Source organism: Miniopterus natalensis, chromosome 3, assembly GCF_054644295.1.
Source record: "Miniopterus natalensis isolate mMinNat1 chromosome 3, mMinNat1.hap1, whole genome shotgun sequence".
Classification (NCBI taxonomy): domain Eukaryota; kingdom Metazoa; phylum Chordata; class Mammalia; order Chiroptera; family Miniopteridae; genus Miniopterus; species Miniopterus natalensis.
This window is the reverse complement of record NC_142083.1, coordinates 93,370,506-93,438,968: the sequence shown is the minus strand read 5'-3', so window position 1 is coordinate 93,438,968 and position 68,463 is coordinate 93,370,506. Positions and strand designations below refer to the sequence as shown.

At 51.2% G+C, this 68,463-nt stretch overlaps 4 protein-coding genes across 12 annotated transcripts; all 4 read left to right on the top strand.

Moving 5' to 3' along the window:
• Positions 1–2,631: 2,631 nt before the first annotated feature.
• On the top strand, positions 2,632–26,041 carry CCNF (cyclin F). Its single transcript, XM_087815705.1, has 17 exons — positions 2,632–2,688; positions 3,779–3,933; positions 4,981–5,087; positions 6,076–6,143; positions 7,633–7,826; positions 8,221–8,274; positions 9,043–9,147; positions 9,459–9,536; positions 11,621–11,772; positions 14,340–14,504; positions 16,376–16,499; positions 16,761–16,941; positions 17,436–17,523; positions 21,874–21,973; positions 22,072–22,199; positions 22,943–23,112; positions 23,854–26,041. The coding sequence occupies exons 1-17, from the start codon at positions 2,673–2,675 to the stop codon at positions 24,321–24,323; spliced, it is 2,355 nt and encodes a 784-aa protein (XP_087671831.1). The 5' UTR covers positions 2,632–2,672; the 3' UTR covers positions 24,324–26,041.
• Positions 26,042–27,071: 1,030 nt separating this feature from the next.
• On the top strand, positions 27,072–31,772 carry TEDC2 (tubulin epsilon and delta complex 2). Its single transcript, XM_087815220.1, has 10 exons — positions 27,072–27,101; positions 27,514–27,749; positions 27,972–28,042; positions 28,157–28,541; positions 29,004–29,057; positions 29,724–29,817; positions 29,982–30,093; positions 30,182–30,283; positions 30,719–30,909; positions 31,228–31,772. The coding sequence occupies exons 1-10, from the start codon at positions 27,072–27,074 to the stop codon at positions 31,372–31,374; spliced, it is 1,422 nt and encodes a 473-aa protein (XP_087671346.1). The 3' UTR covers positions 31,375–31,772.
• A 5,283-nt stretch (positions 31,773–37,055) lies between these two features.
• NTN3 (netrin 3) lies at positions 37,056–39,746 on the top strand. The gene is made up of 6 exons (XM_087815704.1): positions 37,056–38,227; positions 38,299–38,487; positions 38,565–38,714; positions 38,834–38,884; positions 39,029–39,103; positions 39,394–39,746. The coding sequence occupies exons 1-6, from the start codon at positions 37,300–37,302 to the stop codon at positions 39,741–39,743; spliced, it is 1,743 nt and encodes a 580-aa protein (XP_087671830.1). The 5' UTR covers positions 37,056–37,299; the 3' UTR covers positions 39,744–39,746.
• Positions 39,747–41,230: 1,484 nt separating this feature from the next.
• TBC1D24 (TBC1 domain family member 24) lies at positions 41,231–66,037 on the top strand. 9 transcript variants are annotated; one of them, XM_087815703.1, is made up of 11 exons: positions 41,231–41,580; positions 56,721–56,830; positions 58,402–58,420; positions 58,553–59,482; positions 60,055–60,072; positions 60,592–60,750; positions 61,934–61,997; positions 63,017–63,112; positions 63,433–63,661; positions 64,061–64,231; positions 64,951–66,037. In XM_087815703.1, the coding sequence occupies exons 4-10, from the start codon at positions 58,560–58,562 to the stop codon at positions 64,213–64,215; spliced, it is 1,644 nt and encodes a 547-aa protein (XP_087671829.1). In that variant the 5' UTR covers positions 41,231–41,580; positions 56,721–56,830; positions 58,402–58,420; positions 58,553–58,559; the 3' UTR covers positions 64,216–64,231; positions 64,951–66,037. The 9 variants fall into 9 exon arrangements, with proteins under 9 accessions (XP_087671829.1, XP_016063507.1, XP_016063512.1 ...); XM_016208021.2 differs by adding an exon at positions 53,845–53,897 and having other exon boundaries at positions 58,402–59,482; XM_016208026.2 differs by lacking the exon at positions 58,402–58,420.
• The last annotated feature ends 2,426 nt before the right edge of the window (positions 66,038–68,463 follow it).

Genomic DNA, 68,463 nt, shown 5'->3' with positions numbered 1-68,463 from the left:
AGAAATGTGTTAGAAATGCAGGCTCATGGGCCCACCCCAGACCTGTTGAGTCAGAAATTTTGGGATGAGGCCCAGCAATCTGCATTAAACTGAGCTCCACGTTAACAGGTGCTTCTGAACTCAAGGCCTGTATGCTCCAGACCGTCACCATCTAGCCTGCGTGTAGACGGATGTGTCTGTGCACCTCTGTCATGAGGATGCCCCATCAAGTAGCCTGTCTCTCTCTAGTGGAATCACTCTGGCCCCCTCGAAAAAGCCCCCTCGGCTTCCCCTTTGCAGGTTGTTCTCCCCCTCCCTTCTCTGGGGAAGTGGCGTCTACTGTCCCTGCCCACACTTCCTACCTCCCATCACTACTCACCCAGAATTACAGCATTATCACACCCCTTGCCACCACACCCACTGGTTTCTCCCTTATTTTTCCATGTAACTTCTCTATGGCATTTCACAATGTCCCCTGTAGTCTTCTGATGAAAGCCCCTCCTGTGGCCTCTCCCCACTTAGTCTGGTTCTCTGTCCCTCTATGGCCCCTTCTCTACCTCCTCCGAAGGCTCCTCTTCCTTTCTCCCTGAATGTCGGGATTCTTCGAGTGCCCAGTCTATTTCCGTTTCCTTACTCTCCCCTCTGTACCCTGCCACCCTTGAATTCCTTTCTCATTCACCCCCAGGCCTTCAATTGCCATCTTATTCCAAGCAGGAATCTCCCTGAACTTCCCAGTCTAGACTTTTCCAATGAGTTATCTCGCCCTCCTGAAGCCCAATGGGAAACGGGCTCTTCTCACACTCTCTGGAACTATCAGGCCACTGTGCCTTAGGGACTCTTACCCCTAGGGCTGGGGGAGTGGGGTGGGGGTGGCTAGGGAAGGTGTGGCTACAGCATAGCCAAGAGAAGAACACCTGTTTCCTGAAAAATAGGAAAACTTTACCTCTGAAGGTGAGCCATAAGGGCATAAAGAACAAGAGAGAGGACAACTAAGGACCTTTGAGTAACCAGGAATGCTGGTGTGGACTCGGTGATGTAGTATTACAGGGGAGTTAGAGCGGTGAATGACAACTGACTCTCTCATTGGTGGGTCCGGCTTATTAATGCCTTCAAGGTGAACCCCAAATCTAACACTTGAAAGAATGTACCTCTGCCTAGGGGCAACTGGTAACAAAGTAACAATGCAGGTGAGGAGGGCAACAAAGTAACAAATTGGGAAATAGTAACCAATAGAAATAAAGGTGTGAGGAAGGATGAGAAATCTGCGACATCTGGGGAGCAGGCCCCAAGCATGTTCAGCTCTATCCACTGGACTTCCTGTGCATATCACCCCTAATCCCTTGCCACCTCCAAATTTCAGGGCCTCAGCTCCTTGTCATTTTGGGACCACTGAGACTTTCATATCCTTTGTCATAATGATCCATCTCCTTCTTACTTCTCCATCTCCTGCTCCAGACTAGCAGGGAGCCTGGGCACCATGGAGTTCAGGGGCACGAGGGATGGGGGAACATAGGGGACATGACAGCTAATTGAGGCTGTGGGAGGAGGGGTCTGAGCCATGACCCAGATTCCCTAGCTTCTCCAGGCAAAGCCACTCTGTCCTCCATCACACACCCAGGAGACTGCATTTTTTTCCTTGTTAGACTGTATCATGGAAGAGGTGGGCTGTAAGTTGGTTCTTGAAAGACAGGCCAGGTGGGCACTGCCTGATAACCTCTGAATGAACAGAATGCTCAGCTGTGGCTGGCAGTAGCCAGTTAAGCAAGCTGGTGTGCACTTCCCTTCTAGGGAGGGCTCCCAGGTGGCAGTGAGGAAGTACTGGAGATAGGCTTGGGGAGATATCTGGTCAAAGTGAGAGGCTTAGAGCTTGCCCTGGGACAGGTACGGACTAAGGGTCCAGGGTGAGCCTCGTTCCTGGGAAGAAGGGGTGAAACGTGCTGGCTGAGCGGATGATTTCGAGCCCAGATCTCCAACTCCACTTTTTGCGTTGCAATCTATGCAATCAGTGGCTAGATCCCGGACAAGGGGTCTCCTCGCCTGAAGCACGAACGGGAAGCAGGGCGTGTGGCCTCGGGGTGAGGGCCGGAGGTCAGGGGCTCCCTGGGCGCAATACCGGGGTGCCAGCTCGTCTGCCTCCAGTCAGGCAGACGATCCCATCTGGGCCCCAGCTGCGCCGCGCCCTCCGCAAGACCCCGCATCGGGAGGAGTGGCAGGTCCACACAGACCTTCACTGACAACCCACTGCGCGCTGTGGGTTCCAGTGGCCGGGACCTCTGACGCCGAGTCCGCAGCGAGGCCCAAGCACCGAACAGCTCGGAACCACGCGGGCCACGTTGGACTAAAGAAGTCGCTGCCCGCCGAGCCCGGGCCGCGCTCCGCTGGGACTCCGGCCAGGACCAGGGAGCCGGGGAGACTTCGCGGGCTACGCCAATCACCGGCCGACGTTCGAATTCGCGTCCTGGCACCGCCAATCGAGAGCGCCGGGAGCCGGCGAGTGGGGCGGGGCCGAGGGCGGGGCCTTGTAGACCTGAGGCGCGCGCCCCCCCAGACCGGCCAATGGAAGAGCTGAGTGCGTTTGAAAACTAGGGCGGGCGACGGGGCGGGTCTGCGCGTGCGTGGGGCGGTGCGCGCTGGGCTGGCCGGCGGCTGGAGCAGCTTAGACTGAGGCGACTGAGGTGGCGACGCAGGTGGCGATGGGGAGCGGCGGCGGTGAGCGCGGGGCGCGGGGCGCGGGGCGCGGGGCACGGGGCACGGGCGGCGGCGGGCGGCGGACGGGCGGGCGACCCGAGACTGCGCAGGCCGGCTCGAGCCCTACGGCCTGGGGTCCGGGCGGCACCTGCTCGGCGCGCAGTTTAAATGCCAGGCGGTGCCCAGGTCCGCGTGAAAGCCCCGCGAGTCCCAGCACCTGTGGAGGGCTGAGAGCGCAGCAGCGGTTTCGGTGGTTATCACCGTGGCGGTTAAGCGTTTCCGTGTCTGTCCTACACCAAGGGAATGAGGACAGTGTGGTAAAATCCATGTAATCTGTGGGAACTGGTCACCCTGAGTGTAGGTCTGGCTCTCGCAGCACGTTAACTGCTGATGGGAAGACCCAGGTGAAGAGCGGGGCGGGGGGTGCAGTGCTTCAGGGCAGAGCAGCCCCCTCCCGTCGGGACAGAAGGGAGGATCGGGTGGAAAACCATGGAAATTGTAGGTGAGGGGCTCCTACCCCGGAGTTAATAAGCCCTCTGCTTAGAATGAGGAAGGAACTGCTGGAGCTGGAATGACCCCCCTATGGGGAGAGAGGACTCTGGGCAGAGGGGGGACCTGGCTAGCCTCCACGTTCAGCCTTTGCTTTCCTGCAGGGCTGACCCTCTTAGTTTGGACTCTAAAACCAGATTGTTCAAGTCCACAGATCCTTATTGAACATTGTGCATTTTAGCCATGTATGCAAATAGAAGCATAGAGATCAGCAAGGATCTCAGGGGGCTTCACTGAGAGATCTCATCATCGTTGGCTGCTTTTTTCCCCTTCCTGGTTATCATCTGGGCTCTGGATCAGAAAGTTGCCCAATAGTCAAGTTACATGACTATCTGCTACTCACCGTAAACCCTTACTGACTGTTTGAATGTATGATGATGTCTTCTGTTATCCTTGTAATACTACTCCTTCATTCATTCTTTCTTTGGGACTAAAAATATGGCTGGTTCCTTTCGTGGGGCAGGGGACAGTAACTGTTAAATCATCTTCAGATATAACTTTTCATATCAGTACAACTTCTTTCCAACACATCACTTAGACCGTTCTGTTTCTCTTTCTTAAGTGATCCACTGCAGGTGTGCCAAGTGTTTCTGCTATCCTACAAAGCGAAGGATAAGAAGAAGACCCCGACACTTGACTATCTTGAGTCTCCCAGAAGATGTACTCTTTCATATCCTGAAATGGCTTTCTGTTGGGGACATCCTTGCTGTTCGATCTGTAAGTTGCCAGGTGAAAATAGTATCATCCTTCATGTTGTTGGTCATACCATCAAGGCTTCATGGTCTTAAATGTCAGAACAGAACTTTGGCTACAAAAGAGGGCAGAGAAACAAGGATGACGTTGTTAATAGATATTTGAGGTGGTTCTGATGGTAGGAAAGCTGAAAGTAGCACACTCGTTTTAATGTTTAACAGATAAATCACTTTTATGGCAGTGAAATTTGCATCTCTTAAGAAATAAGACATTACAGGTGAAACTTTAACACTGTTTCTCAACTGTAATTGAAAAATAAATTTTTAAAATTTTTAAAAAGAATTAATATTAAAAAGAATAAAAGTGTCCTCTTGAGGACAAATCCCATGTAACATTCGGTACTGAAAGGGACTCACAGTTATTTTACAGATGTTGGAACTGCAGCCTCATTTTGAATGACTTAACCCAGGGCATATAGTAAATTAGTGGGAAAACAAGAAACCACTTCACTAATTCCCAGAGCTGCCTCTATTTGGGTTATAATATCCATGGGTGCTGAGTTTCCAATGGCAGTGGTTAGCACTTAAATTGCTAACCAGTGATCAGGGCTCCTGCCCAGAGCAGAGGCTCCAGGTCCTACCTGAGGCTGTGTCCATCTTTTTTCCAAGAGCCCCTGTTAACCCCTAGGCACCAGCCATGCTCCCACTAGCAAGACTCCAGGCAGAGCAGCACAAAACAGATTTCTGTCCTAGCTGCTCCCGTTAGACTTGGTTTCTCTGATCCTTGTAGGTATATACTCTTACAGAGGTGTCATCCCCTCTTTCTCAGTCTAGATGCTTATTTCCCCTTCCGGGACCACTGTCTCCAACTTTAGAGCCACAGAGAAACTTATTTCTGGCTTCTTCTCTAGTCAAAGCAACTGTTACTTTGAGACACAGAGAGTGAGGCCTTTACTACTGGGGTAGGGAAGGGGACAGGAGACCCTATATCTGTCTACATTCTCTCTTCAAGAGCTCCAGAGGCATGGTTCTGGGGAGGTTCCCCACCCACCCTGCTTCCGTTGTTCTGCAGGTACACTCCCATCTGAAGTACCTGGTGGACAATCATGCCAGCGTGTGGGCATGTGCCAGCTTTCAAGAGCTGTGGCCTTCTCCAAGGAACCTGAAGCTCTTTGAAAGGTATCTCTACACCCGGAGAACAGCTTGGTTTTCTCCCATCTTGGGGCCTCCCTGATATTCTAGCAAATGTCCCAAGGCCTGACCTAGGAATGATTTTCTTCTTCCTGTAGCCTCTGTCAATGCGCTATCCCCTCAAGGAAGCAACTAAGGGCAGTCAAATCTTGCCCACTGAGTCACATGACTTCCAGCACAGTCATCAGTCATCCACATCACCAGCACAGGCCTGCCTCTCATATGTCACAGTGGTGCCTCTGAAGAGTCCCTCTTGGGCTATGACCCATCCCTTGTGACTCAACTCCAAGTCACCTGTGTGTGGAAACTTTATTCAGCCCTCTTTTCTTTTGGTCAAAACCATATGATTTAAATCCTATTGCATTTTATTCACTGGCTAATCCCACCCCCCTGCTAGAGTTGAGACCCAGAGGGAGGCTCAAAGGGAGTGTGAGCCCTGAAACCTATGAACCCTAGTGTACCAACGACTAGACCCATCCACTGTCAAAGTGTGCCAGTGGTTTCAGGCAGGCCGCCTGAGATGTAATCCACAAACTATACAACTTACCCTTTTAAAATGTGCAACTTGATGGTTTTTAACATAGTCACAGTTATGCAACCATCAACACTATCTAACTTTAGAACATTCTCATTACCCCAAAATAAAACCCCATACCCATTAGCATTCACTCCCTATTTTACCTGCAATCCCCCAAACCTTAGGCAACCACTAACCACTTTCCTTTCTCTGGATTTGCCTGTAGTGAACATATCATATAAAGAATCATACAACATGTGGCCTTTTGTGACTGGCTTCTTTCACTTAGCATATTTTTAAGGTTCATCAATGTTGTAGAATGTCATGGATAAATGATATATGACTGCCTTACCTTAAAAAGTTTCTATTCAGAAAATAAGTATTCTAGCTTCAATTGCTGTAATGGAACATAACCTTTATGAAATAAAAATCCTGTGATATTTTATGTTTTTAATGTAGGGCTGCCGAAAAAGGAAATTTTGAAGCTGCTGTGAAGCTAGGCATTGCCTACCTCTACAATGAAGGCTGTAAGTCCTTGCAGGGCTGGACCTGGCATCACCCCACTTGGTATTGATGTTTTAGAACAGACATGAGCCCTTCTCAGTATTTGTAACTTAGTTGCTCTTTTTGTTACTTATGTCTGGTGGTCTGCCTTATTGTCTCCTCCAAGGAGCTTTTTCCGCAGAGGTGCCCTGCTGAGGGACCCATTGATGAAATTTGATTTCTGTAGGTTGGGAAAGTCACCTTTTATTTTAATAAATCTTTTCATTTCAGTCAGCAAAGAATGACTGACCAGAGACTCAGAATGGGGGCTACTCAGGCAGCCAGCCTTCCCCTGGCTGCCTGCCCTCTGTCCAGTTAACACCACAACCCATGTGTAGACTCTCGCTCCTCTCCTCAGTTACAGTTCGATTGTGGAACTCTGGGGCAGTGATTAAAGCGTGCCTAATTCCATAGGATATCAATAACACAGGGAGCCAAAGTTCTAAGCAGGAGGCAAGTACAGGCAGGTCAAAGCTGGCATGGTGACTGAATTTCTTCACCCCCAGGGGTCAGGTACTCCTTGAAAGAATCTTGTGTGGCCTTCTCCCAATTCCTGCCTGTTTGCTTAGCACACCAAGGACTAGCCTGGGGTACCTCCTGTCTTGATTGCCAAAACACATAAAGACTTGCGTATAGCAGCCACTTTTGTGCTTCTAAAAGATCTGGTGTCTTACTGAGATATAGCCCCTGCATGTGTTCAGTTGACAAGACTATTGTAACTGATAGAGATGATGAGCATTCCTCCTTTAGGCTGAGGAGAGCAGCAGTCCTGCCCTAACCCTCTTGTCAGGTAGCAGTTCCCAGACATAATTCACATACCATACAATTCACCGATCTAAAGTATACAACCCAGCTTGGCCGGCATGGCTCAGTGGTTGAGCACTGACCTATGATCCAGGAGATCAAGGTTCAGTTCCCAGTCAGGGCACATGCCTGGGTTTCGGGCTCAGTCCCCAGCAGGGGGCTTGCAGGAGGGAGCAGATCAATGACTCTCTCATCATTGATGTTCCTATCTCTCTCCCTCTCCCTTACTCTCTCAATAAAGACTTTTTTTAAAAAGGAAAAAATAATAAAGTATACAACCTAGTGATTTTTAGTATATTCACAGAATTGGACAGCCATCACCACTGTCTGATTTTGGAAATTCTCATTAACCCCAAAAGAAACTTGTTAGTAGGGTGGTTGCCAGTGGTTCCCAGCAGGAGGGAGGGTGGGCATATGACACCTCCACAGAGAGCACCTTCCCAACCTTCAAAATCCAGTCTGTTATGAAGACCCAGGCAGGGGCACATGATTCACAAGGTAGGGAAAGAAAAGAAAGGAGGGCCGTTCCCGCCTCCTGCAGAGCTTTTCTAAAACACCAGCAGCTCTGCACTGCAGTGGGCTTCAGGTTTTAGACTTTCAAAAACCACGGAGAACTTTCCACATTTGTCCTCAAGACATCCCTGAATTTTGTTCTGTCCATCTCTATAGTGTCTGTGTCTGATGAGGCCCGTGCAGAAGTGAATGGCCTGAAAGCCTCTCGCTACTTTAGTCTCGCTGAGCGACTGAATGTCAGTGCTGTGCCTTTCATATGGCTCTTCATCCGGCCTCCATGGTCAGTGTCTGGAAGCTGCTGCAAGGCCGTGGTTCACGAGAGCCTCAGGGTGGAGTGCCAGCTACAAAGAGTGAGTCCTGGCAAGGGGCGCAAGTAGGGCAGGCTGCGCTGGGCAGGTCAAGCCCCACAGGATCCTGGGAGGTGAGAAAACCTTGAGGGGAGACACTGTGGACCATATAAAGTCAGGGACCTGAGGGCAGTGGAGGTGCAGAAAATCAGGAGTAGGGATGTGGGAGCATCTGGAAATGACCCAGCAGGAAAGGAGGCCTCAGAGCCAGGTTTCAGGGGAATCTGATGGGCTGGACTGCAGTCACATTGACAGCTGGAAAGGCAATACAGAGACTCCATGAAGCGGTCAGTTCTCTGCAAAGAGGGGTGTCAGGGGCCATGGGACCCACACACTGGAGGGGCAGCCCCTGGATGTTCTCTTCACTGATGATCATACTTCTTTCTCCTTTTTTTAGACTCACAGAGCTTCTATACTGCACTGCTTGGGGAGAGTGCTGAGTCTCTTTGAGGTGAGTTGAGTTATCCATCCCACTTGGACTCTGAGTTTGATGTGTGCCTGGCCTGGGTGAGCACGAAGAGTACAGTGGCTTCACATTTCCATGCTGCACACCTTTCTGGTGGCCACAAACACCGAGGATGAGGGAGTAAGTGAAAAGCAGCAAAGAAGGGTATCCAGGGATCAAAGCCAAAGTGCATCCTGTGAGAGGCCATGTGGAGCCAGGCGGAACACCTGAGTGTGCACCCAATGAGGGGCTTATTTGTTTCATGGTTCTGCTATTGGCGAGCCTTTCCCACTCCACTCAGACCTCCCCACATTTGAGAAAGCTTTAACGAGCTTTGTGATTAAGGAACCCCCTCTGCAGCAAGATCAGGGAAGGTGGTGGCTTCTGGTGACAGGTGTGTGTTGACAGTGGCAAGGAGGGGCACTGAGTGTGAGGGAGGAGGTGGAGGAGCCCCAAGATAGCCTCCAACATCACCATCTGGGCAGTTCAGTGTGGAGGACTGGTGCTCCAGTTAGCGTAGGGCCAAGCCAAACACGAACCTGGTCAAGGAGAAAACAGCCTGTGAGGGCAGAACCCAGGAATTCGCTTTCTACATTGCTTATTAGATTGTGTCCCTTTAGAGAAGTAATTTCTACTCCTATTTAGTTAACTCCTTCTTCTTAAAGAGCAATGCATGGGAACACTTAGAGATACCATAGAAAGACAAAGATGGTTAAGTAGGATGGTTTAGCAGAAAGAGAATAAGAAATAATAAACTGTGCTTGGACTTATCAGGATGAAGAGAGAAAGAAGCAGGCCCGAGACCTGTTTGAAGAGTCTGCTAATCAGGGATGTTTGACCAGCTCGTACCTCCTCTGGGAAAGTGACAGACTGACGGATGTGAGTGGACCAGGGTCTGGGGAAAGGAGGAATTATGTTGGCCAAAGGCAGTCTCCAAATTGGCCCTTGGGTGAGGTTGTCAGCACAGGAAGGATCCTCATATATTTCCTTGGGAACCACTGCTCAGTGGGCCACTCTCAGCACTGCCCCAAAATGACCACCTTCGTTTGGAGAATAAAGGGCTTGGGAGAAAGTGCAGTTGGGGACTCTCTAAGGGTGTTGGGAGAACATTTAAGGACCCTGTGGGTTAGTTCTGTATTTTCCCAGAGACATAACCATATAAAGTCATGGTGACTTTCTCCCATTGGCAGATGTCTGATCCTGGACGATGCCTCCACAACTTCCGGAAACTCAGGGACTATGCTGCCAAAGGCTGCTGGGAAGCCCAGGTGAGGTGGGAGCTGGCCTATACCTCCTGGGCTCTCACTCAGGAGGCAATAAGATTGGCCAGGGCTGGAGTCATGTCTAAAAGGAGTTTAGCTCTGGGGTGTGTAGCGAGGAGAGCTTGGAAGTGCTTCCTTCTTCTCTGCCCATTACCACCCTGTTATCTCAAAGCCCATTGCCCCTAAGCCAGCCTCTTAATTTCTAAGTGCTTATGGACTACATCTGCTATCAAAATTCATACCGTTCCCTAGAGTTGTCTTACAGGTAAAGGTAAAGCTTACCTTAGCAACAGGTCTTCAGGCTCCTTAGAGCAGATGGGCATGTGGAGTGCTGTCTGTTCTTGTTATTTGACCTGCTCACCAGGTCGTCCAGTGTCAGAACCAGGACCTCAGGGATTTGTAGTTGGCGTTCTTCAAGCACTCTCCCCTTTAGCTGTAAAGTCGTGGTTTCAAGACAAAGCCAAGTGGGTAGAAGCTCAACCAATCATGTGGATGGTTGAGAGTCATCTACCCTCAAAAGCTAGGAAAGAAATCACAAAGCGGTAGGTGGCTCAGCCTGGCATGTCACAGAACACTGTAATGTTTATATCCAAAAAGGCAGTCAGCAAATTTACAAGACATATGACAATCAACAATGTGGTTATAGTTGAGGCTCAGACTCATCAATAAGAATAATAAGACCCTAATAAAGTCCATAGGGCCTCAGTGCCCTCTGAGAAAAGAGGAAAGGTACACAACTGGCCAAAACACAGCAGCAGCATTCCAATCACTGCTGGTCAAAAGGGCATGCATTTCAATGAGATCACAGCTGATCATATTAGCAAATTATGTATATATACACACACACACATATATATATATTTTCGTGTGTTTTTTAGTAGATAGCTAATAACTTCAGAAAATATGTTTGTTTGTTTTAACAATAGCCATTTTTGCTGGCAAACATATAATAAAATGGTGTTCCTACTAGTGGGTGTGAACATCGAGGCCTGCCTTTCAGAAAGCACTTGGACACAAGTAGCAAAATGCTTAACAGAACCGCTCTTGTGAACTGATCACGTGAGCAGACAGGCGCAGATACTAAAAAGGCTACATAAAGATGTGCCACAAAACAGTAAAACACATGAGAAATACCTGAAAAGGAAGAACAGGTGAAACATGCTTATAGCTATTTCATTTCCTAAGGAACCATGTTATTGTTAAGTGAGCAAAGAATAGATTAGATGTGTGTATACTGTGATCACAAATGAATATAAACACTGTTACAAATGCATAGAGCCCGGCCAGGCGTGGCTCAGCGGTTGAGCGTCAAGCTAGGATCCAGGCGATCAGGGTTTGATTCCCGGTCAGGGCCATGCCTGGGTTGTGGGCTCGAGGAACGACTCTCTCATCATTGATGCTTCCCTCTCTCTCTCTCTCTCCCTCTCCTTTCCTCTCTCTGAAATCAGTAAAGATATATTTTTAAAAAAACAAATGCATAGAAAAATCTGAAAGGAAATACATAGAAATGGTTGATAGTAACCATTTCAGAGCTTAGTGGGTGCTGGGTGGGTTCTGTACAAAGCTCAGTTAATCCTCACATCTCTCTACCAAAGCAGGTGCTGTATGCCACTTCTTGAAAAGGGAAACTGAGGCATAGAACTGTTTCCCCAATTTGCCAGCAGCCACATATAGACCCAGATTTTAAAGTCAGGTCATTTGAGCTTCCAGCCTATTCTTTTGCCACTTTGCTGTGCAGCTTCCTTCTGGAGCATCTAGCTTTCACAATTGGAAGTTGAACAGAAACATACTTAATTTTTTTTTTAAAGTTGCCAAAAGACCTATTGGCTGAGGAGCTGCATCAGGGTGGGAGGGGGACTGACATTTCATTATATACCTTTTATCCTTTTCTAAGTTCTTTATCATGTGACATATTACTTATTTCAAAAAGAATATTAAAATCTGTCATACTGGTTCCAGAAGGCTTAGAAGGCATAAGGAGGGCGAATGTGTATATACATGTCTTCTCCCTCAACAGCTCTTCACATTTGGAAATGGAAAACCTCAAAAGCCGCTGCTTTCTGCTCATTCTGCATGTCTTTTCTTCTCAGCTGTCTTTAGCCAAGGCCTGTGCAAATGGAAACCAGCTTGGACTAGAAGTGAAAGCATCCAATGAGATAGTCTGCCAGCTCTTTCAGGCCTCCCATGCTGCTAATAAGCAGGAGATATTTTCCGTGCAGAAGGGACTCAACGACACAATGAGGTGAGGGGTTCAAGCCAAAGCTTCTAATTGGAAGGCAGAGTGACCACTAGTCTCTGGGGCGAAAGGAGCTGTCCTGTTTCACCTGAGCCACCTGTCACATAGCCTTCTGTGTTGTCAGCCCCACTAGGATCCCCCCATTCACGCGCGCGTATGTGTGTGTGTGTGTGTGTGTTTTCTAAAACCAGTAATGTCTAAGTTATCCAGGGCTTTGAAGAAAAAACATCCCTCATAAAAAGTGTCTGCTCTCTCCAATTTTCCTTTTGTTTTTTTATATATCTTTATTGATTTCAGAGAGAAGAAAGGAGAGGGAGAGAGAGATAGAAACATCAATGATGAGAGAGTCATTGATCGAGCCCGCAACCTGGGCATGTGCCCTGACCGCGAATCGAACCCCGATCTCCTGGATCCTAGGTCGACACTCAACCGCTGAGCCACACCCGGCCAGGCTCCAATTTTCCTTTTTAAGCCTCAGAACAAGTTAAACTATTTTAAACATCTTTCTAAAATGATGGGATTCATATCCTCAATTTCTGAAGCCCCCAAACCACCTTTTCTCTTTTTTAAAATTTTTTTTTGTTTAAATATATCTTTATTGATTTCAGAGAAAGGAAAGGAGAGGGGGAGAGAGAGATAGAAGCATCCATGATGAGAGAGTTATTGATCGGCTGCCTCCTGCACTCCCCCGACTGGGGATAAAGTCCGCAACCCAGGCATGTGCCCTGACCTGGAATCAAATGGCGACCTCCTGGATTCTAGGTCGAGGCTCAACTGCTAAGCCATGTAGGGCCAAACTGCCTTTTCCTTACAAGCCATCATTATGAGCATTAACTTGGAGTGTGAAACTCCATGGCTGTCTGAGCCATCCTCACCCAGGAAGCTATGTCCTCTGGGGCAGCTGCAATGCGCCTGGCAGCCTGAAACCCTAGTAACTATCCACCTCTTCCTGCAGGTACATTTTCCTCCAAGGTTTAGAGATAAAACACTTCACTTCATATACTCAATCACAGAACATGTTAGTAAAATGGAAAATGTGAATAATTTTGTAAGCTTATGTAAGAGATTTCAAATACATTTGGATTTATAATGGGCAGGCCCTGACTATACTCCAGTAGACAATGCCTAGCATATAGTAAGTCCTCAATAAACATTTATTTTTAGAAGGATCTAGCTTTCCTGGAGATGCTTGATGTCTACCACACAGAGTGAGGGAATGCATTGTCCTTTGATCCCATATTAAATGTCAAAGCTATTGTGCTTTTGAGGCCTGTGGTGGTGGCAGCAGCTTCTCTCCCCTCTCCTGTCCTCTTTCCCCTTTTTCTTTTGGAAGAATATGCTGATAACACCTTGTGCCCCTCTCAGTCTGCCTTTTTTTTTTTTTGGACTGTTGCTATTTGGGGAGCAAGGGTGAACAAATTTCACTCTTTTTTTTTTCCTTTTTAAGAACTAAAATAATTTTATTGAAATATTAATATAATTTATGCCCTTGAGTTGAGCATCTTTCCATTTTCCTCTGTGCCAAGCAACTGCCAACTTTTTCTTTTTTACTGTGGGGTAATTTACATGTAACATTATACTAGTTTCAGATTTAACCATTTTAAGTATATATTTTGGTTGGTCTGTTTTTATGAGTCAGATCATTAAGCTTGTTAAGTGTTTGTGTAGGAGAGCTTCCTCTTCTGTTTCAATAGTGGCTGGTTTAAACCTCAAACATCTGACCTGACGCTCATGCTGTCTTCCTCCTTCTGGGAGAAAATAGAGACTTGTCTTCCTCCTTCATCCTTCCCCCCTTCCATTCTACCTCCATTGCTTCCCTTCTCCTTCCATTCCACCACTTTGACCCATCTTTCCCACCTTCCCTCTGCATTTAAGAGATGCTTCCATTCTGGCAGACCCCAGGATCCCATCCGTCCGTCTGTGCAGAATCCTGTAGTATCACGATTTTTCCTCTTTCCTATTTTCTGCGTCCCCTCTCCTTTGTTCAGAAAGGCATTTACCATACTCTGGTATTCTTGCCATTGCACACAGCATTCCTTTGTGGTGTCTCTGTCCCTGACCCCAGGTCTTAGCCCTCTCAAGGAAGGACCCCATGTGCGTCCGCTCTGGGCTGTGTGCACCATCAGGGTTGGTGGGTGACTAAGAAAGTCTCTGCATCCTGCTTTAGTTGTGTTCTTGGCTCTTGGCTCCAGTACAGAGGGTTTTGGTAAATGACCCCACAGGTTAGCTGCACAAGGGCCGAAGCTCTCATACCTTTGAGTGTCTTTTCTCTGGTCCTGGAGTCTGTGATCTGCCCCCTCCCTTACCTTGCCCCTTACCTGAGTATCAGGGCTTTCTAGTGTCTGGGGGACTCTGTGGGGGAGGCAGGGACACCTGAGTCCTAGAAACAGTCAGGAGATATGGGGCCTCCTCAGCCTCCTTGAATATGGCATCTCATCCTGGGACATTCCTGGGTAAACCAATGCTACAGATGACCGGCTGTCTCCCGCGGGACAGATGGGCCATCTGGAATGGGAAACCAGACACTCGTGAATGCTTCGCTCTAGTGTTCAGGGGTGGTGTTCTTCCCAAAGGTACATTCTAATCGACTGGCTGGTAGAAGTCGCCACCATGAAGGACTTCACAAGCCTATGCCTTCATCTGACCGTGGAGTGTGTGGACCGATACCTACGGAGGAGGCTGGTGCCCCGGTACAGGCTCCAGCTGCTGGGCATCGCCTGTATGGTCATCTGCACCCGGTAAGAAGCCCCCCGTGGCCATGCCTGCAGGACAGTGCATAATGTGCTGGCCATGCCCTAGTTCATGGGCTGGCTTTTCAGTGAAATAAAGCTTCAGTGTCCCACTTTGTTAGCTGGGGGTTTTAATTTTAGGGAGTGCCCAAGCCACGTAGTCCTCTCCACACAGGGACAGCAGACCTGATCCTGGGTGTGTCAGTGGCCACTCATCCCAGCATATGGTCTCGGGACCCAGAATGTAGCCTTGTTTGGTCAGGCTCAGGCTGAACCCCACTTCCTCTGGCACCTGAGGATGATTCAACGAGGAGGGAATGTCACAGTCCTCTAGCCAAGATCACAGAAAAACTGCTTGTTGGCAGTCAGGTTCCCAAGAATGTTTCTCAAGTATGTGTCATCAGAGACCTATAGTTAGTGGGTCTCACATCTCCCACCCAACTCCCCACAGACCCCACTCGAACCACACGGACAGGGCACATCCTCCCCACATAGCAGCCTTAACCCCTGGCAGCTCTGACTTTTCAAGCTGTACCATCATTTTTTACCTAAATCTACTGTCCTTTAACAAATATCTGTCTACCTAGTTTTGCCTTTGGAAGCAATATGTATGGTGATTCCCACCATACATTTTGTATTTTCTAGTTTTCCTAAAATATATGGTCTGCCATTTCCCCTGGGCAGACCAATTGTCCTTATCTGCAAGGCTTGGGGGAATGAGGAACAGGCTCCTTGCACACAGTGGTGTGAACTACAGAGAGGTTGATTTCTTTTGCACAGTAACCCTAAGGCAGAAGGTCCAGGTTCATCATGTAATTGGGACGGCGTTCTGTTTCATGAGGTCACAAAGGAGCCCCAGTTTCTGTCTTACTCTCTGCCACCACCACCTCATGACCCCTAAGGTCGCCATGTCCTTTGTAGCAAGCTCAGCCACATGGCCACATGTAGAACTAGAAAGCTTGATCGTATGACATACAGGTGGAGGGAGTGTGGGCTCAGGGTTAGCAAGCAAACTGCCACACGCTGTCTGGGCCCCTCAGTATTTCAGGTCTTCTCACCAGAGAGGGCTGAATAGACTGGACCCCTGCCTCCTGTGTCTAGGTGCATACTTACATCCTTGCCATCAGAGACCAAGTTGGACCACAAACAGACTAGCAGTGCTAATTGCTTTAAAAATTTTTTAGAGGCTGAGATACCCCCACCTTTGCTTTCAAAGCAGCACTTGCCATGGCTCCAAGCACAGGGCTCTCATCAGCCCCACTTGTACCTCATCTTTTCAGCACCTGTGGTCCCTGTGCCTCAGTAAATGTGGGAGCTGCAGAGTCTTAGGACAGAGCGGTTATAGGGTTGTCCCCGGTCCACCCTCACCAGGGGAGGTGCCCTCAGCAAGCCACTGGACCAGTGTGTTCACTGATAGTTGGCACTCATGGAGAATAGATAACAGGGTAACCACCTGCCTAAGGAACAATCAGAATTCCAGTGGCCTGTTTAAAGGTTTGCTGTGCACAAACCTTTAAACAATCTCTAGCTCAGTTCTGCTGGGTCACCTGCCTCCTGGATTTAAGCCATTTATACTCACTGTAGAATCTGGCACAAATCCCCCTCACTCGCTAAGAGGATTGACCAATCACGTCATTCATGGATGCCTTTTTCAGAAACATCTATGTGCCCGGTGATGCAGCCACTCATGCTGGTCTGTGGCACTAATCCCTCTTTCCAGCTCCTCATGACAGGATTATGTGACCTTTTCAGTTCCAGTCCGTAGCTACAGGCACCCAGGTCTACTCTTTGACACCCCTGCCCTCTGTTACTGAAGCCTAAAGTGATTGCCCCACTGAGGGAATTAAGCTCAACTCTCAGACCCCATCTTGATATTCCAGGTTCATCAACAAAGAGATCTTGACAATCCGAGAAGCTGTGTGGCTCACAGACAACACGTACAAGTATGAGGACCTGGTGAGGATGATGGGAGAGATCATTTCCGCCCTGGAAGGGAAGATTCGAGTAAGTGGCCTTTTGCTTTTTCCTTGTAAATCAAAGTAGAGGTCACATGAGGGAGTGGCAGGATTTGAGAGCAACCTCATGACGTTGAGCTTTTCTGCTCTGAGAAGTCCTGGACCCAGAGGTCATCTTGTCACTGCATGCCCTGGCATCCAGCCTGATCATCAGTCATGCCAGACCCTGTGCTGGGCCAGCCTCCCTGTTCATTGGGTGGAGGAGCTCTCTGTGTGCTGAGACCCATGTCTGCCTCCTGGTTCTGTCTAGGTCCCTACTGTGGTTGATTACAAGGACATCCTGCTGACGCTGATCCCTATGGCACCAAGAACCCAGCACCTGTGCAGCTTCCTCTGCGAGCTCTCCCTACTGCACACCAGCCTTGCCGCCTACTCCCCAGCCCACTTGGCTGCGGCTGCCCTGCTGCTAGCAAGGCTGACACACGGGCAGAGTAAGGATACTGTCCTTCAGGCCAGCTGCTCAGCACAGGCTGAGCCAGAGGCCTGGGTAATTCTTGGAGTCAGGAGACAATGCTCAGATATAAGTGGGGAGGGGGAGAAAAAGAATCAGGCCCACCTCTCCTGGAGAAGAAAACACCAGAATGGACTAAAAGCCATTCTCTGGGGGCGAGGTTAGGGATGGTTCTAGCTTAAGTACAGGGGTGGGCAAAAGCAGGTTTACAATTGTGAATATGCAAAACACAGTGTTTATTCTTATATTATTGTTTATTAATTATTGTATTATTTTCCATATGAACAACTTAAACCTACTTTTGTCCATTCCTGTATTTCCCACACTGTTGACAGTGAGCAGGCATGCTTTGTATGTGGGGTCTTTGCAACCCTGAGCTCCAGGAAATGCCACAACAGAACTATCTGGGTTGTAGGTATGAGTGGGTATCAGAACAGCTTTTCTGACACCCACCATTCCTGCTTTTCTCCCCAGCACAGCCCTGGACCACTCAGCTGTGGGACCTCACTGGGTTCTCCTGTGAAGACCTCATACCCTGTGTCTTGAGCCTTCACCAGAAATGGTGAGTCTATAAAAGGAAATGGGTTCTCTCACCCTACTTTTGCCACAGAGGCCATATCCTCAAGTATGGGGGGAAAGGGCTCTAATGGGAGGGCCATCAGTCCACACAGACTTTTCCTATAGTGAATTGTGTGTCTCAGACATTTAAACATTCCAAGTCCATGTTGCTTATTTCACTTGATGTGTGTGCAGTAGTAGCTTCTCCCAACCCAAGCCAAATTCTGCAGGCAGCAGAACTTAATCATGTGCTGGAAAACTGTGGCCCTCAAGCACATACCTGGCTGCAGCCCATCTCAGCTCAGCTTGCCATCTCTCCTCCCATTCCTTGGCCCACTCACTCTGTTCCCCACTCCCTCCCTACCACGTGCATATCTACTAAAGCCCCCAGTGACCTCCTTCCTCCACAGGCCATGCTGCCTCAATGTCCCCTTCCCCCAACACAAGAATCTTGGTAATTCCAGCTTTCTGCTTATCCTCATGTGTCCCTGGAAGATGTATCCATTTCCAGGATTCAGAACACATCTAAACCTGGAGCCCCAGGCCCCCCTGCCAGTTTATCCAAGTCAGAACCCCTCTCTTCCTAGGGCCATTCCTCCTCATAGATTACATTTGGTGCTCTGTGGACAAGACCCTGGTCATCCTAGCAGAGACCTCAGGCCAGCTAGTTGTTGGTTCTCTGTTCCTGCATCCCAGGAGCTCTAAACGCCAATACACTTTCTTTGTACATCTTGGGATCTGATCCCTTCAGTCTCCACTGCTTGCCCATGATCACTCCCCTAGCCACCTCCTATATGGCCTCTGAGCATGTTGCTTCTGCTTATACTTTCTGGGATGAGATCAGACAACTCCAGCATGGCCCCAGATCCCTCTAACAAGCCTTTGCTTCTCCCCACTCTCTGCTGTGCTTCAACCTTTGGAGGAACCTGTTAGCATTTTCTGGGGTTGACATGGACTTCAGCCACTGTTTTCTCCTGAGGTGCCCAGACCTCAAAGCTGATGGACTGGGGGTGCAGGGGACAGACAGGTCAGCATGTGTCTGACCCCATGGTTGCTCACACCAGGAGTGCAAATAGTCATTACCTGGCTACCAAAAGTTATTGCTAGGCTGTCCACCATTCTCCAGGTTTTTTTCTTCCAAACTAGATAAATTGGAACCATTTCTTTTACAAACTGAACTTTTTTTAAGTGTACAATTCAGCAGGCTCTCAGTATATTCAGAATTGTGCAGCCATCACCACAGTCAATTTTAGAATAGTTTCACCACCCTCAAAAGAAAAACTCTGTACTACCAGTCAAGAAGGCGGTGTAGGTAAATGCGGTACTTGCTTCTGCCCACAACCACATCAAAATTACAACCAACCTACAGAACAACCATCATTGAGAATGGCCTGAAATCTGGCTGAATGGAAGTCCTACAACTAGGGAATTAAAGAAGCCACATAGAGACTGGTAGGAGGGATGGAGACACAGAGTAGGCTGGTCCCACACCCACAAGTGGCGGATAAAAATTGGGAAGGATATATCGATTGAAGAGATCACACTTGAGGAGTGAGGAGTCCAAGCCCCACACCAAGCCCCCAGCCCAGATTTCCAGTGCCAGGAAGAGAAGTCCCCATAACTTCTGGCTGTAAAAACCAGCAGGGATTGAGACTGAGGGAGATAAGGCTGCTGGAGTCCCAGGCAGTTCCTCTTAAAAGGCCCATTCATGGACTTACTCAGACTCACTCCCTCTGAGCTCCAGCACTGGGGCAGCAGTTTTAAAGGTACCAGAGACATACAGGGAGAAACTGGAGCTGGCAGCAGCAATTTTCTCCCAGATGAGCCCTCCCCCAAAAGAGCCATCAGGCAATTGCCATATCTGAGACTCCATAAGCCTGGCTCACACTGTTTGCCCTGCCCTGATGATTCCCTGAGGCCCCTCCCCACGCAACTTTCAGACCCACCCAAGCTGTTTCCTGTGGTTTTTCCATACAAATGGCCTGTCTTGGCTCATACTTCAGATTTTTCTAAAATCTCTCAGCTGTGCCCCATACATCTCACTAAGTGGCTCCAGGCCCAGCACTAGCAACAGCCATCTGCAGATTGCTTTGTAGCTCATGCCAGGTGGCCCTAGGCAGAACACAGGCAGCGGATGACCTTGGTCTGCACCTCATGGGAGGTCCAAGAGCCAGCACACGCAGTGGACAGCTTCAGACCAGGTCAAAGCATCATCACCCAACCACCGCCACAAGCAACACACTCAAGGGGCAGACTTGGTGGGCACCAGAGCCCCACTGAAGTAAGTCCTACTCTGTGGGGTGAACCCCTGCACAGAGGTTGCTGGTTACAGCCAGTCCTTGTAGCTGATTGTCGTAGGGGTAAGTCCCTCCCATTGATGTGCCAACAGCAATCAAGGCTCAGCTACAAGAGGACAGTGTACACAGCCCACACAAGGGGGGTACCTCAAGTGCCCAGCTTGGGTGATTAGGGTAGGCTGTGCCACTAAACTCTACAGGATACCTACTACTTTAGTTCCCTCTACCAAGCCTGGGAGATGTAGCAGCTCTACCTAATACATAGAAACAAACACAGGGAGGCTGCCAAAATGAGGAGACAAAGAAACATGTCTCAAATAAAAGAACAGAAAAAAACTCCAGAAAAAGAACTAAACAAAAGGGGGATAAGTAATCTAGATGCAGAGTTCAAAACACTGGTTATAAGATACTCAATTAACTTAATAGCATAAAACCTCAATAGCATAAAAAAGGACCATACAGAAATGAAGGATGCACTAACTGAAATGAAGAATAATTTATAGGAAATCAACAGTAGAGTAGATGAAGCTGAGAACCAAATCAACAATTTGGAATATAAGGATGCAAAAAACACCCAATCAGAACAACCAAAAGAAAAAATTTTCAAAAATGAAGATAGTGTAAGGAGCCTCTGGGACAACTTGAAGCGCACCAACATTCACATCAGGGGGGTGCCATAAGGAGACAAGAGAGCGCAAGCAATTGAAAACCTGTTTGTAAAAATAATGACAGAAAACTTCCCTAACCTAGTGAAGGAAAATAGACATACAAGTCCAGGAAGCCCAGAGAGTTTCAAACAAGATGAACCCAGAGGCCCACAGCAAGACACATCATAATTAACATGCCAAAGGTTAAAAACAGAGAGAATCTTAAAAGTAGCAAGAGAAAAGCAGTTTGTTACCTACAAGGGACCTCCCGTAAGACTGTCAACTGATTTTTCAATGGAAGCTTTGCAGGTCTGAAGGGATTGGCATGAACTACTCTAAGTGATGAAAAGCAAGGCCCTACAACCAAGATTATTCAGCAAAGCTGTCATTTAGAATCGAAGGGCAGATAAAGAGTTTCCCAGTCAAAGAAAGCTCAAGGAGTTCATTACTACCAAACCAGTAAATGTCAAAGGGTCTTTTTTAAGAAGAAAAGGCAAGATAAAAAATATGAACAATAAAGTGGTAAATACATATCTATTAATAATTGAGTCTAAAAAACAAAATGAACAAGCAAAACAAACAGACTCATAGATTCAGAGAATGTTTTGCCGTTTGCCAGATGGGAGGGGGTGTTGGGGGTATGAGTGAAAAGGTGAAGGGATTAAGAAGTACAAATTGGTTATTACAGAATAGTCATGGGGATGTAAAGTACAGTATAGGGAATATAGTCAATAATCTAATAACTGTGTATGGATCACTTAGTAAGTTATGTAATATCTAATCATGAAACTAATATAATAATGTATGTCAACTATAATTGAAAAGTAAAAATGACTTTTAAATGGGGCGGGGGAAAAACAAAAACCTGCATCCCTTACCTGTATTACCCCATATTTCCCCCTCTGCTCCAGCCCTAAACAAGAATTCATCTACTTTCATTGTCTATAGGTTTGCCTGTTCTGAACATTTCATAGAAATGGAACCATACAATATGTGGCCTTTTGTGGCTGGCCTCTTCCACCCTCATATTTTCCACTGTAATAATGTTGTGTTTATCATTGTGCACTGATGGACATTTTAGCTATTATGAATCATGCTGCTGTGGACATCCACAGACAAGTTTCTGTGTGAACGTGTGTTCACGTTTTTCTTGGGGATACACTTGGGGTTGGAATTGCTGGATCATAGGTGATTCTAGGTTTAACTCTGTTAGGAACTGCTAGACTTTTCCACCGTGGCACCCTGTTTTACCTCCCATCACTGGACTGTTTTTGAAATTATGTTATCCCCTCATTTCAGTGAGGGGTGCTAAAAATGGGAGTCTCTTGGGCTGGGGAATGCTGATAATACCTACCTTGGAGCCCTCTCCCTCCCCCGCTATACCTTATGTGTCTGTCCCTCTGTTCGCAGCTTCCATGATGATGTCCCCAAGGACTACAGACAAGTCTCTCTGACTGCTGTGAAACAGCGATTTGAGGACAAACGCTATGAAGAGATCAGCCAGGAAGAGGTGCCACCCTCCTACCCACTCTCCTGGTCGGGGTGGGGACAGGTCCCCGCCTACCCCTCGGGGCCTCTTCTCTCCCTCTGACCCCAGCTTCCTCTCAGGTGCTGAGCTACAGCCAGGTGTGTGCTGCTCTAGGAGTGAAACAAGAGAGCCCAGAACCCACGTCTTTCCTCAGCTCAGGGGACATTCACACCTTTCTTAGCTCTCCTTCTGCAAGGAAAACCAAAAGGTTAGTAAGCCCGATGTCTGTAAGGGTTTGATGCAGTATTGGTTCCTGTGTGCTGGGCCTAGGTTCCCTCATGACCCCTGCAATTGCCTAAGGGACTGCATTACCCCCTTTTACACAGGGGCCTCCTAAGGCATAATGGAGAAGAAACAGATCCTATGAAACTGAAACTGGGTTGAATTCAGGCCTCAGGCCCCTGGGCCTAAGCTGCGCTCTCTGCAGCCCTGTCCTTCTTCCTCCAATGTGCTGTCTTTTTTGCTTTGACTGATACCTTTTGAGAGAAAATGGGCTTCAACACAGGTGAGCCCAGCTCAGGCTCTGGCTCTGCTATGCCCTGTCATATGTCACCCTCCCTGGGCCTCTACTCCATGGTGTTGCTGGCACTCCCTACACTCCAGCTATAACCTAATTAGTGTCCTCAGCACCTCCCTTGCTAACCCTCATCTCCACCCTACTCTCCTGTGTGTATCCCATTTACTTCTGTCTCTTCCATCTCAATGTCTTGGCTGTACCACCTGGAATAACTTCCCTTCTCCGCCTCACCCATCTGAAGAACTCTTATTGATCCTGCAAAGTCCACGTGAGCCAGGACTCTCACTGCACCTCTGGCCTTGCCTCTGGAACTCCAAGGGCAAGCACTGGGTGGCTGTGTTGTCTCTATCACAGCACACTGGGGCAGGGTGGGCAGGTGCCAAGGACCTAACACTGCTGCCTGTGACTGGGTTCCTGGCTCCTCCACATCGTAGGAAGCGAGAAAATAGCCTACAGGAGGACAGGGGCAGCTTTGTCACCACGCCCACTGCAGAGCTGTCCAGCCAAGAGGAGACACTACTGGGCAGCTTCCTGGACTGGAACCTGGATTACTGCTCTGGCTATGAGGGCGACCAGGAGAGCGAGGGCGAGAAGGAGGGCGATGGTGAGTCCTGTGGCCAGGAAGCCACCCAGGGGCTATGCCAAAGGGGGCAGTGAACAGAAGGGCAGCTCTCATTGAGGGCCCCTGGCTTTACCTGCAGTAGAAATGTCCAGACACAGGTAGACATGTGAAAGAGCAGAGTCCCTAGTATACCACAGCAGGCGGTTGGGGGAAAGGAATTAGGCCAAATGTGTGTCCAGCTTCAGCCAGGCCTATGTTGGTGGAAGGGCCTCACCAGGGCAGGAGAAGAGGAGGAAATCTTGCCTGGAGTTTACCATAAAATTTTTCTAGAACATTGTATGAGATGTGTCCCCCACTGCCCTGTTCTGCTCTGTGCCTCACACATTCCTCTAGGGTCCAGGGGAGGTTGCAGGGGTCTCTGTCCCCATGTTTTCAAGCAGCCGTCTACATAGAAAACACAATTCAAGCAGTTTCTGTCAATTTCCCAATTGTCTGCTTTTGTGTCCATTCAGAGAATTAAGTAAATTATTAGATCACCAGTTTGTTTTCACTTCCTACTATTCCCCAAGTCCTATTGGGTGCCTCAAGCTTGAAGGAGGCACTTCACCCTCTATTCCTTAACCCAAAGGAAATCAGTACAGGGGACTGTCTAGCGAGATCCAGCACTTGTAGCCAAGAAGGCTGGGTGAGAGCTGGAGCCTAGGCCACCAGGGTTCTAACTGGGCAGGGGGTCACGCGGATGCTCAGTCTGTGGCCTGTCCTCTCCCCTGACTTCTCCCGTAGTGACGGCTCCCAGCGGTGTCCTTGATGTCACTGTGGTGTACCTCAACCCAGAACAGCACTGCTGCCAGGAATCTAGCGATGAGGACGCCTGCCTGGAGGACGAGGGATGCCAGGACCTGCATGCTATGGTGCCAAGCACCCGGACACCTCTGGCCCTAGGGCCCGAGCTCCCTCTCTGTGGCAGCAGGGAACTGGGCAAGGACATTACAACCTCAGGGTACTCCTCCATCAGCAGCGTGAGTCCCACAAACTCTGTGGATGGTGGCCCTCCCCAATCTACCTCAGCACCTTCCCCAGGCAGTGACTTGAACACACTGCCTTGCCATCATCATGCCAGAAAGTCGTGTTTACAGTGCCGTCCCTCAAGTTCCCCAGAGAGCAATGTTTCTCTGCAACAGGTGAAAAGGAAAAACCTATCTGCCCCCAGCAAGGAGGAACAGGACATGAACTTGGGCTTCCTGAAACTGTGACTGTGTCAGTGTATGCAGCAGTGCATGCGGAGAGAGAGCTGCTGCTGCACTAGCAAGAAGTGGGACCTCTGGAAGTGGATGATGTGTAGACCCTGGTGGCCTCAAATGGGGAACAGAGAGAACTCAGGGAAGGCACTGAGTGTCTTTCACCAGGGGTGTCCCATTTGAGTCATCAGTATGTCTAAATCAGAACAAAAACTCAGATTCTTTTCTTTGAAGCTTAACCTTAGAGCAACACCGTGTGAAGCCTGTTTCTTTGTGCCCTCCCTGTGTCTGTCCTGCTTTCTCTCTGGGAAGCTTAAGCCCATGGCCTAGTAACCCTAGCCTCTCTGAACCCCCATTCCTGTAGCAGACAGCATTCACGACTGAGAACATATGTGATCCAGGTAACCTGGCACAGCTTCCCTCCTCCCCGCATCTCTGGTTTTAGGTTCTAGGGGGAGCTGAGAGCTCTGAGCACAGGTCTGTCCCCAGGCCTACCTCAGCCTGCCTGGATCATCTACTCCCTCACAGGGCAGAGGGCCCCATGGTCAGGGGCCCCTGCCCTATGCATTATCAGGGACTGCATGTGATGACCAGGCATGAGGGCCCTGACTTTTTGCTGGCCAGGGCCTTGATGTCTTAGTCATAGGCTCCCTCCCTCCCATATTCCCAGCTCATTTTATTTTATTTTTTTATTAAATATTGATATTTAGAGAGAGAGTAAGGGAGAGGGATTGAGAGATAGTAACATCATTCATTGGCTGCTTCCTGCACACCCCTTACTAGGGATTGAGCCTGCAACCTGGGCATGTGTCCTGACTGGGAATCGAACCAATAACCTCTTGGTTCATGGGTTGACACTCAACCACTGAGCCACACTGCCCGGGCCCAGCTTATTTTAGAAATCTGTCCCTCCTCCCAGAGTGATTTGTCTGTGTCCCCAACAGACAGTGTCCATATGAACATCTCTTTTTGTGCTGAATTTCTGGGCCATTTCTTTTCCTGTATTTTTATCCTTCATTCTTCTAAGATGAAAACAAAAGAAAAATTTTAAATAGAAGGTATTAAAAATTTAAAAACAAGGGATTCTTAACATTATTTAGACTTGGCTAAAGAAAATCTGATTCAAACCCCTCAAAGCTATCCTGATACTGTTTATGGAAAAAGAATTTTCCTAGAGAGGTTAGCCAGGGGATAAAACACAAAACAAAACAAAAAATGGCATTTGTAACATAAGGTGGCCCAGATGCAGAAGAGCAAGATTCAGAGGACCAGTCCCTGCCTGCTGGGCAAGGGTGGGTCTGCTGTGGGTTTCTGAGAATAACTAGCTGAGAAACTCGGGCTCCGCTCATGGGGGCAGCAGCCAACACACCTGAGAGATCTGCCCAAGAGTAGTGACCATGACCTCTCCCCAGTGGGGTTGACCACTGACACACTTTCCGTGCTGTGACAACTTTTGCTTCAAAATGTCAGAAAGAACTACTTGACAGGAGTGTCCCCAAAATGCTCTTGAACCAGAACTACAGGGATATGGAGATGCTGACTCAGTGGTGGCGTGTGTGTGTGTGTGTGTGTGTGTGTGTGTCCCCATGGGAGCTGTCTTTGCTACTGTAAAATAATTCTGCAGCATTGTGCCCCTGGACATGTGTGAACCTGTTTCCTCACCTGTAAGATGGAGCAATAATACCTACCTCACAGGGATGTTGTAAAGATTAAATGTGATGAGGATAGTGGAAGCTGAGTGATGTGCATATCTGTACTGCCTTCTTGTCACTTCCTACTGTCACCCAAGTCACACTGGGGCACCTGTCCATGGCCCCTTATCAAAATCCCGACTCTGGGTGGACCTGGTTCTCTGCCTTCTCCCAGCCTACACCTGTAGGAGAAAACTACTCCTGTGGAACCTAACACTCCATGACCATAGTGTGGAGTCTCCCTGCATCTTCACAAGTTCTATCACCTCAGTGCCCTGTGACTGGTGTGCTGAAGGAAGCATTTCCCCCTCCCCTCCTACCTCACAGAGAATCTCATATTTGGCAGGAATGGCATCAGCCTCCCCACATTAGGCATGAAAACAGGCCACTGCAGATGGAGAGATCACCCTAAGAGCAGTCCCAGGGCTGCCTGAGTCCCCAACCCCTTTACGTCTATGCCTGGTCCCCTCAACTCCCCTCCGTTTCTCTCTCGCCTATGCTGCAGCATTTTTCTATTAGTGATTATAAAATGGACAGCTCTCCATCTTTATTTATTTATTTTTAAAAATACATCTTTATTGACTTCAGAGAGAGGAAAAGAGAGGGAGAGAGAGATAGAAACATCAATGATGAGTCATTGATCAAGCCTGCAACCTGGGCATGTGCCCTGACCGGGAATCGAACCCCGATCGCCTGGATCCTAGTTCCACGCTCAACCACTTAGCCACGCCCAGCACGGCAAGCTGTCCATCTTTAAACAGCCCCTCCTTCCCCAAGATTGGCCATCCTTTGGGCTATCCCAATATCTCTGTTCTTTTCTCCAGTTACATTGGGTCTTGCTGTCAGCATCACTCCTCCCACCCAGGGGGTTCCCTTAGTCATTGAAGACCCCATTCGCCATCCCTTGAAAGTCAACTTAGTACAGCCTCCCATTGCTGTTTTGACACCGGGCTCTGCTGTCCCTCCACCTCTCTGGGCTCCAGCTCTCCTTCCGTCACCCATTCCTCACCTGTTCCTGTCCATGCACACCTGCCCCACCTTGGACCATCTTGCTTCATCCCTCTCTGCCCAGATGCCTCCTCTGGATGTCATCACCTCACCAGTATGTCCAAAAGTGAACACTCCCTCCTTCCTCAGCCCCGTCCCCAACACGCACTTCATCCTCTAGAGACTGTTGCCAGTAAATATGGATTGGTCCCCTCCCGGGGTCAGCAAGCCAGGTCTGCCTTACTAAGAGTGCCTTCAATAAGAACAAAGAAGTGATCACAGATGCCACCAGCTACCCAGTTACCCACAGCAGGAGCCTGCGAGGCACCCCAGGTCTGTTACACGAAGCCTTAAGGCCTGGATCAGGGAGTAAGAGGGCCCCCAGTAGCCTGAGCTGTAGGAGGGGCGAAGGGGGAGGGAGGAGGTCCTGAGCTCTGGGCTCCGGATTGGGTAGCCCTGCCGGAAGGGGGCGGTCTTGCAGCCCGGAAGGGGTGGGACTTTCACCGGCGGCAAATCCGGTAAACTAGCTTCGATCTTCATGCTGCCGGTCGGCTGCTCGCGCCGGTGAGGCCCGTGCCGTGGAGGGAGCCGGGACGGGGGCGGGAGCGAGCGCGGCTAGACAGAGGCTGGCCCGGGTGCTGAGCTGCCGGTGTGTCCTTCTCAGGCTGGTGGCCGAGTTGCAGAATGCCCTGGACACCTGTGCCGAGCGACAGCGGGAGCTGGAGAGAAGCCTCCGAGTCACCCGGCGGCTGCTACGGACCTGGTACGCGGACCCCGGGACCACCGGCTAGGCCTCCCTCGGGCCCTCAGAGCCCCGGGCCAGGAGGCCTGGCCCAGCACCCACTTCCGAGTTGCTGGTTGTCGGTACTCCCTCTGAAGGCTCTGAGGCTGGGGTTTCGCTTTGAAGCCAGGGGGCCCCCCGTGGGGTCTGTTGGGCCTGGGCCCTGCCTTTTGGCCGTGTCACGGCTGCCCTGTGCCTTCACAGGGAACCAGCGGAGACCCCGGCTCCAGAGCCAACGCCAGGTCCAGAAACTAATGAAGAGGCCCCGTCTCCAGGTAAACCTTAGCCGCCCACCTCCAGCAGCTGCCCCTGGCATGTCGTCTTGGATGCAGTGAGGGGCCCTCCTGGGGGACAGCGATGAAAGACTACTACATGTCTTGGCTTTGCAGCATGCACACCCAGCCCCCAAGATCTCAAGGAGTTGGAGCTTCTAACCCAGGCACTGAAGAAGGCTGCACACGTGCGAAAAGGCATGTCTAAGGCTGGAGAAAGAGGCAAGACCTCCAGCCTGAAGTCTGGGTCCATTGCCACTTCTACTGCTACCATAGCCTCTGCCCCACCCCAGGCTTCTCAAACAAAATCCCCCAGGGGCATCCGCCAGACCACCATTCCTGCCAAGGGCTTCCCTACACGTAGGCTTCTGTCAGCGAGGGATCAGACCTGCATAGGGAGAGGACCCCAAGCTGCCAAGCCTGGACCAGGCCTCAGGGACCAACAAATAGTTCCATCGGCTGCTCCTCAGGCCCCAGAAGCTTTCACACTCAAGGAGAAAGGGTAGGTTTCCCAGAACCTCACTGGAAGAACTGCCCTCTACCTGATCAGACCCTAGCCAGCAGCTGGAATCTGGGATTTGGGGTGACAGGGAGGTCAGGGCATTGAGGTGGATGTGGGTTCTGGAGTGCCACTCATGAGGCCTATGCCCTGAAGCTGGTAGAATGGAACAGCTGGCTGTGAATGTGTGGGGTTTGATATGCTAGGACCTGTCACACTCTCTTCCCTGACTGTCCAGTGCCCTTTTATCCACCCAGCCCAGGGACTCCAGATAGTCTCTGCTTATGGTAGCTTCTCTCTGCCAGGGCAGACCTGGACTGGACTGGCTCCCATGGTCACTCTGAAAGCCTTGTTAGATGGGGAGGTTGGTTAGCCTCACTCCTAACTGGGCTCTGAGCAGGGAGCAGCAGGGTCTGCAGCCCCAGAATGAGGCAAGGCTCCTCTGAACACTGGCTTCCCTGACAGGACCCTGCTGCAGCTGCCCATGGCCTTCAGGAAGGTGGCTTCTCAGAACTCCCGGTGAGGCTGAGTCTTTCGACTGGGTGGGGAGGGAATACCAGGGGAGTATGGAGAACAGGGAAGCCAAGGCTTCCCACTAACTCAAGGCCACATTGGTAAGACTTTTCGAGCAGATCCCTCTGCTTTCTTTGCTAGGTGGGGACACTGTATATTAAGAGAGTCTCCCAGCTCAGACTGCCATAGTCACCTTAGACTCAGTAGGCTTTTAGGCCCCCAGCTCAGCTGCTTGCTTATAAGGTGCAAGACTTTGGGCAAGGCCCTTAGTGTCTTTGAGTCCTAATTTGTTTTCCATGTGCATGTGATGATAATAGTACTAGCTTTGTAGAGATGTTAAACCGAGGTGGTTCCTTTCAGGTTATGCACTGTACCTGGTACAGAGCCAGCACCCTCAGCCCTTACCAGTTATCCTAGTTACCAGTCACTATTAGCCCCTCTCCCCTTCTTCCTTGAATTATCTCCTGGTATTTCTCAGAGTGGGTCAGCTCTCTGGACAGTGTCCTCTTAGTTCCTCCAAGGCATCCCAGGGCCCCTCCTAGCACTCAGCAGAGCCAGACACCCCAGGCTGGGGCCTCTACGCTGGCCCTTACCTACTTCCTGAGACCCATCCCAGCTGCCTGTAATAATGATCCTTGTCTGGGTCCTGTGGTGCCGGTGTATGCATCCCAGCCTGTGGACCCAGCTCAACTCTTCACAGGCCAGCAACTCCATGGGTTCCACTACGTCCTCTAAAACCCAGTTCCTCCAGAAAATGCAGATGACTGTATCCTTGCTGGATTTGCTGGGGGGTTGGGGAGGAGTGTCTGGTTCTACACCTGGTGAATTTGAGGAGCAACGCCAGGAAGGCCCAGAACCATTCCTAGGCCCCATCTTTAGGGCTGGTGGGGGGTGGCACTGAACATGGGAGTTTCCCTGACCTGTGTCCAGTCAGGCTGCCCCAGCTCCAGGTTCAGTGCTGCAGATGTGGAGGCAGAGGTGGGGTGCCTACAGAAGGCCTGCTTGCTGCTAAGATTGAGAATGGGGGAAGAGCTCACAACAGGTCAGTGGACCCTGGTATATGTCTTGGGGTGAGGGGGGTGCTGCAGGACCAGCATGGACCCATCCTGCCCTCTCTGACTCTATTGTAGATCCCACAGACTGGATGCAGGAATATCGCTGCCTGCTCACCTTGGAGGGTCTACAGGCCATTGTGGGGCAGTGTCTCCACAGGCTGCAGGAGCTGCAAGGAGGTGAGACCCCACTCTCACCTGTACTAAAGTCTGGTCAGGGGTCAAGGTCCTCTAGCCACAGAGCAGCATTGGGACTTTAATAGCAACCCAAGAGCAGAGGTAGGCAGGCCCTTCCCCCAATGCATTCTGAGTTCTCCCCAGTTGTCCTATGGGACCAGTCGAGACAGGTTCCCCACCCCCATTCCTTCTCCCAACACACAGAGCCCCACCACTCTAAGTTGTTTGCTTATTTGTCCAGTTATTGAAAAAGTAGCATGTGAGAATCAGAGAGGTGCTGGCAGATGGCTGGCCTAGCCTTGCAAGAGGTGATTGTGAATAATAGGGCTTTATCCAGGAGGCAAATGGAGGCTTTGCAACTTTGTACCCCTTTAGAGGAGTGTGGGGAGGAGGTGCCTGGCTGTCATCCCATAAGGCCACATCCCCCTGTCCTCACAGAAGTGGTGGAACAGCAGCTGGGGCCCTGGCCTAACAGAAGACTCCCCAGGGCCTCATTGCTCTGTGGAAGAGAAGCAGATCCCATCTGGAGCTCCCAGCCGCTTTTCTACTCCAGCACCCAGGAGCTGCAGACCCTAGCAGCCCTCAGGCTTCGGGTGGGCATGCTGGACCAACAGATCCACCTGGAAAAGGTACTTCTAGAGTCAGGGTTGGGGAGTAGGTGACTGGGTGCCAGGGGAACCTGAGCCATGGGGAAGATTCCACATCTGGAGCCTTGTGTGGGCTCAAGAGCCTATTTGCGCTCTTGACAGGAGCCTCTAGGCCTGTGCACTTGCCAGCACTGGGGCAACAGGAGAGAGAAGGGAGCTTTTGGAGGAGGAAGGGGCTGGAGCATGGTGCCTCAAAGCCTATCCTGGAATTGCCCCACCCCCTGGGCCCTCCTTTGGGAGCTCTGGACAGCTATCTGGGACAAGATCTCCCTGCAGCCTTGACCCTGCATCTCCCCCTAGGTCCTGATGGCAGAACTCCTCCCCTTAGTGAGCATGCAGGAGCCACTGGGACCACACTGGCTGGTGCTTTGCCGAGCTGTGCATAGCCTTCTCTGCGAGGGAGGCCAGCGTTTCCTCACCATCCTGCGAGATGAACCTGCTGACTGAACCCTTCATGTGGCTGGGCAAGCTGATTCTGTGTCTGTTGGGGAGAGCACCCCTTCCCTGGTCAGAATTAAATGAACAGGAATTGAGGGGATTTTCACTGGTAGAGTGGCAGGATTTTCACTGGTAGAGTGGCCTGGGCCAAGATGCCTGTACTCCCCTGGGAAACCAGGTTTCTAAGGGGCAGGAATGGCCCTCTGTCTCTTCCTGAGGAACTAGGTCCCTTCTCACAGCTAAACCTGGTCAGGGCTCAGCTGGGCCCTCCATAGGCTTGGGGAGACAAGAGGCCTATGGGGGGCTTTTCTTAACTACCTCTTTTTTCTCTCACTTTAGACTTAGAAGCCGCTTGTGTGACATTAAAACTACTTTAGAAAGTATATATATATTTACATTGTACCAAGGGGGGATTTGATGCGTGCTTGTTTTATTTTCTTTATGTTTTTGTTTGCCAGGACTATGTCAAGTGTATCTATCAAGAACACTCATATCCCTTCTGTACTATAGGTAGAGGGTAAGGCCACTCAGGGTGGCTGCACTAGGGACTCACCTCATGCATTGGCCCTGGCACAGGTGCCTAGATCTGTACTGGGCTCATTGGAAGACACAAAAGCCACAGGTCTGTATCAGAGTAAGTGGGCACTATATGCCCAGAGCCATCAATCCTGCCACCCATGCCTACCACCTCCTGGGCCATTGCTGTAGCCAGTGTGGGCCCCCCAGCACCGAGCCACCACCAAGGAACAGGCCCTTTACCCAACACCCCTCACCTGCTCCACTGTCACCTCTTCTGGGGCTCCTGCCTCCCCTGTTGAAGGAATCATTGCTTTGGAAGGCAAGAAAGTAGAGGGCAAGGTCAGGGCCTCTGGTTTTAAACCAGTCAGATTTGGGTTTATACTGACTTGTTTGCTGTTATGGGACTTTCAGCAAGATTCTTAAGGACACAGCCTTAATTCCCAGTGTTGTCCCCACTGTCATACTGGGGGTAGTGGTTATTAGCCTGGAGCTAGGGTGAAGATAAATGAGATGATGTGAGATGCTTCACAGGGCCGGCCCCTGGTGAGTTCTGGGAGGCTGTGGCATCTTTAAATGAACCTTTACTGAGCACCTATAAGGACCAAGCACAATGCTTAGAGCTGGGGCACTGGCCCTTAGTGTAGATAGTGACTTTGAGACAGGGAGTAACACCGGCCTCTGTCCTGGGGGACCCAGGCCGAAGAGGCAGGCAACTGAGAGCCAGGTGAAGTGTAGCAGATATAAGGAATAAACTGGGCGATGCTGAACCAGCCTCAAGGTGGCTCCAGGTACCCTGCAGGAGGCCCTGCCTATAAAAGGCCCTATCATCAAGCAGGCTAGGTGCCTTGGACATATAGTCCTAAGTCTTGAGGGCTGCTGAGGACCAGATGACAAAGTAGGAAAGGAAAAACCAGGGGCCTCATTGCAGTGAGGGACCTTCAGGGAATGGAACAGCTCCATCCACTGCCCAGGACAGGAACCATGGGGAAGAGGGTACAGAGACAGGAGCATGAGGGACAGCTGGCCACTCCATTGCTGCTTCAAGAGCTGCCCACATGCTTGGATCTTGAACCTTTAATCCTCAGGATGGATTCCACAACCACCATGTTACTGGCCACCCCGGAATCAGTTTCCACCAGAATTATTTCATCCACTGGTTCACTTGTGCACCTTCCTTACTGGACCTTTGCTCCATGAGGGCAGGGGCGCTGTCCACCTTGATCTCTAATCAGGCCCAAATGGGCACCCACCAGTCCTGGAAACTGGTGGTGTCCTCTCAACACCCAGACTTTCTTGGACAGGGAGATGCCTCAGATAGTATGGGGGGATGTCTGGTAGGCCTCAGCATTGGGCACCCAGAGCTGGGGGTAAAAGGAGACTCCTCTCTAGCACCTGCCCTACCAAGTCAGGAGGCAGCAGGGACCTCTCAGCTGTGTCATCTGCCAATCTGCTCTGACTTGGCCAGTGGGAAAGGGAACTGTACTGGCACTCATCCACGAGAGCATGGCCCCCACATGGGCAGCATGAGCGCCCCAAGTCTCAGCCCATGGCTCCCGCAGATTCCCACCCCCGGCCCTGGCTCTGTGCATTGCTCTTGGCCACCAGCTACACTGGGTGGGGGGCTAATCACCTTGCTGCATCCTATGGTTTGGCTTGGCGCCGTGGCCAAACTGATAGGTTCTGCTACAAGACCTTGGCCATCACCTCTCTGCACAGACCCTGCCTGGTCCTGGCCCTGGGCCAGCTGCTGGCCATGTTAGGCCCTGGCCTTGGGCTTCTAGCTGCCGCCTTGCTGTGCTGGCACTCTCGGTTGGCAACAGCAGCCCAGAGGCAGGAGCTGGGAACTCCCTGAGCCCATTGCTTGTGAGAGAGAGGCCCAGTCCCCAGCGAGGTTGCCAGGAGCCTCCTCCTGGACCTTGCCGAGGCTGTGCCACAGGTGGGTTGCAGAAGCCCCCTCCCCAAACCATTCCTTTCAGAACCTTTGGGAGGCCTGGGTGAAGGGGTTACTAAGCCATTTCCCTCCCCTTCCCCAATGATGCTTTTCAGTGTTTCATTTGGCGTGCAGAGCTGACCACAATCACAGAGTGGGCCTGGCTTGAGTGCAAGGCAGGTGAGAGACCTTGCTGCATGGGTGTGCAAAGAGTACAGGGCAGCAGCAGGCCAGGTCTTGGGGTGGCTACCCTCCTTGGAGCAAAGAGCAGTGTGCTGTGCCCCTGCCCCAGATGTCTGTCTTCTCCACTAGGTTGGAAGCTCCTCAAGGCATAACTTGCTTAATACATGTTTGTGTGTTATGTGAACAAGTGCTGGCTTGAAAGCTTCTGGCCGAAACAGCAGGTCCTGGGCTAGGCAGGGAGTCAGTAGGCCTTTTAAAGACTCCAGCTCCCTGACACCTCAGATTGTCAGGCCCATTCCAGCCCTTCCCCAGATAGGTTCCCTGCAAGCCCCCAAACCAGCAGCTGTCACCTTGGGGGTGGGGGTGGGGTGCAGCAGCCTGGGGAATTGTAGATGGGCACAGGGAGGCAGAGCCTCTCCTAAGGTGCCAGGAGGAGGCAGGAGATAGGTGTGAGAAGTCCTACTCGGGGGCTGGGGACAAGTGGCAGAGTCTACAAGGAGCAATGAGCCTGGGCTGGAGGCTGTTGGGAAGGCCCCCCTAACTCCCATCACACCATCTGCCAGGGCTGCCCCAAGGGTGGGGGGCAGAAAAGAGTGTGTAAAAGGCCATTCCAGGGAAGAGACCCAGCAGCCTGCAGCATCCGTAGGGAGCTGGTGGTGCAGCAGGGCCCAAGCTGAACCCCATGAACACTCACAGCAGTCTGAGCCCCATGGGCCTCCTACCCACACTCGAAGCCACCAGATGTTCTGCAGACCCCACTGAGGAGGCTGGGCTGCAGACAAAGCCTCTGAGGCTGACAAATAGGGGAGAGGCTGCTCCCCCTGCTCCCTGCTTCCTCCTGGCAGGAGTCCTGAATTCAGACAGTGAGGGTTTCCCTGGAGGCTTATCTCAAGCCCTGCGGAACTCCTGTGTTGGGCCTGGGCATTTCTCCCCACCATGGCAGCCTGGTCCCTCCTTGCTTCTAAAGATCCCCAAAGGATCTATTGGAGCACCCACTCTCCCACCAGAACTCTTCCCATCCTAGGCAGTGTTTGAGGATGACAACCAGAGGGTCTTGAAGAGGGTGGTTGAGAAGATGCCGTTTTTTAACTTGACCCCTCCTGGAGCAGAATGTGCTTGCACCCTGCCAACTCCCTCATTTGTGCACTGCTCTTTGTTGAAAGGGGCACATTTTCTTTATTGGGAAGTTGAGGAATGGGGTCCATAGCACCTGCTCTGTGGGGCAGGGGAGACCCACAGCCTTCCTGTTGCTGCCAGGGTGAAGGGAGAGGCCAGTAGCCCCTGAGACCCTTCTGGGTGAATCCTTCCAAAGTCTCCCATCATCTCATTAGTCCCTCCACACACACACACCCCCCTGCATCTGGGAAAGGGCCTGACTGAGGGTATCAGTCATTCTAGGTGCCCCATCACCGTCTTCCTGCTTCTCCAAGGTCAAGCTCTCCTGCTCTCTCCTCTTCAGTTTCCCCCGGGAAGGTCCTTTCCTCCTGCCCCTCTTCTCCTAAACAGCACAAGGATTCTGCTTCTCTCCACCCTCTTCTTGTGGGTCCTTGCAGTATCTCAGGCCCAGCAGAGGATGGCATTTCCACTAACAGACATACTCATGTGGCATCCTACACTGGCTGCAGGACTTGGCCTGGAGTCAGCCTCCCATCTGAAACTTCAGGCCTCAGAGCTGTCCCAAGTAGGATATGTTCCCAGGTGGCCTTCCCCTTCTGCATGGGCTCAACCCCTCCATCAAGGACCTCAAGGTGGTTGGGAAGGGCTCTCTGTCCGTAGCAATTCCTGGCCCCTCTTGGCTGGGTCCACTCTCAGCTGCAGCTGCCCCATCCCCAGCTGGTATCTAGGCTACTCAGCTGGGCTTCTGCCTCAGTTCCCCTGCCCAAATCTGCTGGTATATGGGCCAGGCTCAGGGGTACTGACACAGCCATCTGTGACCAGGCCTTCCCCATGGATCAAACCCTACTCCCTACCTCTCCACAGATGACAAAGCCCCTGAACCCCAAGGAAACCTACTACCTAGTTGGCTGTACCCCTCCCCCCATACATACAGCTTCCACTTCCTCCCTGCCAGCTCTGAGAGCTGGGCCCATCATGGTATTGCAACTAGACCCTCAGAGACCCAGGGACAAGAGTTTGGCCTGATCTGGGTGGAGGATGTTAGCCTCATCCCTTAGATGAGCTCAGGCCAGTCCTAGGGATCAAGAATACAGTCCTTCCTGAACATAAGACAGGAGGGACTCAAGTCTGTTGAGCCTTCAGCTCACCAAATCCCCTACCTCACCCCAACCAGGCAATGTTAAATAACAAGCATGTGGCTGAAGAGGAAACTGAGGCTGGAGCAAGTTAAGGAATCTGAACCACACAGCTGGAAATTAGAGCAGGTTGGATTCAAAATAAGACCTGGTCCGAATCCTGGGTTCTTCCTACTAGATCAGACTGCTGCCTTGGGGACATCCCACAGCCTCCAATATGACTTTGCTTCCCATGCCCTGAGTATGTCCTGTGTGGACATCAGGGAGCATCCCAGCCCGACTTCAGACCTAGGGCCCAGCCTGCCTAATGGGCCTGAGGGAGGAGTCTGCCAGACCCCCGCCCAGCATGTGACACAGCCCCAGGAGCAGTCCAGGCCTGGCTGCGGGCCAAGGACCCTGCTGGGTGGTCCCCCACGGGCTGCGTGGCTGAGCTTTCCCCTCCAGACCCCTCCCGACAGCGCATTCCAGGCTCCCCGGCCCCTCCCCCGCTGGCCCAGCCAGTGTCTGAATCTGCTTCTGATTCCCGCTATGCCGACAAGGCCCCCTCTCCTCCCTTCTCTCCTTCCCGGCCCCAGCAGCCCCGCCCCCGACTGGGCCCAGGCTTGAGCCTGCTGCGCCCCCCACCCCCACCTGGCACAACTCGGTCGCCCTCGCTGCAGCCGGGAGGAGGCGGCGGCCCGGGCGCCCCAGGGCCCGCCCGCCCTCAGCCATTCCCGGGAGGCCGGGAGACCTGCTCCACCCGGCCCTCCGTGGGTGAGTGTGAGCGGCGGGCGGCGGGTGGGGCCTCCGCGGGCGGAGGAGCCAGGAGCCGGGGCGAAGGCTGTCATCGCTCCAGGCCCAGCAGGAGGACCCGCCAACATCCTTGCTGCTGCGCTAGGCCCGGGGCGTGCCCGCTGCTGCTCCCACCTTTGGGCCCCGGCTGGGGTCGCCTGGGGCCTGCGGTTGCGGACATTGCGGGCCGGCAGGCAGAGGCTCAGACCCAGGCTATACCCCCGCGAGGGCAGCGGCGTGGGACCACGGCCAACTGGCTGACCCACGGCGGCTCCGGCCATGCCCATCTGGCCCTGGGGGATGCTGGTGACGGCGGGCACGCTCTTAGCCGCGTTGAGCCCGGGGCCGCCAGCGCCCGCCGACCCCTGCCATGATGAGGGGGGCGCACCCCGAGTCTGCGTGCCTGGCCTGGTGAATGCGGCCTTGGGCCGCGAGGTGCTGGCGTCCAGCACGTGTGGGCAGCCTCCCACGCAGACCTGCGACTCCTCAGACCCGCGGAGGGCACACCCTGCCACTCTTCTGACCTTTGCAGGGGGTACCACAAGCCCTGTGTGCTGGCGCTCGGACTGGCTGACTCAGGCCCCCCTCAACGTGACTCTCACAGTACCCCTGGGCAAAACTTTTGAGCTGGTGTTCGTGAGCTTGCGCTTCTGCTCCACACCCCCGACCTCAGTGGCCCTGCTCAAGTCACAGGACCATGGCCGCAGCTGGGTCCCGCTGGGCTTCTTCTCCTCCTGCTGTAGCCTGGACTATGGCCGCCTGCCTGCCCCTGCAAATGGCCCAGCTGGCCCCGGGCCTGAAGCTTTGTGCTTTCCTGAGCCCCAGACCCAACCTGATGGTGGTGGCCTTCTGGCCTTCAGCGTGCAGGACAGCAGCCCGCCAGGCCTCGATCTGGACAGCAGCCCGGTCCTCCAAGACTGGGTGACCGCCACAGACATTCGAGTAGTGCTCACAAGGCCTGCCATGCTGGGGGACACCAGAGACTCCGAGGCTATGGTCCCTTACTCTTACTCAGCCACTGAGCTCCAGGTGGGCGGGCGCTGCAAATGCAATGGGCATGCCTCAAGGTGCTTGCTGGACACCCAGGGCCACCTGATCTGCGACTGTCGGCATGGCACCGAGGGTCCCGACTGTGGCCGCTGCAAGCCATTCTACTGCGACAGGCCGTGGCAGCGGGCCACAGCCCGGGAAGCCCACGCCTGCCTTGGTGAGGCCTTGGAGGGTGGCCTGGGGATCTTGGACCCAGCCAGCCTGCCCCTGACCCATCCCTCTCTGCAGCTTGCTCCTGCAATGGCCATGCCCGCCGCTGCCGCTTCAACATGGAGCTGTACCGACTGTCCGGCCGTCGCAGTGGCGGTGTCTGCCTCAACTGCCGGCATAATACCGCTGGCCGTCACTGCCATTACTGTCGGGAGGGCTTCTATCGTGACCCAGGCCGTGCACCGAGTGACCGCCGTGCTTGCAGGGGTGAGCCTGCATACCTTCACCCTCTGGTTTCCCGTATCCCCAGGTGGATTTCTGACTATTTTCACCTCTGTCCTCAGCCTGTGACTGTCACCCTGTTGGTGCTGCTGGTAAAACCTGCAATCAGACCACAGGCCAGTGTCCCTGCAAGGATGGTGTCACTGGCCTCACCTGCAATCGCTGCGCTCCTGGCTTCCAACAGAGTCGCTCGCCGGTGGCACCCTGTGTTAGTAAGTGACCCTGCCCTTCTTAGGCCACCCCAGCTCCCTGCTGCTGCCTACCTATCCCCTGAGCCCTCCAGATCCCCCTGTCCCCCTCAAATGCAGGCCATTCTCCCACCCTTCTGCAGAGACCCCTGTCCCTGGACCCACTGAGGAGAGCAGCCCTGTGGAGTCGCAGGGTGAGTAGACACATACCAGGGTCCTAGACTGGCATATCCATGAGAGGAGGGGTGCTATGGGTTCAAGGAGGGTAGGAGGGTTGGTTGGGGGACAAAGGTGAGGGCCTGTGCCAGCCTCCCCACTACCTTATCCCCCCTCCCCAGACTGCGACTTGCACTGCAAACCCACTCGTGGCAGCTACCGCATCAGCCTGAAAAAGTTCTGCAGGAAGGACTACGGTAGGCACTCCTCAGGCCTCCTACCCCCACCTTCTCACCTTGCCCTTCCCACTTTCCCTTTGGATACCCTGGCTCTTGCGGGGCCCCAAGGCCATCCCCCATCCCCCAGGTGCCCCACTGGTGATTTGTCTGCGCCCTCCCCTGCGGTGTCCTTTCTGTGCCCTCCCTCTCCAGTGGGTGTCCTATGTGTCCCTCCTCTGCCCCCCCCCCGCCCTCCTTGAGCGCCCTGCGCTCCTCTGCGCGACCTGCTCCCTCCCAGCCTGACCCGCCCCCCCTCGCCCTCTCCGCAGCTGTGCAGGTGGCCGTGGGTGCGCGCGGCGAGGCACGTGGCTTGTGGACGCGCTTCCCGGTGGCTGTGCTCGCAGTGTTCCGGAGTGGCGAGGAGCGCGCACGGCGCGGGAACAGCGCACTGTGGGTGCCGGCACGGGATGCTGCCTGCGGCTGCCCACGCCTGCTACCTGGTCGCCGCTATCTGCTGCTGGGGGGCGGGCCAGGGGCCGCGGTCGGGGATCCAGGGGGCCGAGGGCCCGGGCTCAGCGCAGCCCGCGGGAGTCTCGTGCTGCCCTGGCGCGACACATGGACCAGGCGCCTTCGGAGGCTGCAGCGGCGCGAGCGGCGGGGGCGCTGCGGGGTGGCCTAAGCCCGCCGCGGGCCAGGCTGGGGCTGGGCGGGGCGCTGCTCCCACATCAAGGCGCAAGTTCTACCAGTGCATCCGTCTGTGGAGGAGTCTCTACTCACATAGCGCGCTTCGCCATCTGGGTCTTCAACTAACCCTGCTGGGCGCCTCCCTCTGTGCCTCGCGCTGGTGCCCAGGATGAGTGTTACCAATGCAGCAACACAGAGGGCTATGATAGCTCCAAAAAGCTGCTTGGAGGCTTCCTTTGGCAGCTGTTATCCCAGAGGATTCCTTGGATCTCCCACACTCGTGCTACCTGCCCCCTCCCAGGGCTACCAAGACACCTACAGAAGGCTCCTTGTGGGGCCCAACACTGTGGGACTCTGCTAACACCCCAAGGGCCGCCTCCTCGTGATGTCGTAGTCCCTCAGAGAGCGTCCTCACCTTTCTAAAAGGCATTGTGTCCTTTAGACATCCCCCAAACTGTTATGAAGCCCCTTATGAATCCAGGACCCATTCATTATAGGTCTGAGAACACACCAAGGGCCGCTGTGACTCCACTCCCCACGGACTCTTGTAATCCGCCAGAGAGCGCTATGGCTCACCGAGGCACTGTGGCCACCATAGATGTCCATGGACCCCCTTGGAGCTCAGCGACACTGGTTTCTCCGCCCCCTGCCAGAAACCTGCAGAGGGTGCTGTGACTCCTCCCTCAGGATCACGGTGGCCTCTGTTCCCCTCTGTCTCCTGTGCCTGCCCTTTCTCTACCGGTTGGGCGTCCATGTCCCGGTCTCCGCTGCTTCTCTGCCCGTGTTCGGCCTCTTTCCTGGCCTGCCCTGTCCCTGTCTCTTGTCTCCGTCTGGCTGTCTCTCTCGGCCTCAGGGCTCTTCCACTAAAGCCCCGTTCCTAGGACCCCCTATGCCCCTTCTCCCACTCGGAACCGGACGTAGTGCCCACGCTGAGGCGCGTTCCCGGGTCGATTCGTAACCAGGCGGGGCGGTAACTCCGGCGGACAGCCCTCCAGTCTCCCAGTGCCCCCAGCCCTGCTCTCCACAGGGCCCGATAGCCGGCCGCTCACTCGACTCCTGCGCGGAGTAACCGCTCGCGAATCCCTGCCCCTCCGCGCCGGGGCCACTCCTGGGCCTTGCAAGCTCCCACCGCCCGGCCGAGGGGCGTCGGTGCGCATGCCCAGAGCCCGCTTTGGCTGAGACCCGCGGCACGCGGGGTGGGCAGCCCTTGGCGCGTGCTCAGCGGGGGCGGGGCAGCGCGCGCGCATGCGTAGAGAAGCCCGCGCGGCAGCTGAGAAGAAAGCGGTACGCGGCGCGGCGCGGCGCGGCGGCGGAGGTGGGTACGCGGCGGCCCTGGCTCGGGGCGTGACGGCCCGCCGCGGGGCCTCAGGTACTGTGGAGCCAGGTCGCCGGCTGTCATAGCGGGGCGGGGAGAGAACTGAGAGGGGGTGTGGGGGTCGGACTGTGGGGCCTCGGTCAGAGGTGGGGCGCGGGAGCTGGCCGCGGCGCGGAGGTCTGGGGCCCGGGGCTGTCCGCCCCCGAGTGCTGCCCCGCGGACCTCGGCTCCGTGGGACGCTCGCCTCCGGGGCAGGACCGGCGCCTCCTACCAGCCGCCGTTTGCGTGCTGGCTGGCCCAGGGCGAGGCGTCAGTCAGAAGGAGCTGTCTCTCTATCATTCCTTCCTCGGGCCACTTTCTTTCTCTGCGGGGTAGGAAATCCTCTTCTGGACTGGAAATTGCAGCAGAATCTCTGATAACGTTCTGCCGTCTAAGACCTGCAACTGTTCCCTTTCCTGCCCTCCGCGTGCCTCAGGATGACATGCCTGCCCACTTGCCGTCCAGCGTCTGAACTCTGGTGGGTACCCCCTTGGCAGGGCCACTGGGCTGAGAGACAGAAGCAGTTCCACAGGGTCTCTGGGCACTGTGCTATCTGAGCCTTGAGTCTGGAGGTCGGGGATGAGCTACACCTGGTCATGGTTTTCTCCAAGCATGGTGGCCTGGGCACAGGTTTTCATCTGTGACCTTAGTATGGAAACAGATGTGCTGTGGGACTCCTGGACTACCACTCTGGGCTGACATTAAAGGCCAAAGGTTGTCTAAGGACTGCCTGGGCTGTGGGGAGGCAGAGGTTGACTCTTAGATTAGTAATGTATTGGGAGGCACAGGCCTTGTGGCTGATGTGGCTGTGGTTGTGATGCTGGTGTTGTAGTCTTTCCCAGCAGCTTATTCCAAGTCATTAGTTTGTCTGCCTTTCCAGGGCCAATAGTAGCGCTCGAAGGTGGTTTTCCTTATTTCTCTGTATGTTTGCTTCTTGAGACTCAGCAAGGACTTCCAGGCAATTGCATTTTATTTTATTTTTTTAAATATGTTTTTATTGATTTCAGAGAGAGGAAGGGAGAGGGAGAGAGAAATAGAAACATCAGTGATGAGAGAGAGTTATTGATTGGCTGCCTCCTGCATGCCCCTCCCCATTGGGGATTGAGCCGGCAACCCCCGGCATGTGCCCTGACCGGGAATCAAACCATGACCTCCAGGTTCATAGATTAGTGCTCAACCACTGAGCCACGCTGGCTGGGCCAGGCAATTGCATTTTTAAAAAACCATCTCATTATTTGACAGATTTTTCCTCCACTTGAGGGTGAGGCCTCCATCTTCATATTCTATCCCCATCACTTAGAAGGCTCTTGTAAATGTTTGCTTAATTGTCTTAAGGACAAGTATGCAGGTTCTTTTCATTTTAAGACATATAGGCTGGGCGAAACAAACCCAGATAAGAAAAGATAAAGAAATCTCTCAAAGGTGTTACAATTTATAAAGGTTAACAGCCAGTGGAATGACCCCACTGCGCTTCCTTTTATTCTGAAAATTGGGTCCTCATCTAATCTTCTCACCCTCAGATAAAGCCTCTAAGTGAAGTGCTTATGGGATAGTGAGTGCCCTGTTTAGAAGCTTGTCTCTCCCTGTGAACAGGGCTGGAGGCACGTTGCATTCATCTTTGCTCCCCCATTGCCTGTCATGGAATGGGCAGGGGTTATCTCTTGAAGTGAACCAAGGTGCTAAATAAAACTAGTGTGGTGGTTTTCATCTGGTAGTAAGGGTGACCTTCGGGGAAGGGGGTGGGGGATGTAGAAGTAATCTAGTAATCTAAGCAGGCTTTTCATAACAATAATAAAATTCACCCCCTGGATCTGTAAGTTCGCCAGCAGGTGAGCCTCACCAGCTCTTGCTGACCACTCCTGCCAGGACTGTCCAGAAGGCCAAGTGACCTTGGGCATGCATTGTTGCTTCTAATTTTCGTTACAGTCTAAGCCAACCTCAGATGACATATTTAAGTGTTTGCTTTTAGATGGTTTCTGGTTTAAAGTACATAAAGACAGTGAAGCAGGTTATAAAAAAAGCACTTAACATTTACCCTGTTGAATGTTTTACCTGTTTGAGCATACCTATTCTGTTATGACAACTCTGTACATAAAAGAAAGAAGCCCTTTTTAACTTGAAGCAGCAATTTCAGTGACTGTTTCAAGTGTCACTTTCCAGATGGAGATAATATCAAGGAAACAAAACCTCAGGCTTCTTACTAAGAATCAATTTCAATTCATTATTTGATGGTTTTTAAAAATTCTTTCCACACAAGTTTATTGAAATCATAATTTACATGAGGAGGGCCTGTACCCCGTGTTCTGTGGCTACAAAGTTGAATGAGTCTCTGCCCTTAAGGAGCTCACAGTGGAGTCAGGAAACGGACCAGTGAACTGTGGCACTGTGGGAGGTGCTCCCATAGAGGAGGACAGAGCTTGCTTTGGGCATAGAGTGGCATTCAGCTGGCCTTTGGTAGGGACTCCTGAGAAAGGCTTGAGCTAAATTTTGAAGAATGAATAGGAGTGGCAAGACCATATGAGGGAAAGAGCCTTCTGGGCAGAGACTGTGTGTGTAAGGTAATAAGGGCATGACCCACCCACCAGCTGTTAAGGGCAGTGAGTAGCTCTGGTAGTTGGGGTAAAGAGAGGGAGATGAAATTAAAGAGCTATGCTGGCAGCAGATTGGGAAAGGCCTTGAGGACCAGGCCCCAGTTTGAATTTTACCCTGAGAGCGGTGGGAAGTCACCCAGGAATCTTGGGTCTGTGAGTGACTGATCAAATCGTGTTCTCCACTGGTAACCTGGCACTGGTTGCTGGGGTGGATTGGTGAAGGGTTGTACCGAGTCTGGGGTGGTTAAAGGACCACCATGGCACATTTAGAGAGATGTAAGTCCCAGCAACAATGAAGGACAGTGGGTTTCAGAAAGGAGAGCAGGGGAAAATGGGGGACATCTGTAACACTCTCAACAATAAAAATTTAAAAAGAAAAAACAAAAGGAGAGCAAAACCATGAGGCAAGTGGCTGCAGGGAGAGAGGAAGGGCCAGGGAGAAAGGAGGACCTAGGGAACAGCCCAAGATGGGGTGACTGGCAGCTGGTTCCATGCCACACACAGTGCAGGGAGGGAGCAGACTTGGGAGCAGGTGATGACTTTCAGTTTGGGGATGTTGAGGTGAGGATCGGTAAGACTTCCCAGCAGTAGGTGGATATATGTAGGTCTGGAGCCAAGGACAGTATACTGGGTTTGAGAGCATTTGGGGGATTCCTTCCTGTGTAACAGCAAAGCCAGAGAGTAGTGGGGTGGGCCTTCCCAGGAGAGTGTACGGAGTAAGAAAAAGAAGACCGAACCCTGGAGGCACCTAATGTTTTATGTTTTATCTACAGAGTAGATAAACTAACAGAATTTTCATTAATAACCCCTTGCCTTTTTGGGTTGTTGGGGCAGGATAGTGGACTTTTTATTTCCCTGACGACAAAGGCCCAGTTTGTTGGTGAGAGTAAATGGCAAGATGCAAGATACTCAAGGCGCAAAAATCACACAGTCGATTCCAGGGGCCTTCCTGTCTCACATGTTTATTTGCCAAATTTTGAGACACTTCCAGATTGTCACTCATCTCAAAGGACCACTTTTCCCTCCAGACTGAGGATGGGTGCTCCCAGAGCATTCTCACAATTCGATCTCTGAAAAAAGTTCTCCTCGGACCCAAAGATAGGTCCAAGGTTGCAGAATTTTGGGGGTTCCCTTGCTCTCCAGTTTCTGTGTGGTACCTCAGCATTAGCAGCAGGAAAGACTCTGTCGAGGATACAGAAGCCAAGTGTGTGGTGGATCCTCCTTAGGCTATCTCCCACACTGAGGGGCAAGGGGAGAGGGTGAGGAAAGGCTGATATTCAAAAGGAGCCCCTGTCTGCCCACAGGATTGTCCTAGCCCCTGGATAAATGCACAGGCCATTAGGAGTTATTTTTGTCTCTGGTACCTGCTTACTTAGAAGATGTGAGATAAGATCTTATTCTTTTCTGTATATGTCTCCGGGGCCTGGTTGGGTACTGCACAAGGATATGCTGGCAGGAGTCACATGTGAGCAGTCAGGTTTCTCCTTCCATCCTAGGCATGCTCTCCTCTTTTACAGGTGATTGAGAACACACTACAGGTAGTTTCCTCTGTTTCTCATAATCTGAAACTGTGTGCCTAATTGTTACACAATTTTAATGGAGTACCACACACATTGAGGGTTGTTACAAATAAAAGCCCCTCCCTGAGTAGTGTTCTAAATGTAAGTCATTACCGGCAATCCCACCAAAAGCTCCCCTCACCTCTGTCCCTTCAACATTTCCTTGAATCATTTTGCTCTTGTTCCCTAATTCTCCTCTAATTCCTTTTCTGGGAAGGGTGGTTCTAGCTTTCATATCTTGATAAGCCTGTGGGTCCTAGAAGGATCTGGGAGTATACATTAACAACTCTTGCCTCTGGCATGTTTTCCTGCCTTCCTGGGCTGAACCTTCTCCACCTCCTAGGACACAGGAACACTTGGCTTCCTCAGCAACCCTGTGAACCCCAGGCCTCTGTCTCAGGTCCTTTGGCTTCTTGGAGCCCTTGAGGCTGGACTATAGATAGAATTGTCTTTTAATCTGAGCCACAAATGGCACTCACTGGCCTGTCCCCTTAAAGAGCTGAAAGGCATGCCAACCCGAGTGGCTGTGCTCTCCCAGGCCCTGTCCTATGCCTATGCTGTTTCTGCTGCTTCCTGGACAAAGGCCACCTCATCTTTCAGGAGTCGGCTGAGGTATCACTGGCTCCCAACCCCTCTTTCCTCATGGGCTGGGGGCCCAGACATCCTGTGCTTTCCTGTCATAGCACCTCTACCTGAGTTGACATGGCCAGTACACCCATGTCCCCAACAGCCAGAAGCTCCTTGAGAGCTGGAACTGGGCCTGGCATCTTTGTATTCCAGCACTCAGTACACCGGCATTCAGGAAGTGTCTTGAGTGCCTATTAAAATGATTAAACCGGCAGGATTCCCTCCTGGCCCGGCTCTGTTGTCAGATCTAAAAATATTTGCAGAGAACCTGCTATGTGCCCGGCCTTCTGAGGCACACCTGTTGAAGGCACTCTGCTTGGAATTCTAACCTGTCAAAATTCTAATGCTGCTGACAGCCAAGTTCTGTTTCTCTGATTCTCACTCTGTGCAGCTAGCTGGCTTATCCTATGCTCTGGGGGGTGTTTTCCCAGACATGCTGTTGGGATGACCCTTTGAGCTCAGAAGACAAAGATCCTGAATTAGCAGAGCCCCATTCCAACCCCAACCCTTGCCTGTAGGTGAACCAGACCAGGCTGGGGAAAAGGTTTTTGCCTGAGAAAGAGATGCAGGGAACTGTTTTGAGTACGTGACAAGGTTGGGACTCTTCTCTGCTTGGGGCTCCATGTCATAGGCTTAGGCACCGCTGATAAGACCTGCACTTGAACTTCTGACAGGCAGCTGGCAGGTGGGCCAGCCAACTGGCCTGCGGTGCTATGACTAACGCCTAATGGTTAATGGTTACACCCTTTGTAGCTGGCACGTGCCCTCCATTGTGTGCTACTAGCAAAGGGCCCACTATCAAGTTCCCGGGTAACTGGCTGCCTGATAGTCACTGTGGAATGCCAGTTGCCATTAATATTTGAGAAATCCTTGTGCTGAGGCAGAACATGGTCTGTCTTCCTGTCATGTGAAGATGCCTGCTGGGAGGGTCACATGCCTAAACAAGTTGATGAATGCTCCCTGTTGTCATTGTTTAGAATTAAATTTTCCTCCTGGGCCCAAGTGGTTTGGGATTTTTCTGAGTCTCCATGTGTTTTTCTCTTGTTTCCTCCTTCCTGGGTACACTGGGTATGATGTGAAACACCTGGATCAAAAGTCATAGCATAGTAGAAGAGCTGGATTCATAAGCATCACAATGGTGTGCCAAGAGTTAAAACAAACTTGGATAAGGAGGCGTAGGATGCAGCCAGGGTGCCCTCAACCCTGCCCAGAAGGTTGGGAAGGGCTAGTGAAGGAGAGGGCATTTGGCCTGAGGCTTGAAGTAGATTGGACCAAAAGGAGAACAAGTATGTCCTGTCTTCTTTTCTTTCCAATTGGGGACGTGCCCTTTGCATGTGTCCTGGGGGCTACAGTTGGTGCTGTGTGGGCAAGGCTCCTGAACCTGCCTTTGGAGGGCAGTTAGGGCCAGATCCTGAAGGGGTGGTGGGGGAACCAGAGCATGGTTTCAGGTAGAGAGGGTCAGCACATTGGGAGTCAGAGCTGAACGTGTTGGAGTCATGTGGAGTGTGTGAAGGATGGGAGACGTTCAGGAAAGCAATTGGAAATATGGGACTTGAGTTCACAAGAGGATTCTAGGCTGAGAAGAGGATGGACTCCTGCAAAAGGGACATCTAAGAGACAGGCAAAGGAGCAGAAACAGCGGCAGCCAAAGAGGTAGGAGACAGACACAAGGGAAGGGTTTCAGGAGGCCCAGGGAGAGGAGACCTGAGAGCAGTGGGATCAGCTGTGTGTGCTTCAGGGAGATAAGGGCTCAAAGGTGTCGGGTTAAATGATCTAGCAGCTAGGCATTGAAGATGGAAGGGGTGGGAGACAGGTTTAGCCTGCTCTCACCAAGAAGCTTGACTGGGAAGGAAAGGAGAAGAGGCACAGCTGGAGTGGAGCATCAGGTTCAGTGAGTGGCAGTTTTGGGGGGTCTCTGTAACAGCAAAGAGGGAGCATTAAAGATGCAGGAGAGTTGGGATCCCCAGGAGGTGAGATCCAAGACCAAGGGTGGGGGTGCAGATCAAGAGCCAGGATCAGAGGAGAGAAAGCTCCTGCCTAGCACCCCATTCTCAGGAGAGAGGGAGGGTGGGGGCTGCAGGTGGATGTGAAGCTGTAAGCTAGTGGGAATAGGAGAGGGTATTTGTGAGGCATGACAAGAAGGGCTGCCAGGTCGTGAGCAGAGCAGCATGATTTTTCCCTCTGCATTTGGTGTGTGAGCATGGAGAAGCATGCTATCCATCTGGTTTCTCCCAAGGATTTTGACCTTGGCTGAGACAGGAGCACAGGAGAGGCTTGGTGGAACAGGGCCTGGCTGAGCAGGCAAAGACATAAAGCCACAAGGGGTTGGTAGGGGAGGGAGATGGAGTCACGCGGATGGGAAGAGGGCAATGAAGAGTTTTAGGAAAAGGTTAGGAGAGAGTAGGGCTGTGATATGCTACCTTTGGGTGGAGCAGTTTCCGGGGCTGACCAGGTTGTGGATAAAATGCTTGAGATATATAGAGGCTTCTGAAGGTGAGGAGCTTCACACTAGGGCTACCTACTCAACCATTGAGCCCTGTGATGGCAGCCAAGGAATGAAGGTCATGAACTAGAATGAGTGGAGGCTGGGTCCCGGGGAGGTTCTGAAGACAGAGAGGCAGAGTCCTGGGGAAATCCTGGGGGAAGGTGCCAGCAGGGTCCTGGGGAGAGCTGGCTGCTGTCTGACCGGGAAGAAGAAGGGTGCATTTTGGGAGAGGATGAGGTGATGGGTTGTTTCCCACATACAAGTTCCAGAGAAAGATGAGAGGTGGAAGTGAGAGTGAGGTAAGTAAAAAGAGGGCAGCAAGGCAAAGGAATGTGGAGGATCAGTGACAGTGGTCACCTCAGTCAGTGACAATGTCACCAGCGGCCATCCGCAGAAGTGGGAGTCATCCTACATCTGGGGCCTTGGGTGGGGAGATAAGTGTCCTCCACCCAGGGTTCTAGACAAAGTCCTGAAGCTGTGTCTCTGGGGCTACAGCAGATTTCTGGGGTGGGATTCGGCATTTCCCTGGTCTCTCTCCCCATGGCTGGGTGGGAAGAGTGGGCCTCTGGTAAGGAACTCAAACTTGACTCAAGCTTGAGAGGAAGGTTCGTGCATAACATAAGAGGGTGATTATCACTTGCCTTGGAGTGTGTCTTGCCAGGACAAGTAGAGACCTGTCCCCACCCCTTTGGTTGTCCAAGGTAGATGGCCTCAGAAATATCTCCTGACCCCTCACCTCCCTCCACCTTCTCCTGCCTAGAAGCCCTTCCAGCTCTCCCGTGGCCCCTGCCCCCCTACAGTAATGCCCTGCAAGCTGAGTCACACTCAGCCATCCAGATGTGCCCTCCCGTCCTATACACAAATTGTCTCCCCTTTCCTGTCCTGCTGCCCCATCACTAGCATTATGAGCATATTCTTATCAGGAAGTGAACATGTCCTGTAATTGCTGTGTCTTTCCTATCCTCAGACCTGAGGGCTGGAGTAAGGTGCATGCCTGTCCCCTGATGCCAAGTAGGTGTCAAGGGACTTGGTCATTCTGCTCTGTCCTGGCTTGCTCTACTTCTACAAGCTCCACCTCACTGGGGATTGATGGTCTCTAAGGTAGAGAGACTATGTAGAGAGTGAATGTTCTGAATTCTGCTCTAGGGAAACTGAGAGGAGTGTGCATTTGTCACATGGAACTCTTCAGGCCCAGAACAGAGCGCCTTATTGCCCCTCCTTCCTGTCCTCACCAAGTCGTTTGGCAGGCTGGAGCTGCAGCCTCCTTCCTCTTAGTTTTTTGTTTCCTGGTTCCACTCCTGGGAAACGGATATAAGATTGCTCAGACTGGAGAGGAAGAACTGAGACACAGCAGCTGACACCCACAGAGTGTCCACCCTGTCCTGTGGCACAGTGACTAAGGCCCAACCAGGCTGAGTCCTGGGTCTTCCGACCGTGAGCTGTTCTTACATTCAGGGTGGGTGGTAGTCAGGCTCGGGCTGGTTAGGGGTCAGTAGGAGTGGGTAGGAATCCTGATGAGTGCTTTCCTCCCTCTGCACAAAGGTGCCTCTTGGCCAGTGGAACCACATTGGGCACTTTGGCGGCATTCTGGTGTGTGTGGGGGGGCTGTCTATGAGGTCAACTGGGTGAGAAGTTCAGGAGCCAACATGAGCCTCTGCGCTGAGCACTGGGTGTATGGGCAGGACATTGGCACAGTAACCCAGGGCCTGCCTCCAACCTGAGCTGCTCTGGCATTTGCCTGAGAGGCATCTATGTCGTAATAGGCACTTTCAACTCCAAAATGGAGTGCCACCTCTGCCCCACCAAAACCCCGCCCCTGGGCCAAAATTCTATTCAGTGCTTGGGGTCCTGCCCCCTACCATTGGTCACCTTGTCTGGTAGAATCCAACCCCTGGGCAGTCTCTTGGGTCCACCCCATCTTCTCCATCTTCCCTGGCCAGGCTTGGCTCAGTCTTCCTCATGCTTCTTTTCTGGACTCTGCCCTCCTTCCTCCTGAGCCACCAGGGGCATTTTTCTAAAATGCATGTCACCTTCTGCTCATACTCTCTTCTGGCTCCTTCAAGTGGAAGATGACGTCCATTCTCCTAGTGTAGCTGGCAAGCAAGGCCATCAACCCCCTCTTACCCCATCTTCAGCCACTCAACACCACGTGCCTGAGGCTCTCCAACTTGCTGTGCCCTCCTCGCTCATGCACCCATCCCTGCCTCTGCATTAGGCTGACTCCCCATCTTTATGGTACACTCAGGGTACCATTGCTCCTTCTGCAGTGCTCATGTGGAGTCAGTGCCCTGCCTTGGTGGTCTGCCAGGGCCCTGCCTGGCCTCACAGCATTTCCTGCGTGGGCCATGATCATTACTCTCCTCGAGAGCCTTTTTTTACCCTCTTGTCCGCAGTGCCCAGTGTTGGTGGGTGGTTAAAGTGGAATCGCCTAGGCTTAATGTGAGGGTCTGTGTTTGTCACATGAAAGCAAATTTGTTTTCAAATCCAATTGTTTGGGAAAATCATGCTCCCCACTTAAGAGGTAAGAAATGAAGAGATCTTATGACTCATCAGACCTGGGTAGTATTTTGGGACAGAGGTGGCATTGAGAAGCCAGCCCTGAACTTGCTGAGGAGGGAGCATGGGTGGGGCTGGCTGTCCTGGGTGGGAGAGGGGTCTCAGGCACTGTGGGGTTATCATGAGTGCTCTGGAGGCTGACAGACTAGAAATAGTTCTCTCTGTACTTGGGGACCCCACAGGCACCTCTCTGTATCCCAGTTTCCTCATCTATAAGGTGGAGCAAATCCCCCTGCCTTGGGATTGTCCTCAGGATTAGAGATAGAAATGCAAAGGTGAATCGCCTGACAGCCAGCAGCTGTGGGATTTGTGTTTGGCAGTCCCTGAAGATGTGATGGGAGGGGGTCCTGCTTAAACCCCATCTGCTTGGCTCTGATGTCTCCTGCCCCACTGTCCACAATAAGGTCTTGTCCTGCCTTCTGTATATGCTTTTCCTCCCTCCGTGGTCTGATCAGAAATCTTCGAGGGCTATATGCAGAGCTTGTAGGTTCAGGAAGGCCTGGGCTCCTCCCACCTCAGATGACCACTTCCTCCCTTCTGTGGGCACAATTTGGGAAGTTCTCTTTTGGGTCTGTGAGCCTGCAGCCACTGACGGGAGCCCCTAATGCATTGGGTCTCATCATGTGTCTGATGTAAACTTGCTCTTGGCAAACGCAGGACTGTGTACTTTGGACAGAGGGAGCACTGGTCATCATGACAGGATGGGGAGCTGGACAGAGGTGTCACTGACATAGCAAGATAATATTTTGGGGAAATAGAGGTCACCAATTTCCATGTATGTCTTCATTTTTAAGAAATATTTGCTTTGCGTCAGGTAGCCAGAACTCTCAAAATAGGCACAGTAATTGTGAGGGAAAGGGATGTGAGGGTCACTGGGAGGAGCTTTCTGGGTGGGAAGCAGCAGCACAGCAGGGAAGGGGAAGCAGGTCTGTCAGAGTAGACATTTGAAGGGATCATCCCTGAGAGAGCAGGGGACCTATGTGGGTCTGTGGGAGAATGTCAGTGGTGGCTTCCTGTGGCTGCACCTCTCCCATGGGAGGGGGTACTCAGGCCCCTCTGCAGGACTGATCAAGTGTTGACCCACCAGAACCCTGTCACTCCCCAGACATCTCAGAGCCAGTGCCTGGTCAGTGGACCCCAAGGAGCAGTAATAGTGAGTGAGATGCCCTCTGGACATCTGAGCTGCCCTGGCATGTCAGGCTAAGCTGAGTGTTTTCTATAAATGGTCTCAGTTAATACTGACAGTTGGCTTTTAAACACATCCATTGGATCACATCCCTTTACTGCTTCTCACCTTGAGTTCTGTGCTTAGAATAAAATTCAAACCCCTCCCTATACACAGTCCATGCTGTGGGTGTCTCCACTGCTTTTGTTCTTGCTCACTATGCTCTGCTATGCTAGTGCCCTTTATTTCCCGGGAACACATTAGGCCTGTTCCTGCCTCAGGGCCTTTGCACTTGTTCTTTTCATTGTCCAGTGACCTTTCCTCAGCTCTTCTGGCTGCTTCCTTCTTGCCACTTAAGCTCAAATTGGGAGAAGTTTGCCCTAACAACCCTAGCTAAAGTAGCCACCATCCTGCAGACACGTTATGTGGTTGGTGTCCCCATTATTTGAAATTATCATTGTCTGCAGTTCTTGTGAGTCTAACAGGATGAGCAGAATTTTTCCTCTTTTCCCAAAATTGCAGGCTAGGCCTAAAGCTGAGGACAAAAGACACAAAGTACATTTGACTCTTGAACAACATGGGAATTAGGGGGCCCTCCTGAAGAGAGATCAGGGGACCCATCATGCAGTTGAAAATCCATATATAACTTTTGACTCCCCCAAAACTTTACTAATAGCGTACTGTTGAGTGAAAGCCTTACCAGTAACATAGTCAATTGACACTTTTTTTTTTTAATCCTCACCCGAGGATATTTTTTCCATTGTTTTTCAGAGAGAATGGAAGGGTGGGGAGAGAGAGAGAGAGAGAGAGAAACATCAATGTGAGAGAGACACATCAATTGGTTACCTCCCACGCATGCCCCAACCGGGGCCTGGGATCAAGCCTGCAACTGAGGTACGTGCCCTTGACCAGAATTGAACCTGGAACCCTTCAGTCTATGGGCTGACACTCTAACCACTGAGCCAAACTGGCTAGGGCTTGACACATATTTTGTATGTTATATATATTTATATACTGTATTCTTACAATAGAGTAAGCTAGAGAAAATGTTGCGAAAATACATTTACAGTATTGAAAAAAATCCTTGTATAAGTGGACCCGTGCAGTTCAAACCCATGTTGTTCAAGGGTCAACTATACTTCCCTACATTCTAAGTTCAGGGAGCTGCAGGCAACTGGGGCCAGCCCCCTCCTACTTCAGAGAAGCAGCCCTGCCCCCACCCCCATTCCTCTGCAGTAAACTTGTGGGGGGCAGGGGGGCCTTTAGGCGAGTGCAGTGTTTATAGTGAGAAACCATTCCCTTCCTCCCACTCTGAGTTTGAGGGAAAGTGCACCTGCTGGCAGGGCCCTGCTGGCTGCCTGCCCTGGACTGCCCAAGAAGGGGTGAGTGGAAATGCAAGTGAGTGAGATGTCACCCACACTCCAGCCAGTGAACCCCAAGTAAGAGCTTAGCCCTTAGGTGTTGCATTGAAACTAATGACGGTGAGGCGGATTGGGTTTGTCAGCTCTGTTTTACAGCCGGGCACCTGCCTTTCCAGGAAGAGCCATGGCTTGGGGTTCAGGCAAACAAGTGTTGGAGCTGGACTTTGAAGCCAGGCCTGTCTGACTTGAAACTGATCGTTTCCAACATTTGCTTCTGCCTCCCTTTTCTCCCTCGACCTTTGTCATGAGCTAGGGGACTGTGGGAAAAAGGTGAAGCCTTGTTTTGTGTGGGGAAGCAGGTTATATAAACAGTGTTGTATGATTTCTGCACACTGCAGGTGGGATAATGAGAAGAGAGCATCACTTCAACCCTAAAACTTAACTCCAGTGTGTGAGTATCCATCTGCATGGTTTTTGTTTTTGATCTGTTTCCTACCTCCTGAGTTCCCCTTCCCAGTAGCCAGCCTTAATCTAACTCAGCTGTGAGTGTGCATGTAAATATAAGAAAAGTCTTTGTAGGCCCGGCCAGCGTGGCTCAGAGGTTGGACATCAACCTATGATCCAGGAGATCACATTTGATTCTGGGTCAGGGTACATGCCCAGGTTGCAGGCTCGATCCCTAGTAGGGGGCATGCAGGAGGCAGCTGATCTATGAATCTCTCATCATTGATGTTTCTATCTTTCTCTCCCTTCCTCTCTCTAAAATCAAAAAGAAAGGAAGAAAAGGCTTTGTAGGATATAATATGTGAGCAATGGTTGATTATCTTAAGTGGAAGACGGAGTAAGAATGAAGAGATAACACATAAACAGACTCTACGTTTTTATTCTGTAATTGTGTTGTGGTGTTTTGTGATTGTGCATTCGTGTAAAAAGGAACCTAAGGAAACCATCCTGGATCTAGTTTTATAGATGCCTAAGAAGGTCACTGTAAGCCTGTTTGCTTGGCCCCAGAAACACCGTGCTCTCTTTTTGGATGGAGGCTTGGGGAGGAGGCCTTCAGGGGTCGAGGTCGCTCCTTCAGGGTCTCCTGCATGTGTTCTTGCCTCAGAGTCCCTCTGAATCCAGCGTGTCTCTGGGCAACTTGCAACAAACAAAACTGTGGGTCCTGTCTGAAGGAACTTTGCAAGGTGCGATAATCACTTTTGGAGTTTCCAGTTTAATATTCAACCTGAATCTGAGGCCAGTTGAGTGAGGGTTGGTGCTGTCCTGCCCTGCTCTTGTTCTGTTTATAAACATGTTTATTGCCCCGATAAGGAGCTGGTTCTTTTCACACAAACAGGATGGGCCTGGGGTCCCTCCAGAGGTTAGCAGGCTCAAAGCCTAGAATGAAGAATTTAAAAGTTATAGGTAATTTGCACATGGAAGACTGTGGAGTGCAGCTTAGGTATGGCTGTGGGTGTGTAAGTGGGCCTGTTGGCCTGGTCTTCAGAACCTGGTGAAGAAGAGAATCCTCACTGTCTTCCCTCCCAGAACAGAGCAAACAGACAACCCCAATTTGGGTTTCTTTTCTTCTGAGGAAGGTCCCAGCACTGGCAGCAGGCCTGGTTCTGCTGCAGGCAAGGTTTTTCCAGGAGGATATATTAAATGAATGTTGCCAGAAAAACTTATTTTAATTAATGTTTTTTATGGGGAAGCCCCGATAAAAACAGTATCAGTGAATATACTGTATATCCAAAGGAACTGGAAGCAGGGACTTGAACAGATATTTGTACACCCATGTTTACAACAGCAATATTTACATTGCCAAAATGTGAGAACAACCCAAATGTCCATCAACAGGTGGTGAAGGGATAAACAAATTGTGCTCTATTCATATAATGGGATGTTACTTAGCCATAAATAGGAATGAAATTCTGATAAGTGGGGGGTGGGCAGGGATGAGTAAGTAGAGCACAGAGGATTTTTAGGGCAGTGAAAATACTGTAATGAGAATACATGTCATTTTACATTTGTCCAAACACATAGAATGTATAACACCAGGAGTGAGGCTTCATTAATCTGTAGACTTTGGGTGATTATGATGTATCAGTGTAGGTTTATTAATTATAACAAATATACTACTCATGGTGGGGGATGTTGATAATGAAGGAGGCTATGTGTGGGGGCAGGGGGTATATGGGAAATCTCTATATCTTTCTCTCAGTTTTACTGTGAAGCTAAAACTGCTTTAAAAAATAAAGTGTTAATTTTTTTTAAAATATGTTTTTATTGATTTCAAAGAGAGAAAGGGAGGAGAGAGAGATAGAAACATCAGTGATAAGAGAGAGTCACTGATCAGCTACCTCTTGCATGCCCCCATTGGGGATCAAGCCCCAAACCCCGGCATGTACCCTGACTGGGTATTGAACAGCAACCTTCTGGTTAATGGGTGGACACTCAACCACTGAGCCAGTCTGGCAGGGCTCAAGTGTTACATTTTTAAAAATTTTTTGCTGCATGCTATAAACATAAATGAACCTTGAGGACTTTACAATCAGTGAAATAAGCCAGACACAAAAGGACAAATATTGTATGATTCAACTAATATGAGGTACCTAGAATAGTCAATTTCTTTTTTTCTTTTTTCTTTATCTTTATTGTTGAATGTATTACAGATGTCCTCTTTTCCCCCCCCATTTACCCCCTCCACCCTGCACCCCCACTCCCCACACTATTGTCTGTGCCCATGGCTTATGCATATATGCATATAAATTGCCGAGTTAATCTCTCCTGACTCCCCACCCCCATCTTCCCTCTTGAGATTCGCTAATCTGTTCCATGCTTCTATGTCTCTGGATTTGTTTTGTTCAGCAGTTTATTTTGTTCATTAGATTCCACATATGAGTGAGATCATGTAATACTTGTCTTTTTTTGACTGGCTTATTTCGCTTTAGATTAGTCAAATTCTTAGAAATAGAAAGTACAATGGTGGTTGCCAGGGGAAGGGGGAGCAAGGAGTTAGCATTTAATAGCCACAGAGTTTCAGTTTGGGTAGATGAAAAAGTTCTGGAGATGGATGGTGGTAATGTTGCACAATAGTATGAATGTACTTAATGCTACTGAACTGTACTCTGACAAATGGTTAAAATGGTAAATTTGTTATGTATATTTTACTACCAAAAAAACATATCAAAGTACTTTCTAAAGATATCATCTTACAATACAGGTTTTACACTATACTTCTTTACTTTCCACTCAATGTTCTTAAGATATTTTTCGCTTTTTATGTTTTCAGATGAATGTTCTAGATTCAAGAGAAACTGGAATGATCTGGTCATTTACCAAAACTCACTGAAGCAAATCCTTGTGACACCTCCAAACACTTTTACCATCACAAGCAGAAAGGTTAGTCTGAGGTGCATGGACAGACTATTTTAAAGGCCAAGGGCAGTAGCCTTTAGCAAAAACAGATGTTAACTTGTGGTATCAACAGTAGACTTTTGTCTTTTCTTTTTTAAAAAAAATATATGTCTTTATTGATTTCAGAGAGAGGAAGGGAGAGGGAGAGAGAGAGAAACATCAATGACGAGAGAGTCATTGATAGGCTGCCTCCTGCACGCCCTTGACTGGAGACCGAGCCTGAAACCTGGGCATGTGCCCTGACCAGGAATCAAACCACGATCTCCTGGATCCTAGGTCGATGCTCAACTCCTGAGCCATGCCTGGCTAGGCTAGACTTTTGTCTTGCTGTCCACCTGCAGTGACCTATCAGCCAGAGAGTCTCACATAGCACATTTTACCCATTTTTAAATGTCTGCCTGAATTTTAATAGTTGCACCAAATGGAGAGACAGTGCCAAATCCCCCAATACTTCTGGTTCATTTGGATGTAAAAATGCCAGTGTGGCTCAGTGGTGGGGGTGTTGACTGCACACCAAAGGGTCATAGGTTCGATTCCCGGCCAAGGGCACTGTACCTGGGTTTCAGGTTTGATCCCTGGCCCCGGTCGGGGTACATGTGGGAGGCAGCCAATCTATGTGTCTGTCTCACATCGATGTTTCTCTCTCTCTCTGTCTGTCTGTCTCTGTCTTTCTCTCTCCCCACTCCTTCCTCCCTTCCTCCTTTCCACTCTCTCTAAAAATCAATGGAAGCCCAGCCAACGTGGCTCAGTGGTTGAGCATTGAGGTTCTATTCCCAGTCAGGACACAAGCCAGGGTTGTGGGCTTCATCCCCAGCAGGGGGTGTGCAGGAGGCAGCTGATCAATGACTCATCATTGATGTTTCTATCTCTCCCTCCAAAATCAAAGACATTTAAAAAAAAAACACAATAGAAAAATATACTTGGGTGAGGATTAACAAACAAAAGTCTTAATTTTGAAGCTGTAACAACTTCATTTATTTCTCAGCCCTCATGTCTACTCCCCACCAGTATTTCTCCTCTGGAGTACCTACCAGAAACCTAGCTAACATTTTTAGAAATTTAAGAGCTGGCCTCTGATTTCTAACCCGGGGATGGTGGGGCAGAGTAGGTGTGTGTCTTCCTTACAACACACAGCTGGCTAAAGGCCTAAAGCCTTCAGGAACTGACACAAAGCACCTCTTGACTTAAATAGGTCCTCTTAACCAGTGGATTCCTTTCATAAGGCCCACAGGCCGAAGGGTGGTGGTGTGTGGGAGCCTGATGGGCCTTCCACCCCCTAACTAAGAATTGTTTTCAGCAGTGTCAGGCTGTCTCTCAAGCCCTTCTGGGAACTCTTTTCTAGCCTCTCTATTCATAATCTGTGTGACCTATTACAGTAACTTTATAAGCTCCATGAAAAGAAGTTATACTCCAGAGTTCATAGTGAATTCTCGGAATATCCTCTTATCTTAAATGGAAGCCCTTGTAATACTTTATAGAAAGAGTCAAACAAAAACATATTCTCTAAAATGTGAACCTTTATACACGTGTATTAAGCATAGTTTTTAATCCTACAGGATATGGGGTGGCAAACAGGTTAGCAGAAAAGCCTCTGAGAGGTGGCTAGAGGATTTAGCTGCTCTTTGCCTCCTCCTGGCAGCCTAGGGCCCTCTTCCTGGGTGCGGCCTGCACTATGGACTCTCAGGGGTACAACTGCTTTGTGGACAGAGACAAGATGGACACTGCCATCCAGGACCTGGGACCCAAGGAACTGAACTGCACCGAGCTGCAAGAGCTGAAGCAGCTTGCACGCCAGGGTTACTGGGCCCACAGCCATGCTCTGCGGGGGAAGGTGTACCAGCGCCTGATCCGGGACATCCCCTGCCGCACGGTCACACCTGATGCTAGCGTGTACAGTGACATTGTGGGCAAGATCGTGGGCAAGCACAGCAGCAGCAGCCTGCCCTTGCCTGAGTTTGTGGACAACACACAGGTGCCCAGCTACTGTCTGAACTCACGGGGTGAGGGTGCTGTTCGGAAGATTCTTCTGTGCATCGCCAACCAGTTCCCTGACATCTCCTTCTGCCCTGCCCTGCCTGCAGTCGTAGCCCTGCTGCTGCACTACAGCATCGATGAAGCTGAGTGCTTTGAGAAGGCCTGCCGCATCTTGGCCTGCAATGACCCCAGCAAGAAGCTGATCGACCAGAGCTTTCTGGCCTTTGAGTCTTCCTGCATGACATTTGGGGACCTAGTGAATAAGTACTGCCAGGCAGCCCACAAGTTGATGGTGGCCGTGTCGGAGGACGTTCTGCAGGTCTATGCGGACTGGCAGCGCTGGCTATTTGGAGAGCTGCCCCTCAGCTATTTTGCTCGTGTCTTTGATGTCTTTCTGGTGGAAGGTTACAAGGTGTTGTACCGTGTTGCACTAGCAATCCTCAAGTTCTTCCACAAGGTGAGAGCTGGACAGCCGCTTGAGTCGGACAATGTGAAGCAGGACATCCGCACCTTCGTCAAGGACATCGCCAAGACTGTGTCTCCTGAGAAGCTGCTGGAGAAAGCATTTGCCATCCGCCTCTTCTCTCGGAAGGAAATTCAGCTCCTGCAGATGGCCAATGAGAAAGCTCTGAAGCAGAAGGGCATCACCGTGAAGCAGAAGAGGTAGGCTGGCCTCAGGGCCGCTGCCAGGGGCCCACTTGGGGGCGGGGGGGCGGGGCTTTGGTGGAATACATCCTGGGGACTTAGGGCATGAGCTTGTCCTGCCAGCCTCTTGGTCTGCCTACTGCCAGCCAACCAGCCATCTGTGCATGGATAGGAAGCAATGGGAAAGGAAACAGGGCTTTTCTGGTTACAGCCACAGGCTGCTGAGACCGCTGTGGGAATGGAAGGCGCAGGTTACTGTTCTCAGGCCTGAAGCCCATGGCGGAGACGAAAGCTGGATGTTGACCATGCGGTCAAAGATCACAGAGTGGTCCAGTCTGGCCAACTCTGGTCATTTCACAGCAGACCTTTTTCTGCCCCTCCTGCCCTAAGCACAGCCCCCAGGGAGCAGGGGTGGGAAGGGCCCATGGTGTGCTGAGACTGTCTCAGTGGCAGATGACATGACTGTAAAGACCTTTCTTCCAGGCCAAAGGCAGGCACGTCCTGGACATCAGTACTTACCACTAACCTTTCCTTGTCTGTTTTATTTTTCTTCTTCTTCTCCATGTCCGTTGCTTCCTCCTGTTTTTCAGTGTTTCACTTTCTAAAAGGTAGGTCTGGAAACCATATCTCTGTGCCTGGATTCTCTGTCTTCTGGCCTGGCTGACCTGGGGCCTGGCTGCTTGTGTTGGCTCTCAGGGCTTGCTTCAGCAGTGCTGCCTTGGAGCCTGGCTGATGTTCAGGCGCCATCTGTTTGTCCTTCTGTCTGTCTGTCTGCTCAGTTGCCTCAGTTGTGCTCTCTGCTGGTGCTTGGCTGGCCTTGAAGCATTATCTTGCCAGAGCTGATCCAATTTCTGTCCCCATTTCTTAGAGAAAAGGTGCTTTTGTCCCTGTCTTGGCTGGGCCCTCTTCTCTCTTAGTAAGGGGATGGGAGTGGGGCTCCAGGGGAGTGGGTCTCCAGGGGACAGCTCCATCCCATTTCTTCCTGAGGTTACCTAGGACCAGGATGAATAGGTGAGAAATTCCCTCTAGATTTAGCTTCCAAGAGAGCCAATGCACACCCCAGGGTGAGGGGTATGGTCAGGGCTATGGTTGCAGGTGTGCTCTGAATCTCTCCTGGCTCTCCCCAGGCAGTTTGTGCACCTGGCTGTTCATGCGGAGAACTTCCACTCAGAGATTGTCAGTGTGAAGGAGATGAGAGATATCTGGTCGTGGATCCCTGAGCGATTCGCCCTCTGTCAGCCCCTCCTGCTCTTCTCTTCACTGCAGCATGGGTACAGCCTGACCAGGTAATGCCAGGGAGGCTAGGCCTGCCCTCCGAGGCCCTGAGGCATGGACTCTGAGGGTCAGGTGGTATAGGAGGGGCAGAGGGACTGGTGAAGTTGCCCACCTTCTGGTCCTGCCTGTGCTTTCAGGAAGTCACACTGGAAATGGGCCTATGAACCTGAGCACCTAGATGAGGCCCTGCCTCTTCCTGGGGACCTTAGAATTGGGAAGCCCTTTTCTGGGCTTCTCTCCCAGGCCACCCAAATTTAGGGGTCATTTCCATACATATCACAGCTCTAGGTCCCCATGTAGGCATTGTGATGACATGGGAGCTTACACAACTATAAGAGAGGACGACTCAAGGCAACAGGCTGTGATTCAGTACTCCCCACCCCCACTCTGTCAGTCCACAAGCCAGGAACAGGTTGGCCCTATGGGGCTGTGGCTGTGTTGGCCTCCCCAGGGCATACTGCCTCTCTGGCAGCTCCATCAGCTTCAGCGCCCCCTTGAGCCTTGGATACTGTGTGGCTTGGGTCACAGGTGACCTGGCAGAGGCAGCACAGGCAGAGTTGGCCTAGCCCATGTGGCGGGGACTCTCTGCAAGCCCCACGAGCATTATGGCACAACTGGAACTGCATTCACCCAGCCCCAACCTCTGTGTGACCTGGGAGGCCCACTGAGAGACAGCTAAACAGAGCCATCAGGGCTGCCAGTCAAGCCCTGGGCATCTGGAGCTACCACAATGGCAATGTCAGGCCTCCTCACATGCTTCCCAGTGCCACAGTCTCCCATGTGCTTGGACTCTGAGCTTTCCTAGAGCAGGGACCTGTTCCTCTTGTTTTTGCTTCCCCAAAGCACCTGGCACACTTCTCTGTCTGCTAGGGGCTATTTGCCATGCCATGTCTTCTGAACTTCACACCAGTGAAGTCCTGGGGCAGCTCACTGCTCATCCTATAGGCTGCCTCAGGGGAGCTCCATCTTCGCTTAGAAGAGTGCCCAGTCCAGAGTGCTGTCAGGTCTTTAGCCACTGTGCCTGGTCCTCAGGAGATAAGGAAATGCATTTCCCAGGCACATCCACCCGTAGCAGTCCAACTTTCTCAGACACTGTGGGCGCTGTTCAGCAGAGGCTGGCTAGAGGTGGTACAGCGAAGGAATGCAGGGTAACTGCTTCCCATTAGGACTGGCACATGTGGTCTCTTCCCCCAGGTTCTATTTCCAGTGTGAAGGACACGAGCCCACCCTCCTGCTCATTAAGACCACACAAAAGGAGGTGAGCAGGGACCAGAGGGAACCTGGGGTTCTGGCCTCTGAGTTTTGGGGAGTCTGGTGCTCCTGTGCCCCAGGAAGGGTGGGTGCCCCTGCAGCCCTCACCCAGCCTTCCTGTGCTTAGGGCCACAGAGCAGAGACACCCTCCACAAAGAAGTGAATCTAGCCTCCCTATCCGACCCCCAAGTATCCAGGGCCTTCTTGTTTCCCCTGAGGGTCCAGGCCCTGCTGAAACAGCCTGGCTACTTAGGAGGAGCATTGCAGAAATTCTTAGTAAGTGAGGCCCTGCCTCTTCCTGCCACAGTGGGCCAGCGCCAGATGAGTCAGCTGCCTTCACCTGCCTCCACCCCCTAACAGGTAGTTCTCAGAGCCCTTTTCTCTACAGTACCTGCTCCCTGGAAAGTCTGAGACTAGGGAGGTCAGCACTCATGTGCCCCCATCCTGGGGGTGTCTGCCGGTGGTAGAGGCTTCTTGTGCAGAGGCTCCCAAACCTGCACCCATGGGACTTTTAGGTTCCTCACCCCATTCCAGATTCTGTGTCTGGGTTTCCAGGAGGAGACCAGTCATCTGTATCATAGCAGATGACTCTGTCAGACACTTGAGGGACTTGACTCTAATGATGAATCAAGCGCTTTGCTGGCTAACAGGGAATTGGAGAATGTTGAGCAGGCATATGTACCTCCTGGAAGCTTTCATCTGAGGGGCCTCCCTGGAGCTAATGCCCCAAATCAGAGTGTTACATTAGGGCTTATTCCCGTGCTTGAGGACCAAAGAGGGAAACAAAATGATAATACCCCAAACAAGCTGATGGCAGCCACCTCCCACCCCCATTCTCACTACCAACCCCATGCCCTCCAAATTCTGACTCCCCACACCTCTCTTTACCTTCAGCTCTTGCCCTTGAAGGGGGGTAGAGGGTTCTGTGACAACAAACCATGGCCCCTCAGCAGGCCCTAACCAAAGGGATGTTCTTACAGGCCAACATGGTACAGCCTCACCTTGGGCCTTGGCCTTTCTCCCCAGGTGTGTGGAGCTTACCTGTCTACAGACTGGAGTGAGAGAAATAAGTTTGGAGGCAAACTGGGCTTCTTTGGGACTGGAGAATGCTTTGTATTTAGGGTGAGTAGATCTCCCTACAGGCACTCTAAGGTAGCAGGCCCAGCACCCCCAGCACCTCTGTTCACGTGACCTGTTTACTTTTGTTATAGCAGTTACCCTACAGGGTAACCTTTCCATTTTCTTCTGGTTTGTGATCATTAGACCATGAGGTCCATGAGAGCAGGCAGGCCCTTACCTGCCCTGTGTGACACCGTCTCCCCAGCCCTGGCATTAGGCCTCGTACACAGAGGGCTTCAGTGAAAATTTGTGGGAGGAAAGTGGCCACAAGGGCCCTGCAGGGCATAGTGTGCCAGTTCCTCATACTGCTCTTTCACCCTCAGTTGCAGCCAGAGGTCCAACGCTATGAGTGGGTGGTCATCAAACACCCAGAGCTGACTAAGCCATTGTCCTTGGAGACCACTGCCACTCCATCCCTGCTCTGCCACTCCTTACCCTCATCCTCAGACCCTGCTGACCGCCTCTCACCGTTCCTGGCCACTCGACACTTCAACCTGCCCTCCAAGACTGAGTCCATGTTCATGGCTGGGGGCACTGACTGCCTCATCGTAGGTGGGCATCTCCCTCCACCTCAAGCTATTCTCACTTAGCCTGGGAAAAGGTACAGGGTCATGGGTGGCCAAAGCCCCTGGGTTAGCCATTGCTGACTCGGATAGCAGGTGCCTCACCTGAAGGACAGGCAGAACCTCCATGATAGCAAAGGAGGAGAGCAGGCATGAGGAGTGGGAGTAGCAACAGGTATTCTGGGTATATCAGCTGGGAAGTGGGCTCTAGCCTAGAGTTAGGGCTGAGGGCTGGTGGGCTTTGGAGGGTCAAAGGTCAGCCCTTTGGTTTTAGAGTGGCCCCTGGTGGGGCTGGGGCAGGGACAAGTGGAGATGCTCAGGGGCAGGAGGAGAGTACCTCCAGGGCAGTACCAGACAGAGGGGCAGCCACTGACTGAGCATTCTGCAGGTGGAGGGGGCGGCCAGGCTCTCTACATCGATGGGGACCTGAACCGGGGCCGCACGGGCCACTGCGACACTTTCAACAACCAGCCCCTCTGCTCTGAGAACTTCCTCATCGCTGCTGTGGAGGCCTGGGGCTTCCAGGACCCCGACACCCACTGACAGGCCTGTGCTGATGGTGACCGAACTGCTGCTGTGGGGTGGGGGTGGCAGTGGCCGGGCCCCCTCTTCAGGGAGGAAGCAGTAAATGAAGATCCCCTCACCACATGCATAGGAAGCATTGGGGTATAGCTGGGGCTCTCATGCTGGGCTTGGCAGGAATGCTAGGGCCTCAGCTGGCCAGGCCTATTCCTCTTGACCCTGCTAGGACCTGCTCAGACTCGCTACTGCCTCCACCTTGGACTCGGGCCCTGGGGCTCTCCTCTGTGGGGGCATCCTGTATCTAAGGCCTAGGGAAGACTACATCTTGCAGCCTCTGACCCTTAATCCCTTCGACCCTTAATCCCTTCCTGGTGGAGACAGGATTTGAAAGGCAAAAGGAACTGGCTGCCAAGTGTGGGTTTCTGACACCCCCTGCTGGTGCCTCTTTGCATGGCTTCTGTGCGGGGCTCTGCAGCCTCCTGCCTACCCTACTGCTATGGCTCCCCAGAGGTGTGTTGGTCCTGAGAAAGACATGTGCCCTAGGGACTTTCTTGGCAGGAGCGTCTACCTGGGGCTTCTAACCCAGTTTCCTCCTTCCCATTCTGGCCTCCTGGGGCCACCTCTTAGTTAACCACAGGTAAAAGAGGTTAGGGAAGGCAGGGTCTATGCTGAGCTCTGGGCTCCTCCCAAGGGAGTGCCAAGGGCCAGTGGGATGAAGGGCCAGAATGGACATCATGTGTTCTTGTGTTTCTGCAGAGCCTGAAGCTTCTGCTGGGCCCCACTATGTACTCACGCCTGGATAGGCCTCCTAGGATGGCCAGGGGAAGGCCCTCTGATCTCAAACCACCAGCTCCATTTCCAGGGGCCTGCCTGGAGAAGCCTGGATCCACAGAGCCTTCTCCAGTTCTCCTCACCAGCCAGAGCCTCCTTAGCTCTCCTGCAGTCTCTGGTGGCCCGATTTCTCCTCCATGTCGCTGCAGTGACCTGGTCCCCAGGATCCAGACTCCTCAGTGTGTCATGCTTGTCTCATCCAATCCTACCCACCTCCACTTCATCGGGCCCCACAAGTTCGTGTACCAGGTCTGCACCCTCCCTAGCTCCCTACCCACACAGTCTTCAACACTAGCCCTTCTGCATGGCATGTGTCCTCCCTCTGCATCCCTCTCACAGCACTGTGATCAGCTATATAGTGTGAGTTTCTTGTGTGCCACCTCTCCCCTTCTGCCCTGCCCTGCCTGCTTATGCACCAGACTCATGCTCAGTAGGTGCCAAGTGAAGATTGGCCAGTGAGCACTGCTGGGAGCAGCCCTCCTGCTCTGTGACCTCCCTCAGCTGGTCCTGAGGGCCTGGGCACCCAGGAGGGAAGAGGGGAGAAGCAGACATCCAAGTGGCTATGCTGCAACAGCCCGGGCTACAGGTGCCAAGGATTACTGCCCTCCAACCAGCCCCCTCAGTGTCCCTACTTACCACCCCCCTACCCATCTGCACACTGTGTTTGCTCTTCCTGTGGGGTGTTCATCTTCCCTCTGTCTACCTACTCAAATCTCCTCTGAGCCAGACCACCAGACTGCAGGGGCTGAAGAAAGGACCAGGCACCCTGTGTGGTTTTGGACAAGCTAGTGAACTTGTTTGGAACTCAGTTTCCCCAACTGTAAAATGGGGCCAGTCCTGCTCTGCTGTCCCCCCAGGACTGTTGAAAGGCTGTGAGAAGAAAGGTGCTGGAAGACAGTGACACTGCTTACCCACCACCCCAGATCACTGCACCCCTCGCCACTCCCCCTTCCTCTGAGCCCCCACAGCCTTTGCCTGTATTTTGATGTTCATTAAACACAGTCTCATTGCATATTCCAAGTTTGGTCTCTTCAGGGGGTGCCCCAGGGGCTCCCCCTTCAGGTTTGTCACCAAGTGGGACCCAGGAGGCTGCACCGCACAATGCTTGTCTGTGCTTTATCACTGGTATGTTGAAGTCCTTTTAAAAACATAGCCTTTCAGAAGAAGCTAAAGGTATTTTTGAGTACTATTTACATGACAAACTTCCTGAGCTGGGGAATTTTTTTTCTGGTAAGCCCAGAGGATTCTCTGTGGCTGCCCTGAGGGCCCCTGTTGGGCCTTCCTAGGCATCCAGCCCAGGGAGGGCAGTTGCTACTTAGTCATGATTTCTATATCATGAGATCTTTGTGTGTGCATACAAAATAGTTTTTTAAAATGTCTTCCTAATTTTTCTGCTAAATTAAAAGATATGTGTGATTATTGTTTGTTTTTTTAAATATATTTTTATTGATTTCAGAGAGAGAGGAAGGGAGAGGGAGAGAGAGATAGAAACATCAATGATGAGAGAATCATTGATCGGCTGCCTCTTGCATGCCTCCTGCTGGGCATCAAGCCTGCAACCCGGGTATGTGCCCTGACTGGGAATCAAACCACCATCTTTTAGATCATAGGTCAGTGCTCACTGCTGAGCCACACCAGGCGGGCGTGTGATTATTATCTTTATTTTTCTTAGTATTGTCCTTATATGATATTAGGTGTTCCCAAATAGCATATACTTTATTTTGTTAATATTGTCTATTATTTCTTCTTGATTATTTATTATTAGCTTTTGATGTTAAAAGTTAGCCAAAGTTTTATGGAATTGCATAATGAATTATTTGTTTTTCTAGAAAGGTTTAAAAGTTTATTTTAAATACAAAAATTCAATATAGTTTAGCCCGGCCGATGTGACTCAGTGAGCCAGAAGGTCATGGGTTTGATTCCCGGTCAGGGCACATGCCTTAGTTTCGGGCTGATCCCCAGTAGGGGGCATGCAGGAGGCAGCCAATTGATGACTCTCTCATCATTGATGTTTCTATCTCTCTCTCCCTCTCCTGCCCTCTCTCTGAAATCAATAAAATAGTAGTTTAATGTCAATATCGTTTAAACCACTTCATTCAGTGATTCATTAAAATGAACTATGCCTTTAGGGCTTCAGAAAATCAGTGTTTCAAAAATAATTTTTTAAAAATATATCTTTATTGATTTCAGAGAGAGAGGGAGAGAGAGAAATAGAAACATCAATGATGAGAGAGTCGTCGTTAATCGGTTGCCTCCTGTACACCCCCGACTGGGGATCAAGCCCACAACCTGGGCATGTGTCCTGACCGGGAATCAAACTATGATCTCCTGGATCCTAGGTTGATGCTCAACCACTGAGCCATGCCCAGCCAGGCCAAAAATAATTCTTAATATAAGAATAAGCCATTTTAGTTTTCAGAGTTTTAATTATTAATATTAGTATTTCAATTTTTTTCTATTTTTATAAACTACATGTTTGAGTTTTTTAGTTTTTCAGAACAACTTGTTTTAGAAATTTTTAAATTTCAGAAAACCTTCACATTTCTTATTCATATCATGAGCCATAAAGTATTAGTTTCCTTAACTCTTTTATATTTAATAGGTTCATTTTTTAAACTTTTTATTTTGAAATAATTTTAGATTTACAGAAGAGTTACAAGATGGTACAGAGTCCTATATATTCTTTTCCCAGCTTCCCCCATTTGATAATATTGCACATTTATTAAAACAAAGGAATTAACATTGATATAATGCTATTAACTTAGCCTTTTTCCCCCTGAGTTTTTCTGTAGCCCTTTTTCTGTTCCAGGAATATGTTTAATTTTTATAGATTGCTACTTTCACACATTTTTACTAAATCCAGAATGTCATCAAATTCATAAGACTGATTTTATAAAATGCCACTAATTAGGTAGTACAGCTACTGTCTTAAACACGTATTCATATATCCTATTGTCTCTGCCTAACCATCTTATCTATCTATCATCTATCTATCTATCTATCTATCTATCTATCTATCTATCTATCTATCTATCTATCTATCTATCTATCATCTATCTATCATCATCTATCTATTTATTTTCTCCCTATATGTCTTGTTTGCATGAAGAAGTTACCAAATGGCTCAGAGGTACCAAGCATATTTGATGGTGCTTCCCCCGACAAAGCACTAAGGCAGAAAAACATGGGGACTTAAAAAAATAATCTGGTGTAAAAAAATTTATGGTCTTTGTTAGTGTCAGATTGTACTCAAGAAGTTAGGTACAGCATCATGTGGTTTGTTGCTAAAGATGAAATGCCCCACACACTGGCAGACATGCTCCTTTTAGCCAACTATTTAGAATTTGTCAACACTGTGCTTGGGACTGAGGAAGCAAAGTCAGTGGACACACTGACCCATGACGTGACAGAGACACACCAACCAACAAAACCTTCCAC

What these genes read in the sequence shown, in the direction of transcription:
- CCNF (XM_087815705.1), top strand. An exon ending in CTACCTCTACAATGAAGGCT is followed by an intron (nt 6,144 to 7,632) that starts GTAAGTCCTTGC and finishes CCATCTCTATAG; the next exon opens with TGTCTGTGTCTGATGAGGCC. An exon ending in TGGAGTGCCAGCTACAAAGA is followed by an intron (nt 7,827 to 8,220) that starts GTGAGTCCTGGC and finishes TCCTTTTTTTAG; the next exon opens with ACTCACAGAGCTTCTATACT.
- TEDC2 (XM_087815220.1), top strand. Translation starts at nt 27,072, where the DNA reads ATGCCTCCTCTGGATGTCATCACCTCACCA. An exon ending in GTGGCTTCTCAGAACTCCCG is followed by an intron (nt 29,058 to 29,723) that starts GTGAGGCTGAGT and finishes TATGCATCCCAG; the next exon opens with CCTGTGGACCCAGCTCAACT. An exon ending in TCCAGAAAATGCAGATGACT is followed by an intron (nt 29,818 to 29,981) that starts GTATCCTTGCTG and finishes ACCTGTGTCCAG; the next exon opens with TCAGGCTGCCCCAGCTCCAG.
- NTN3 (XM_087815704.1), top strand. Translation starts at nt 37,300, where the DNA reads ATGCCCATCTGGCCCTGGGGGATGCTGGTGACGGCGGGCACGCTCTTA. An exon ending in GGAAGCCCACGCCTGCCTTG is followed by an intron (nt 38,228 to 38,298) that starts GTGAGGCCTTGG and finishes CCCTCTCTGCAG; the next exon opens with CTTGCTCCTGCAATGGCCAT. An exon ending in GTTCTGCAGGAAGGACTACG is followed by an intron (nt 39,104 to 39,393) that starts GTAGGCACTCCT and finishes CCCTCTCCGCAG; the next exon opens with CTGTGCAGGTGGCCGTGGGT.
- TBC1D24 (XM_016208022.2), top strand. Translation starts at nt 58,518, where the DNA reads ATGGACTCTCAGGGGTACAACTGCTTTGTGGACAGAGACAAGATGGAC. An exon ending in CATGGGTACAGCCTGACCAG is followed by an intron (nt 60,751 to 61,933) that starts GTAATGCCAGGG and finishes CTCTTCCCCCAG; the next exon opens with GTTCTATTTCCAGTGTGAAG. An exon ending in TTAAGACCACACAAAAGGAG is followed by an intron (nt 61,998 to 63,016) that starts GTGAGCAGGGAC and finishes CTTTCTCCCCAG; the next exon opens with GTGTGTGGAGCTTACCTGTC.